General features: G+C 45.6%; 1 protein-coding gene and 1 long non-coding RNA gene across 7 annotated transcripts; one reads left to right on the top strand and one right to left on the bottom strand.

Moving 5' to 3' along the window:
* Positions 1-49,391: 49,391 nt before the first annotated feature.
* On the bottom strand, positions 49,392-56,383 carry LOC125513022 (uncharacterized). 6 transcript variants are annotated; one of them, XR_007285645.2, is made up of 9 exons: positions 56,026-56,382; positions 55,386-55,455; positions 54,755-54,947; positions 54,437-54,608; positions 53,015-53,192; positions 52,715-52,793; positions 52,502-52,617; positions 52,182-52,299; positions 49,392-50,151 (listed from the first exon to the last, which is right to left on the bottom strand). It is a non-coding gene; the product is annotated as an uncharacterized LOC125513022 (long non-coding RNA). The 6 variants fall into 6 exon arrangements; XR_015608090.1 differs by having other exon boundaries at positions 49,392-50,171; positions 52,182-52,617; positions 56,026-56,383; XR_007285642.2 differs by having other exon boundaries at positions 52,182-52,617; positions 56,026-56,383.
* Positions 56,384-58,568: 2,185 nt separating this feature from the next.
* On the top strand, positions 58,569-60,760 carry LOC147964975 (uncharacterized). The gene is made up of 3 exons (XM_087526610.1): positions 58,569-60,122; positions 60,210-60,371; positions 60,440-60,760. Exons 1-3 carry the CDS (start codon positions 58,615-58,617, stop codon positions 60,702-60,704), a joined length of 1,935 nt encoding a protein of 644 aa, XP_087382736.1. The 5' UTR covers positions 58,569-58,614; the 3' UTR covers positions 60,705-60,760.
* Positions 60,761-72,089: the final 11,329 nt, after the last annotated feature.

Raw genomic sequence — 72,089 nt, 5'->3', positions numbered from 1 at the left:
ATAACCCTCGGAAGTTGGTTTAACGATTGCTAAGGCGCAACGTCTCGCACGTTCGTAGTCGGATCTTCAAGGTCGACTCCCATAGAAAATGATATCCACCATCTCATCGAAACATCGGGACACCTTCGCCTCTATCAAGTGGTATCAGATTTCCAGGTTGCTCGGTGAGATTTTACAGTTTTTCATAGTTTAGGTCGAGTTTGTTCTTCATACCTATAGTCCACGAAAAAGCCAAAAAAATTAGGGTTAGCTCATCATATCCAAACCAATATGAGCCTTTGCATAGTCTTTTTAGAGTTTTGCTTTGTTGAATTTGTGGTTGCATCGTCGTGTCGAGTTGCTGGTCTTAGCGTGTAGTCCCTTAGAGTTTCGAGTTCTGTTCACAGGTTGTCACGTCGCCGCCGCACCATCGTCGTCATCATTACCATATACCACCACCCCACCATATACATCGCCGCTGCCATATACAACTACCAATCCGAGTCCACATATACCATCGCCATATACCACCACCAATCCGAGTCCAGATATACCACCAGTCCGAGTTCCACCAGATTCATCTTCGCCACCAGTCCTAGTCCGAGTCCAGTATTTGTTGCTTTGTTTTCGAGTTCCAGATCACGCCATACTCCGAGTCGTGACAGAGTAGGACTCCTGAGATTCCGTGCTACCCGTAGTAGAAAAATAGTTCCAAACTCAAAAAAAGAGGAAAAACTAAGTCTGGAAAATTCTAGCTAGACAGTTTTTAGACCATTTGTGGACTTTTTCAAAAAAAAAATTTGCGGAGCAAAAAAACAGAGGAAAAAGTTTAAAAAGGAAAAAAATTCAGAGAGTGCTCCTCCCTTGTTTACATGTCGCGCCATGATTTTGTTCGTGTTCTAGACTCGCGTCTCTAGTACAGTCTAGCCTAGGACCAGCACAATGCCGTCATTGAGCGTTTATTCAACTTTGCATCACTGAATTGATTATTGCTGACATTTTTGCTACCATATCATAAGCCTTCCGAGCTCCACATACATCTACATCGTGCGTTTGACACCACCTGGCAATCGCTCTATCCAATCTTTGAGAGTTTTGACTACCACGGTTGCCGATCACCACTTGCGGTTGGGTAAGAACCATGGCAGGATCATATTCTTATGTGTTCCTATTGCTGCTAACCATGGCAGGATCACAAGCGGATGAGACAGATTGGGAGAATATGACGAACAAAGAGCTACATGATAAATTTCAGCAAATGATTAGTGGACAGGAGCAAGATGTGCTAAACAGATTTGAAGAGGCCATGGAGAAGATAGATGGCATTAAGAAGATGTTCGAAACAAAGCTCGATAACAAGTTTAATGAATTGCTCGCGCGTCTTCCACCACCACCAGCAGCTGCACCTAACGCACCTCTACAACAACAACAACAACAACAAAACAACAACATTGCCTTCCAAATCAAGTGGGACGGGCACTGCGCATTCCCCTTGAGCCTGGTCAAAATTCTGGTGCCGCTGTTGATGCTTCTGTAGCTCCTGCTGCTAGTGCAGAGGTGGAGGACCATTATGACGATGAGGTTGATCAAAATCAGAACTACATGCAACCACCAGCACCACCGCCACCAGGTCATCCTCATGCATATCATCGCAATGGTAGGGCTGCACAACCACCTCAGGTACGTGATCATGACCATCTCCCTAAACTGAACTTGAACATTCCACCATTTGAGGGTAGATATGTTCCTGATATATATCTTACTTGGGAGTTAGAAACTGAACAACGATTTACATGCTTACAATATCCTGAGGAGAGACGTGTTCCTGCTGCTGTTTGTGCTTTCACTAGTTTCTCATGTGTTTGGTGGTCTGAACATTGTAGATTATATCCTATTCCAGCTACTTGGGCTGCTTTGAAAACTGCTATGCTTACTCGTTGGGTTCCACCATATTATCAACGTGAATTACTTCAAAAATTGCAGCATTTAAGACAAGCAAAAATTATGTAGAAAAATATTATCAGGAATTACAAACTAGCATGATTAGATGTGGTATTGTTGAGGAGAATGAAGCTATGCTTGCACATTTTATGGGTGGATTAAATAGAGAGATTCATACCATTCTAGAGTATAAGGAGTATACTAATATCACTCGTTTATTCCATCTTGCTTGTAAAGCTGAACATGAAGTGCAGGATCGACAGGCATTGGAGCGAACTAACTTTTCAGCAGGTCGATCTTCATCGTGGACACCACGTGCATCCTATATTTCCACTGCACCAGCACCTCCATCAGGTGCCACATCTAGCCGTGATACAAGAAAGCAGGCACAACCACCACTATCTGCCAAGAGCACACCTGCTGGGCCTGCACAGAGTTCTTCTTCTTCCATGGCATCAACAGGGCACACAAGTGATATTATTTGTCGTCATTGTAAGGGAAGATGACATTTTGCGAGAGAATGCAAATCTCAGCGTGTGATGATTGTTACTGAGGATGGTGGGTATGAGTCCGCTAGTGACTATGATGAGGAGACTTTGGCTCTTATTACACATGAAGAACACAGTCGAGAGGATTCTAATCATGAGACGCAATACATGGCTGCTGAAGATGCTGACAGGTATGAATGTTAAGTTGCTCAACATGTTTTGAGTTTGCAGGTTACACAAGCTGAGAAAAATCAGAGGCATAATTTGTTCCATACAAAGGGAGTTGTGAAGGAACATTCTGTTCGCGTCATCATAGATGGAGGGAGCTGCAATAACTTGGCTAGCATGGAGATGGTGGAGAAGCTATCTCTCACCACAAGACCACATCCACATCCTTACTACATCCAATGGTTCAACAATAGCGACAAGGTTAAGGTAACACGTACTGTTCGTGTGCATTTTAGTGCCTCTACATATGATGATTATGTTGATTGTGATGTGGTACCTATGCAAGCATGTTCCTTATTACTTGGTAGACCATGGCAATTTGATAAAAAATCTGTACACCATGGTAGAAACAATCAGTATACTCTTGTTCATAAGGATAAAAATATTACTTTGCTTCCTATGAATCCTGATTCCATTTTGAAAGATGATATTAATAGAGCTAATAAAGCAAAACAGGAGAAAAATAAGAGTGAAAATTGGATTGTGGCAAAAGAATTTGAGCAACAAGTGAAGCCTAATAATAAACCATCTACTGTTGTTTCTGAAATTAAATTGAAAAGTGCATGTTTACTTGCCACCAAATCTGATATTGATGATCTAGATTTTAGCAAATCTGTTTGCTATGCTTTTGTGTGCAAAGATGCATTATTTTCATTCGAGGACGTGCCTTCCTCTTTGCGTCCTGCTCTCACTAACATTTTGCAGGAGTTCGCTGACGTCTTTCCACAAGACGTGCCACCGGGATTACCACCTATTAGAGGGATTGAAAATCAAATTGACTTAATTCCCGGTGCATCATTACCCAACCATGCACCATACCGTACCAATCCAGAGGAGACGAAGGAGATTATGTGTCAAGTACAAGAACTGCTCGACAAAGGTTATATACGCGAATCCCTTAGTCCTTGTGTTGTTCCTATCATTTTATTGCCGAAATGAGATGGTATGTCGCGTATGTGCGTTGATTGTAGAGGCATTAATAATATTACTATTCGTTATCGCCGACCTATTCCTAGGCTAGATGTTATGCTTGATGAATTGAGTGGATCTACAATATTCTCCAAAGTTGATTTGCGTAGTGGATACCATCAAATTCGTATGAAATTGGGAGATGAATGGAAAACAACATTTAAAACTATGTTTGGATTATATGAGTGGTTAGTCATGACTTTTGGGTTAAAAAATGCACCTAGTACTTTCATGAGATTAATGAACGAAGTTTTACATGCTTTCATTGGACGATTTGTGGTAGTTTACTTGATGACATATTGATTTATAGCAAATCTTTGGAGGAACATTTGGAACATTTACGTGATGTTTTTATTGCTCTATGTGATGCACGTTTGTTTGGTAACCTTGGAAACTGCACCTTTTGCACTAACCGAGTATCTTTTCTTGGCTATGTTGTTACTCCACAGGGAATTGAAGTTGATAAAGCCAAGATTGAAGCTATCGAGAGTTGGCCGCAGCCCAAAACGGTCACACAAGTGAGGAGTTTCCTTGGCCTCGCTGGATTCTATAGGTGTTTTGTGAGAGATTTCAGCACCATTGCTGCACCTCTCATCGAGCTTACAAAGAAGGATGTGCCTTTTGTTTGTGGTACCGCACAGGAAGAAGCCTTCACGGTATTGAAAGATAAGTTGACACATGCTCCTTTACTCCAACTTCCTGATTTTAATAAGACTTTTGAGCTTGAATGTGATGCTAGTGGAATTGGATTAGGAGGTGCGTTATTACAAGATGGCAAACCTGTTACATACTTTTCAGAAAAATTGAGTGGGCCTAGTCTGAACTATTCTACTTATGATAAAGAATTATATGCTCTTGTTCGGACCTTAGAAACATGGCAACATTATTTATGGCCCGAAGAATTTGTTATACATTCTGATCATGAATCATTGAAACACATTAAAAGTCAAGCAAAACTAAACCGTAGACATGCTAAATGGGTTGAATTCATTGAGACTTTCCCTTATGTCATTAAACACAAGAAGGGTAAAGAAAATGTTATTGCTGATGCTTTGTGTCACAGCCCTAGAATATCTGAGTGTAATAGTTGCGTCAGTGAGCATGCATCATGTTTAATTCAAGAAATTGAAATGAGGAATATTCAAAGCCTCATAAATTATTTTAAAAGAAGGGCAAGAACCCTTTAAATGGCATTCTGTAAATCCAAAATGCCCTAAAAATAGTTTTGTGAATTTTGGCAAGAGTTATATATCAAACCAAAATTCTGGAACATTTTTAAGGAATTATTTGGTCTCTGAATTTAAATCAATAATCTATTTGAATTTGGGGATATATTCATAATATATAATGAATATATTTTCAAATGCTTTGAAATGTTTTATGTACTTTTGGAATAGTCCAGAGAGGTAACATAAAATATCTCAGAGTGTTTTGGCACTGTTTTGAATTCATTTTGAATTTTGAAACAGTGGCAAAACATTAAATAAAAAAACAGCAAAAACAAAAAGGAAACAGGAGCTCACCTGAGCAGCCTACCCACTTGGCCCAGGAGAGAAGCCGGCCCAGCCCACTTACCTCCTCGCTCGTCGTCTTCCTCCTGCCAGTAGGCAGGAGCGAACACGCGCGCGCACCCGCGGAGCCCTCCACCTCCTGCTTCGCGCTGGAGGCCGCTCCTTCGTCCTAGTCCGCGCCTGGAGACGCCCAGCACCCCCTCGCCCACTCCCTCGCCTCTATGACCTCTCCCCACCGCTCTGGCTCTCTCTCCGCAGCCGCCCGAGCACACCCGCAGCGCGCAGCTCACCGCCGCCGTGCCTAGTGGCCTCCCCTCGCCTCCCCACTTGTGTGGAAGCTCCGCACTCGTCGCGTACGTCGTCTCCGTCAATGCACATGACGCCGGGAGCCCTACAGTAACGCCATCGTCGTCGTCTTCACCGACGGGCACCGAAGATCGCCGGCTCCGATTCACCGTCTCCAAGCCGTCCCCAAGCCGTCTGAGATGCTCAACGACTTCGCTGTGAGGACTCCTTCGTTTTCCCCCTCCTCTCATGCTCGTTCCCACGCCGTAGCCGTCGTCCCCGCAAGCACCGAGCTTCGGCCATCACCATGGCTGACAAACCTCGCACCCCGGAGCTCTTCCGCTCACTCCAGTAGCTCCCGCGTGCTCGCCGGGTCCCCAGGATCCCGATGCGCCCCTCTGCGCTCTGGCTAACGTGCCGCAGCCTCGCGCGCGACCGAACCCGAGCTCCGGCCTCCGCCAAAGCTCGCCGTCGCCGTCGCTAAAGCCAGCCTCCACACCTGCCGCATCCACCACTCGACGCGTCGCATCGCCCTGAGTACATAGAGCCCAGCTACGCTTGCTCTCGTCGCCGGAGATGGCCGGACGGGGAGCGCTGCTGCGTCTCGCTTAGCACCGGCGACTAATCGCCGTTTAGATGACATGGCGTCATTAGTTTAGAGTTAAGCATGTGCTTAATTAGCCCCCCCCCAACACAGTCACTGACACGCCGGCCCCGCGGATATTTAGCCCCGGTTTAATATCCACTTAACACTGAGTCTATGACATGCGGGCCCCCAAGGTCAGGTTTAACCAGGACCGGGTTTGTTGACCGCTGATGTCATCCTGACCTCATGCTGACGCTGTTACTATTTTCTAGAAATTAGAATAAATCAGAAAAGGATTTATGAATTTTAGAAAATACTTCTAACTTCTAAAAATCATAGAAAATCAACCGTAACTACAAATGAAATAAATTATATATGAAAAATTATCAGAAAAATTCAACGAATCCATCTGTACCATTTTCATGCATGTTTGAACAATGTTTGTCCGCTGTTTTGGACAAAAAAATAAAGGGAATTTAAATAATCATATATGGGGTTGGAATTTGAATCATGTATTCAAACCAACTTCATTTAAATCATAGCTAGATGCATTAGCTCAAATCACAGCATATTGCCATGTCATGATCATGCATCATATTGTGGCATCACATTGATTGTGTTCTTTCTCAGTTGCCGGTGTTTGTTCCCTCTCGATAGACGTGGTTCCGACGACGTGATCGATGACACCGATGAAGAGCTATAATATCTTCAGAAGTGCCAGGCAAGCAAAACCCCCTTGTTCATTCCAATACAATCCCACTCTCTCGCACCTGCTCTCTTTTATTGCATTAGGACAACACCGATTCAACTGTTACATGTTGCGGTAGTTGAACCCCTTTCCTCTGCATGACCTGTCATTGCCACAGTAAATAGATGAAACCCACTAGCATGAGTAGGAGTTGTTTGAGCCCTGATGTGCCTACTCATTCATGCTTGTTGTCATGCCTGCTACTGCTTAGAGTTGAGTCAGGCCTGATTCATCGGGAATGAATTGGAACGTTGTGAACATGTCCTACCGTTGAGAGCTAAGTGTGTGAACACGATTTGGTAAAGGTAGCGGTGAGAGGCCATGTAGAAGTACATGGTGGGTTGTCTCATTGCAGCCGTTCTCAGGAACTGGGTTCTGTGTTTGTGATCCATGAATAGTTACTACCACACATTGGGTTCCAGTAACTCGGCCCCTCTCAGCTTATTAATCAACTCGATCTCTGTCCAGGAGTTGCAACTAGTTTCTGGTGTTTGTAGGTAGTGTTAGTAGTCTACCAAGTGGCACCCGGTACAGGTGGGCTTGGGACAGACTAGGCACAGTGGCACGGTGTACCAAGTGGCACCCGGATGGTGGGCTTGGGAACCCTGCACACATCGTTTGGGGCCGTGAGCGACACCCCGGCCGGATCTCCTTGCGGATGGAACCCGAATAGGCGATAAACCTGGACTAGAGACTTGTTGGTTAGTCAGGTCGTGGACGACTCCCTTGCCCGGCTTCCGCTTGAAGGTTGCCGAGGTACATGACGTGTACAGGGCGATAAGTGGCGAGAGCGTGTGTGAAGAAGTACACCCCTGCAGGGTTCTCATTATCTATTCGAATAGCCGGATTCCTCGGATATGGAAACTTGGACCCCTTGCATAGTTCATGGACAAGTGAAAGTGGATACTCTAAAACTCGCAAGATAAGCGTGAGTGCTATGGATGGCGTTCTCGCAGGGAGATGGGAGCGGATCCATAGTGGTGTATTGGTATGGTGAATTTGTGGACTCGTGTGCGCCACCTCAAAAGAGTTACTTGCAGTCGTAGTTCAGGTTAGCCACTGAGTCAAAGCTGGCTTGCTGCAATTAAACTCCACCACCCTCTTTGTTGATACTGATGCATATGTAGTTAGTTCTGATGTAAGTCTTGCTGGGTACATTTGTACTCACGTTTGCTTATTTTATGTTTTGTAGAGAGACTTCAATCTCGCTAGTAGTTCCACGTGGGCTTCGACGTTTAGCTTGTTACCTCAGCTACGATCTTGTACCCTTGGGAGGGTCTGGTAGATAGTCAGGCTCCTCAGCCTTCTTCATTTTTAGTTGTCTGTACTCAGACAAGTTAAGCTTCCGCATGTGCTTTGACTTGTATGCTCTGAATGTTGGGCCGTGAGACCCATGTTTGTAATATCTCGCTCTTCGGAGCCTAATGAATAAATACTTGAGTCGTAGAGTTATGTTGTGATGCCATGTTGTATTTACACATATCGAGCATATTGTGCGTATGATTGAAATGCTTGGTATGTGTGGATCCGACAACCTAGTTGTTTATCCTTGGTAGCCTCTCTTATGGGGAAATGTAGTCTTGTGCTTCCATGAGCCATAGTAGTCCGCTATAGCCCGGTTCACCGGAGTCCTGCTAGCCCAGCACTACTGCTCAGGACACTTGACTGGCCGGCATGTGTTTCACTTTGTTCCTGTGTCTGTCCCTTCGGGGAAATGTCACGCGATGACATCCGGAGTCCTGCCTAGCCTGCTATAGCCCGGGTTTTCGGAGTCCTGTTAGCCCAGTGCTACAACCCGGATTCACACACTGCTGACCGACATGCTCGATGTGATACATGTATGCCTGTCCCCATAGGTTGGTGCCGCTTTGGGTTCACGACTAGCCATGTCGGCCCGGGTTCTCTGTCATATGGATTCTAGCGACACTATCATATATGTGAGCCAAAAGATGCAAACGGTCCCGGGCCATAGTAAGGCGACACCCGTGGGAATACCGTGAGTGAGGCCGCAAAGCGATATGAGGTGTTACATGCTAGATCGATGTGACTTGGAATCGGGGTCCTGACGGCTTTGGTATCAGAGCCTGACTGCCTGTAGGATTACCAAGCCAAGCTGGTCGAAGTCGTGTCTAGAAATGCTTTAGTTATATAAGGGAATTGATTGTGGATGGGAACGTAAGGCTCTTTTTACTCCTTATCCTCATGACCTTCTGATCTGAGTCATCTTATCTTTTCTACGGGGTTAAGGACTAGGCTTCTCTTCTATCTCTCAGGATGACGTGTTACTAAACCATAGTTGCCTAGGATTGTTGAGTTCAAGCCTCAATTCAGTTCCTACTACTTCCATATGTTCATTGTTGGCCTCAGAACCTTGATATGGTGATGTTGAGTGGTTATGCCATCATTTTTGCAAGATGTCTCAAATCATTTTGAGCATTTACAGCCGTTATGCTGTCCGAGTCATCCCCAGGTTTCTAAAATAGTCTGATGCATTTGCAAATCCCTTCATTCTGTTCCCGATGTTTCTTTGGGCCAGTTTAACCACACTAATTGTTGAGTTGAGGTATTCTATTGCCTCAACATATATGTTGGAATTATTATTATGACCCTAGGTGTCCTAGGGGATCATCTAGTAACCTAGCCATGTTTTGTATTTCTAGTGTGATGATTCTGGCCATTATTCTCGAAAGCATCTTGTGATGCCATCTAGTAGTAGGTATTCCACTCCTGTGTTCCTGACCCAAGATCCACTCTACTTACCTCATGTTGATAGTGTTGCTCGTACCTTTAGGATATTAGTAACCTTTGCGATAGTCCTCGAGGTCTGTGGTATTTCCTTCTTCCAAATACCATGAACCATTATGGCAGAAGATCTTTGAACCAATGATCACAACAAGAGTGCTCTTGATGAGGTCTCCATTCTATGCTGTGACTCTGCCAGTTCTACCTTTCTACATGGGTTATCCGGAAGGAATGTTGAGCTTTGCTCGACATACTAATCTATGCATCTACAACTCAGAAAGATATATGTTCCTTGAGTTGTCCCTCTTTAGTTGTATCATGATCTCCGTCTATCATTTGATAGTTAAGAGCATGTCTTGCATTCATGCTCATCGATACCTCTTATTCTTATGGTCTGTCAAGCCATTCTATTCTGGAATGACTAGGAGAAACAAACTCCAGTACCTCATCCATTTCTAGGATGGGTCAAAGCAGTTGTATTTCGCAGATCAAATGCAATCAAGCTATTGGTCTGTTCTACCCTGAAGTATTATCCACTTTATGTCAGGAATATCATGAGATTTGCACCATCTCTTATGAATTCTTGTTGCAGTGATACTTCTTGCCATCATTGTTCATTCCTCGGTTTCCGTGTTAGCTGTAACCGGAATGCTGACAAGTGAACTATGATGTGTGAAATCAATACTCCTAGCAACTCTGTTGCTTGATAGTTAATGGACAATAATTTTATTCTTAGTGTGTTGGTTATTGAATCATCATCCTAAGATTTATCGTGCGACCTAGTCCATTTTCCCTGGTGCACTCCTCGATCAACGAGATAGGATTGTGTTAATCCATCATTCTCTGGATCACATCGTCTTGCCCTAAAAAGCAAGATTGTTCTCGAGCTTAGTAACATATCGGTGGTTAGTGATTTTCCGAATATCTTCTCGGAAGTGTTACTAGGTTGTCACCTGACCGCTATGTTGAGTTTGTGATCAAGTTGGTTTCTTGTAGCCACCCCTTTCTCCAAGAATCTGTGTTGGATACCCCTGAGCTAGTTGGTTAAGCTAAACAACAACTTGGAGAGTTGGAAGATAAAAGCTTGCCTAACTTAGTTCGTTCCAAAGGGATATCCTTGTGTTTGTGTGTTAGTTGAAGAAAGATGATATCTTCATTGATTGATCATCGTGATAAATTGTTGGATCTATTGTCTTGTCCAAACTTTGATTTGAGTGTGGGCTATCCTCAAGTCAAATCAGAACCAATGATGCTCGTAATGTTGTCTTACTCGTGCTTGATCCCTCGAGCATACACCATTATATCTTTGGGTCTGACCAATGCTATCACCGTGTTCACATGATGGTGGAAGTCCAGTGATATGGAAATTCTGATGAGTTGCTGTTGAGCCCATCAGCAGCATTTTGTTTCCCCCGTGATTCATGTTGAACATTATACTAGTGTTGGAAACTTTATAAGCATTGCCCTCATGTCCCGTTCATGAAGCATATGTCCGGTTGAAAGATGTGACTTCCTCTAATTCATGTGTATATGATGCAATTTGCCGCCGTGGATTTGAGAAAGCTTGTTTTGCTTCCTTTGGAATCATCCCAAGTTAGTCATGCATGTGCAAAGTATTATATGGTTTGATAGGCTCGCTACCTCCAGTCCATATGTGTCCCTAGCACACCAAGCCACTGACTGATTTGTTCTAGGAGAAGAAGTTCCTTCTTAAGAGCATGCCTTATGCAAGGACTTTGTTATCCTCGATGATGGTTCCCCACCAGAACTCGGTAGTGTTTTATTATAAGACTACTATGTGGTCATACTTGTCTGGGACAACGTGTTCACATGTTGTAGCAGAACCAGCTCATGTTTTGGAGCTTGCTATCGCAGTTCATTCCCCGAGAATCTCGCAACGTCGTCTCGTCGATTTGTGTTGCAAACTTCCATTTTCCTTTCTAGACTCGATGAGTCTGGAATATCCTGACACCAACCAGATCTGATTCTCAGGCAAATATGATGGTTGGAGCATTTTCCAAGAACTATAATATTGGTCCCTCGGTAACCGGTAAAGTGGATGTCGTGGCCAACACATCCAGCCGGAAGACCTATTATTGTAGTATCTCGATTGAAGAAAGTTGGCCACCTCCCCATGAGGATTTCGTAGGGTTTACCTCCGTAGTTAATATTTACGGATTCTTGTGCTCCCGAAGTCCGACCTTTTACCTGATGTTCTATATATCAAACCATATCAATGAATGGGATACACTAGCACATCAAGGAGAACATTAGAAGCGGAGTGCTATATGTCTCTTGGTCGATCATCCAGATTTTGTTCCCTTGGCCTCGCTAAGGTGAAATCTAAGAAAGTGTTATCTTCATTTGCATCTGCATCATCCATCACCATTCATCATGGTGGTATGTTGTGTTGCCAGGATCCTTGACATGGATATTGGTAAAACCTTGATGAATATGGAGATGCTCAAGTTCTTGAGAGCACGCGCAAGCACTAGGTTTTACCGTTGGCGTTAACTGGGATTTGCTTCCAGTTTACTCGGTTATGTTATAACCTTTTCAAACAGTGGACTCACTCTCGGCTGTTGAGTTCTTCCCCAGTTACCAGAATCATTCCCAACATTTGCATTTTGTTCCCAGCTTGCACCTCTGTAGTTGTTGTTCAGGATCATCTTCAAAAGTGGACTTACCATGGGTCCCATCCATTTCCAATGATAAGCAAAATCATCCATTGCGTTGTCTTCAACAAGGGAGTCCACATCATCCTTTCTAGTCCAAGTATGTCATTCTTGTGAAATCCTTCAAATGATCGATTGTGATTGCCTTAGGCTGGTATAAAGAGTTTCAATGATCTCCGAATCAAAAGTAATTCTTTTTGCCACTTAAGGGAATAATTCTACGAGTCGTCGCCCTTGAGGTGCCCCGTTATGGAATCATGGTAATCAACTCCTCGCTACCTTGAAACCTATGCACCATCCTACTCAAGTGTGGGAGTGTTTCCTACCAAATTGAACTTCCATCATTTGTTCTCTCCATCCCTCTTGATGTGTGTTTGTCTCTTAGATCAAGAGATGAATCAACGTCTCATTCCATGAGTTTATCGTGTATCGCTTGATTTTTTAGAAAATCAATTCCTATAGAGTTTCTTTTTGTCATCATCGTGTTGGATGGAGTTCTCAGAGCAAGACGTCGAGGCAAAGGAGATGATCGAATCAACGTTCTTATGAAGTGCAACCTGGATCATGAAGATTGTGCTAGCTTTGTGTTCCCTCTGTCTTCTTACCTCACGTCTTGAATCTCAGGACGAGATTCTTGTTTAGTGGGGGCGAGTTGTCACAGCCCTAGAATATCTGAGTGTAATAGTTGCATCAGTGAGCATGCATCATGTTTAATTCAAGAAATTGAAATGAGGAATATTCAAAGCCTCATAAATTATTTTAAAAGAAGGGCAAGAACCCTTTAAATAGCATTCCGTGAATCCAAAATGCCCTAAAAATAGTTTTGTGAATTTTGGCAAGAGTTATATATCAAACCAAAATTCTAGGACATTTTTAAGGAATTATTTAGTCTCTGAATTTAAATCAATAATCTATTTGAATTTGGGGATATATTCATAATATATAATGAATATATTTTCAAATGCTTTGAAATGTTTTATGTACTTTTGGAATAGTCCAGAGAGGTAACATAAAATATTTCAGAGTGTTTTGGCACTGTTTTGAATTCATTTTGAATTTTGAAATAGTGGCAAAAGATGAAATAAAAAAACAGCAGAAACAAAAAGGAAACAGGAGCTCAACTGAGCAGCCTACCCACCTGGCCCAGGAGAGAAGCCGGCCCAGCCCACTTACCTCCTCGCTCGTCGTCTTCCTCCTGCCAGTAGGCAGGAGCGAACATGCGCGCGCACCCGCGGAGCCCTCCACCTCCTGCTTCACGCTGGAGGCCGCTCCTTCGTCCTAGTACGCGTCTGGAGACGCCCAGCACCCCCTCGCCCACTCCCCCGCCTCTCTGGCCTCTCCCCACCGCTCTGGCTCTCTCTCCGCAGCCGCCCGAGCACACCCACAGCGCGCAGCTCACCGCCGCCGTGCCTAGTGGCCTCCCCTCGCCTCCCCACTTGTCTGGAAGCTCCGCACTCGTCGCGTACGTCGTCTCCGTCAACGCACATGACGCCGGGAGCCCTACAGTAACACCGGCTCCGACTCCGACTCACCGACGGGCACCGAATATCGCCGGCTCCGACTCACCGTCGCCAAGCCGTCCCCAAGCCGTCTGAGATGCTCAACGACTTCGCTGTGAGGACTCCTTCGTTTTCCCCTCCTCTCCTGCTCATTCCCGCGCCGTAGCCGTCGTCCCCGCAAGCACCGAGCTCCGGCCATCGCCATGGACGACAAACCTCGCGCCCCGGAGCTCTTCCGCTCGCTCCAGTAGCTCCCGCCTGCTCGCCGGGTCCCCAGGATCCCGATGCGCCCCTCTGCGCTCTGGCTAACACGCCGCAGCCTCGCGCGCGACCGAACCCGAGCTCTGGCCTCCGCCAAAGCTCGCCGTCGCCGCCGCTAAAGCCAGCCTCTGCACCTGCCGCATCCACCACTCGATGCGTCGCGTCGCCCTGAGTACGTAGAGCCCAGCTACGCTTGCTCTCGTCGCCGGAGATGGCCGGACGGGGAGCGCCGCTGCGTCTCGCTTAGCACCGGTGACTAATCGCCATTTAGATGACATGGCGTCATTAGTTTAGAGTTAAGCATGTGCTTAATTAGCCCCCCCCCAACACAGTCACTAACACGCCGGCCCCGCAGATATTTAGCCCCGGTTTAATATCCACTTAACACTGAGTCTATGACATGCGGGCCCCCAAGATCAGGTTTGACCAGGACCGGGTCTGTTGACCGCTGATGTCATCCTGACATCATGCTGACGCTGTTACTATTTTGTGGAAATTAGAATAAATCAGAAAAGGATTTATGAATTTCAGAAAATACTTCTAACTTCTAAAAATCATAGAAAATCAACCGTAACTCCAAATGAAATAAATTATATATGAAAAATTATCAGAAAAATTCAAGGAATCCATCTGTACCATTTTCATGCATATTTGAACAATGTTTGTCCTCTGTTTTGGACAAAACAAATAAAGGGCATTTAAATAATCATATATGGGTTTGTAATTTGAATCATGTATTCAAACCAACTTCATTTAAATCATAGCTAGATGCATTAGCTCAAATCACAGCATATTGCCATGTCATGATCATGCATCATATTGTGGCATCACATTGATTGTGTTCTTTCTCAGTTGCCGGTGTTTGTTCCCTCTCGATAGACGTGGTTCCGACGACGTGATCGATGACACCGATGAAGAGCTATAATATCTTCAGAAGTGCCAGGCAAGCAAAACCCGCTTGTTCATTCTGATACAATCCCACTCTCTCGCTCCTGCTCTCTTTTACTGCATTAGGACAACACCGATTCAACGGTTACATGCTGTGGTAGTTGAACCCCTTTCCTCTGCATGACTGTCATTGCCACAGTAAATAGATGAAACCCACTAGCATGAGTAGGAGTTGTTTGAGCCCTAATGTGCCTACTCATTCATGCTTGTTGTCATGCCTGCTACTGCTTAGAGTTGAGTCAGGCTTGATTCATCGGGAATGAATTGGAACGTGGTGAACATGTCCTACCGTTGAGAGCTAAGTGTGTGAACACGATTTGGTAAAGGTAGCGGTGAGAGGCCATGTAGGAGTACATGGTGGGTTGTCTCATTGTAGCCGTTCTCAGGAACTGAGTTCTGTGTTTGTGATCCATGAACAGTTACTACCACACATTGGGTTCCGGTAACTCGGCCCCTCTCAGCTTATTAATCAACTCGATCTCTGTCCAGGAGTTGGAACTAGTTTCTGGTGTTTGTAGGTAGTGTTAGTAGTCTACCAAGTGGCACCCGGTACAGGTGGGCTTGGGACAGGCTAGGCACAGTGGCACAGTGTACCAAGTGGCACCCGGATGGTGGGCTTGGGAACCCTGCACACATCGTTTGGGGCCGTGAGCGACACCCCGGCCGGATCTCCTTGCGGATGGAACCCGAATAGGCGATAAACCTGGACTAGAGACTTGTTGGTTAGTCAGGTCGTGGCCGACTCCCTCGCCCGGCTTCCGCTTGAAGGTTGCCGAGGTACATGACGTGTACAGGGCGATAAGTGGCGAGAGCGTGTGTGAAGAAGTACACCCCTGCAGGGTTCTCATTATCTATTCGAATAGCCGGATTCCTCGGATATGGAAACTTGGACCCCTTGCATAGTTCATAGACAAGTGAAAGTGGATACTCTAAAACTCGCAAGATAAGCGTGAGTGCTATGGATGGCGTTCTCGCAGGGAGACGGGAGTGGATCCATAGTGGTGTATCGGTATGGTGAATTTGTGGACTCGTGTGCGCCACCTCAAAAGAGTTACTTGCAATCGTAGTTCAGGTTAGCCATTGAGTCAAAGCTGGCTTGCTACAATTAAACTCCACCACCCTCTTTGTTGATACCGATGCATATGTAGTTAGTTCTGATGTAAGTCTTGCTGGGTACATTTGTACTCACGTTGCTTATTTTATGTTTTGCAGAGAGACTACAATCTCGCTAGTAGGTCCACGTGGGCTTGGACGTTTAGCTTGTTACCTCAGCTACGATCTTGTACCCTTGGGAGGGTCTGGTAGATAGTCAGGCTCCTCAGCCTTCTTCATTTTTAGTTGTCTGTACTCAGACAAGTTAAGCTTCCGCATGTGCTTTGATTTGTATGCTCTGAATGTTGGGTCATGAGACCCATGTTTGTAATATCTCGCTCTTCAGAGCCTAATGAATAAATACTTGAGTCGTAGAGTTATGTTGTGATGCCATGTTGTATTTACACATATCGAGCATATTGTGTGTATGATTGAAATGCTTGGTATGTGTGGGATCCGACAACCTAGTTGTTTATCCTTGGTAGCCTCTCTTATGGGGAAATGTAGTCTTGTGCTTCCATGAGCCATAGTAGTCCGCTACAGCCCGGTTCACCGGAGTCCTGCTAGCCCAGCACTACTGCTCAGGACACTTGACTGGCCGGCATGTGTTTTACTTCGTTCCTGTGTCTGTCCCTTCGGGGAAATGTCACGCGGTGACATCCGGAGTCCTGCCTAGCCTGCTACAGCCCGGGTTTCCGGAGTCCTGTTAGCCCAGTGCTACAGCCCGGATTCACACGCTGCTGACCGACATGCTCGATGTGATACATGTATGCATGTCCCCATAGGTTGGTGCCGCTTTGGGTTCATGACTAGCCATGTCAGCCTGGGTTCTCTGTCGTATGGATGCTAGCGACACTATCATATACGTGAGCCAAAAGACGCAAACGGTCCCGGGCCATAGTAAGGCGACACCCGTGGGAATACCGTGCGTGAGGCCGCAAAGCGATATGAGGTGTTACATGCTAGATCGATGTGACTTGGAATCGGGGTCCTGACACTTTGTCTCGTCGTTATGCTATGCTTTCACAACTTGACTTTAAAATATTTGGTTTGGAGACCATCAAAGATCAATATGTGCATGATGCTGAATTTAAAGATGTATTGCAGAATTGTAAGGAAGGGAGAACTTGGAACAAGTTCGTTCTTAACGATGGATTTGTGTTTCCTGCTAACAAGCTACGCATTCCAGCTAGCTCCGTTCATCTTTTGTTGTTGCCGGAGGCGCATGGAAGAGGATTAGTGGGACACTTTGGCTTCAAGAAGACGGAGGATATACTTGCTACACATTTCTTTTGGCCAAAGATGAGACGTGATGTTGAGCGTTTTGTTGCTCGCTTCACTACATGTCAAAAAGCTAAGTCACGACTCAATCCTCATGGTTTATATATGCCTTTGCCTATACCTAGTGTTCCTTGGGAGGATATATCTATGGACTTTGTTTTAGGTTTACCTCGAACAAAGAAGGGGAGGGATAGCATATTTTTTGTCGTGGATAGGTTCTCGAAAATGGCACACTTTATACCATGTCATAAAAGCAATGATGCTATTAATGTTGCTGATTTGTTCTTTCGTGAAATTATTCACTTGCATGGTGTGCCAAATACTATTGTTTCAGATCGTGATACTAAATTTCTTAGCCACTTTTAGAAATGTTTATGGACTAAGTTGGGGACTAAACTGCTTTTTAGTACTACTTGTCACCCTCAAACTGATGGACAAACTGAAGTAGTCAATAGAACATTGTCTACTATGCTTAGGGCTGTTTTGAAGAATAACAAGAAAATGTGGGAAGAATGCTTGCCTCATATTGAATTTGCTTATAATCTTTCATTGCATTCTACTACTAAGATGTGCCCTTTTGAAATTGTGTATGGTTTCCTACCTCGTGCACCTATTGATTTGTTGCCTCTTCCATCTTCGGAGAAGGTTAATTTTGATGCTAAAGAACGTGCTGAATTGATTTTAAAAATGCATGGGTTAACTAAGGGAAACATTGAGCGTATGAATGCTAAATATAAACTTGCTGGAGATAAGGGTAGAAAACATGCTGTGTTTGCACCTGGAGATCTTGTTTGGTTACATTTGCGTAAGGATAGATTTCCTAATTTGCGCAAATTAAAGCTAATGCCACGTGCTGATGGTCCTTTTAAGGTGTTAGAGAAAATAAATGATAATGCATATAAACTTGACCTGCCTGCAGATTTTGGGGTTAGTCCCACTTTTAACATTGCGGATTCAAAGCCTTATTTGTGTGAGGAAGATGAGCTTTCGTCGAGGACGACTTCATTTCAAGAAGGGGAGGATGATGAGTACATCAATACCATTGTTACACCCACAGCCCCTGCTGCTATACATACTGGACCAATTACTAGAGCTCGCGCACGCCAATTAAATTATCAGGTACTTCCGTTTCTTGGTAATGATTCTGATGTTCATGAGAATATGATGCTACCTAAATTGGATACATTTGTTTTGCTTACAAATGAAGGGCCTGGCATGGATAAGAGGGATGAACACTGGAGCAAGACCAAGCATGGAGATGATCGCATGCGCAAGGGGATCCAGAACGGAGTTACAAGTAATGATTTCAGGACTTTGAAGCCACCATAAGGAGGGCATGAAGCCTTGGACAAAATATACAAGATGCCACTTCATAAATTTCATCGAGAGGGTATTCTAGGTGCTGCATCACCTTATTATTGGGTCAGGCCCATGTATTTTCGAAATACTTAAGTATAGGCTGTTTTTAGAGTCCGTATGTGTGGGGAAACAAGAGTTAGGTGTAACGCCCTCGATGCGGCTATATCTCCTACATGTCGAAGCACGACTTAGAGGCATAACCGCATTGAAAGCAATGTCGCAAGTAAGGTAATCTTCACAACAACCCATGTAAATAGATAATAGGGGGGAAAGGTACATAGTTGGCTTACACTCGCCACGTCACATAAATACATCAATAACATTACAACCATCCAATACACTCATGGTCCGACTACGGTACCAAAATAAAAGATCAACCCCAACATGCGACACGGTCCCGATCGCCCCAAATGGGCACCACTACTGATCATCAGGGAAAGACACATAGTAACGGCGAGAGTCTTCGTCGAACTCCCACTTAAGCTCAAGCGCATCATCTGGAACGGTATCATCAGTCCCTGCATCTGGTTTGGAAGTAATCTGTGAGTCACGGGGACTCAGCAATCTCGCACCCTCGCGATCAAGACTATTTAAGCTTATAGGTAAGGCAAGGTAATATGTGGAGCTGCAGCAAGCGACTGGCATATATGGTGGCTAACCTGTTCGCAAAAGAGAGGGAGAAGAGAAGGCAAAGCACGAACGAAGAACTATGATCAAGAAGTGATCCTATAACAACCTACGTCAAACATTACTCCAACACCGTGTTCAATTCCCGGACTCCGCCGAGAAGAGACCATCACGGTAACACACGCGGTTGATTCATTTTAATTAAGTTAAATTTTAGGTTACCTACAACCGGACATTAACAAATTCCCATCTGCCCATAACCGCGGGCACGGCTTTCGAAAGTTCAAATCCCTGCAGGGGAGTCCCAACTTAGCCCATCACAAGCTCTCACGGTCAACGAAGGATATTCCTTCTCCCGAGACATTCCGATCAGACTCGGCATCCCGGTTCTACAAGACATCCTTGACAATGGTAAAACAAGTCCAACAACACCGCCCGAATGTGCCGACAAATCCCGATAGGAGCTGCACATATCTCGTTCTCAGGGCACACTCGGATAAGCAATCCGTACAACTAAAACCAGCCCTCGAGTTTCCCCGAGGTGGCGCTGCAAGGGGCTCTAGTATGGACCAACACTCAGAGGAGCACTGGCCCGGGGAGGTTTAAATAAAGATGACCCTTGGGCTCCGGAAACCCAAGGGAAAAAGAGGCTAGATGGCAAATGGTAAAACCAAGGTTGGGCATTGCTGGAGGAGTTTTATTCAAGGCGAACTGTCAAGGGGTTCCCATTATAACCCAATCGCGTAAGGAACACAAAAATCCGGGAACATAACACCGATATGACGGAAACTAGGGCGGCAAGAGTGCAACAAAACACTAGGCAAAAGGTCGAGCCTTCCACCCTTTACCAAGTATATAGATGCATTAAGATAACAAGATAATATAGTGATATCCCAACAATAAACAATGTTCCAACAAGGAACGGTCTCCAATCTTCACCTGCAACTAGCAACGCTATAAGAGGGGCTGAGCAAAGCGATAATATAGCCAATCAACGGTTTGCTAGGACATGGTGGGTTAGAGGTTTGACATGGCAATTTGGGAGGCATGAAAGCAAGTGGTAGGTATCGTAGCATAGGCATAGCAAAAGAGCGAGCATCTAGCAAGCAAAGATAGAAGTGTTTTCGAGGATATGATCATCTTGCCTGCAAAGTTGTCAGAGTTGACTTGATCCTCGTAAGCAAACTCAACGGGCTCCTCGTTAGCGCACTCCTCTCCTGGCTCTACCCAAACAATACAAACAAGCAAAAGGAACACAATCAACCACGTGTAATGCTCGAACAAACATGATGCTAACATGGTATGCTATGTGGGATGTGATATGTGATGCATATGCAAGATTTGACAAGGAATGATTGAACCTGGCCTCAACTTGGAAATCCAAGAGTGCCACTGGAAAGGTGAGGTGATTTCGGTTGAAATTGATATAAAGATCACCGGAATCGGATGCACGGTTTCGAAAAGGCAAGCAAAACAAATATGGCACCGATCTGCGATAAACAGCAAGTAGCCATCTAAATGCATCAAGATAAATATGCTAAAACACTCAAACATGACAAAAAAATACATGGCAGGGATCCACTCATGATGCTTGACAAAAGATGAACACTGAGCTATGGCCAATCCATCCATTAACAGGTTCAAATAAGCATGGCAAAAATGCAAATGATAACAGGTTTCAGACTTAGTGAAATTACCACAAGTCTGGAATTTAATATCAGGTAGCACACTTTGGAGCATGAAAACAATATGCTACAGGAACTTAACATGGCAAATCAAGGCATGACATGAAGCTACTCAAAGCACTTAACAAAAGTCCCTTAGTGACCTTGAGCCAAAATGGATCAGAAAATACAATTGCAAGCATGTGAACATGGCAAAAACATAATCAGATTACAGACTTCGTGAAAAACTGGAGCATGCAAATCTGTTAACGAGTAGGCATGTTCACGAGCTCGATGCACTCATTACAGAGCATGGCATGACCAACTAAGCATACACCCATCAAGAATACATATCATAGAAACTAGACATGGCAAGAACAACAACATAGCATGCACGGATCAATAACAACATCCTTGACAAAATTGCTAACAAGTCAACAATCTGCCAGGATTCACGAAATGGCAAAAGTAGAGCTCGATTGACTCAAGCTAGGGTGCTCCATAAATGTAAACAAAGACATGGACGGATAGAGCACCACAAGGTTAACAAAACAACCTTACAGAGCATCCTCAAAAGAGGCATGGATCACTAGGAAACAACATGAACATATGGCATAATGACAAAATCAGGACAAGGACTTAGAAAATTCCAAGTCCCTGGAATCAGCATTAACGAATGCACTACTTTACAAGCTTGTGCTAGTCACCACACATATCACAAAAAACATGGTAAGAACCTCTGTAAAGATGGCATGGCATATAACAAAACTCATGTAGAGCTCAGGAGCATATCATGCACATATTAATCATGGCAAAAATGACAAATAGCTATTTGATGAAACAGATCTCACAATTATATCATATAGCCATCTTCCAACATCATTTCGGGCATCAAGATGAGCTCAAATGAAAATGGTGCAATGAGATGAAATGATGTACTCTCTGAGGCGAACATTTTGATATGCTACACGCGCAAATCGGAGCTACGGATGCGGAGTTACGGCATGATGAAAAACGCAAAAAAACTAGGGTTTCTAAGGGAAAAGTCAACCGAGAGATCTAGATCCAGATCGGATTGAGGTACTGTAGCTGCGCGGAACCCGATGATCGCCGACCGGAGTTGGAGCTCGAGTCGCCGGAGCTTGGGCCGGCCGGGGCTGCGAGGAAGAGGACGGAGGGGCCAAGGGCGTCGGCTGGAGTTGCGGGGTCGTCGGGGCGGCGAGCGGCGGCGCGGCGCTGGGCGGAGATGCGGCGGGCTCCGGGCGGTCGCCGGAGCGGGACGGCGCCGGCGATGGTGCGCCACGGCCGGCGAGGGAGAGGCGGCGCACGGGCGTGAGGAGGAAGAAGCGGGCGCGGGTGGCGCGCTGCTTCGGCCCGGACGGCGGCGGGGAGGGCCGGCGCTGGGCCTGGCGGGCCCGCGCGGCGGCGGCGAAGTGGGGCTCGCCCGCGGGATAGGTGGCAGCCGCTGATTCGTCCGGCGGAGCGGGCGGACGTGTCCGGCCGTCCAGATTTTGTCCGGCGGCGCGTGGAGAGGGAGGGGTCTAGGGTTTCGTCCGAATCTCGGGGAAGGGATCTATATATAGAGGTAGAGGGAGCTAGGAAGCTCCAAATGAGGTGCGGTTTTCGGCCACGCGATCGTGATCGAACGCTCTAGATGATGGAAAGGGTTTTGGTGGGTCTTGGGCCAAATTGGAAGGGTGTTGGGCTGCAACACAAACAAGGCCTTCTCGGTCCCTCGGTTAACCGTTGGAGTATCAAACGAAGTCCAAATGGTACGAAACTTGACAGGCGGTCTACCGGTAGTAAACCAAGGTCGCATGGCAAGTCTCGGTCCAATCCGGAAATGTTTAACACCCACACACGAAAAGAGGTAGAAAGGACCACTGGAGGAGATAGGAGCGCCGGAATGCAAAACGGACAACAGGAAAAATGCTCGGATGCATGAGACAAACACGTATGCGAATGCAATGCACATGATGACATGATATGAGATGCATGAAAACGGCAACAACACACGGAGACAAAAACCCGAACCCGAGGAAAATAAAATAACTTAGCGCCGGAAACGGCAAGAGTTAGGATACATATAAGGTAAATTACATCCGGGGTGTTACAACACTCCACCACTACGAAAGGATCTCATCCCAAGATCTAGGACACGAAAAACGCCGGGTACTCAGAACGGAGGTGATCCTCGCGTTCCCAGGTGGCTTCACGGTCGGAATGGTGTGACCACTTGACTTTGAGGAATTTGATTGACTTATTGCGAGTCTTGCGTTCAGTTTCTTCAAGAATAGCAACTGGGTGCTCACGATAAGAGAGGTCTTTTTGGAGATCAATGTCTTCGAAGTTGACGGTGCGGTCAGGGGTCTTGAAGCACTTGCGGAGCTGAGAGACATGGAACACGTCGTGCACATTTGCAAAGTTTGGAGGAAGCTCGAGTTGATAGGCGAGATCGCCTCTCTTGCTGACGATCTTGAAAGGACCCACGTATCTAGGGGCAAGCTTCCCTTTGATACCGAAGCGACGAGTACCTTTCATTGGAGAGACGCGGAGGTAAACATGGTCTCCGATCTCGAAAGACAAATCACGATGCTTACTATCATAGTAGCTCTTCTGGCGCGATTGCGCTGCTTTGAGGTTATCACGAATGACTTCGCACATTTCCTCCGCCTCTATGATCAAGTCATTTCCGAGAAGTTGACGTTCACTGGTCTCCGACCAGTTAAGAGGAGTACGACACTTCCTTCCATAGAGAATTTTGAATGGGGCCTTGCCCGAACTTGCTTGAAAACTGTTGTTGTAGGAGAACTCGGCATATGGAAGACAATCTTCCCACTTCATACCGAAAGTGATAACGCAAGCCCTGAGCATATCTTCGAGAATCTGATTGACACGCTCGACTTGACCGCTAGTTTGAGGATGAAAAGTTGTGCTGAAGCGGATGTTGGTGCCCATGAACTTCTGAAAAGAATCCCAAAACTTGGAGGTAAAGATGCTGCCACGGTCTAAAGAGATCAACTATGGAATGCCGTGCAGAGAGACAATCCGAGAGGTATAAAGCTCCACCAATTGAGCTGCAGTGATAGACTCTTTGATCGGCAGAAAGTGAGCCACTTTAGTGAGTTTGTCGATGACAACGAATATAGCATCATCGCCACGCTTGGACTTTGGAAACCCAGTCACGAAGTCCATCTCAATGTGGTCAAACTTCCATTCTGGAATGGCAAGAGGTTGGAGGAGACCAGATCATTGTTGGTGTTCTTCCTTCACTCTTCTGCAGACATCACATTCATTCATGAACTGAGCAATCTCGCGCTTCATTCGAGTCCACCAATAAGCCTGCTTGAGGTCCTGATACATCTTCGTACTCCCAGGGTGGATAGAGAGGAGTGAATTGTGAGCCTCGTTCATAATGACTTTACGAAGGTCACATTTAGGCACAACAATGCGATCCTTGAAGAAGAGAGTATCCTTGTCATCAAGGCGATAGCACTTGTACTTGGGTTGACTCTTGGCAATCCCAATCTTCACCTTCTTCACCATAGCATCAAGAAGTTGAGCCTCACGAATCTGATCTTCCAAACTAGGAGATACTTGAATGTTGGCGAGGAAACCTTGAGGAACAACTTGCAAATTAAGTTTGCGGAAAGCTTCACAAAGCTCGGGTTGGTAAGGCTTGAGAATCAGACTGTTGCAGTAAGCCTTCCTGCTCAAAGCGTCAGCAATCACATTGGCCATGCCTGGAGTATGTTCAATACTCGGATTATACTCTTGAATCATTTCGACCCAACGAGTTTGCCTGAGGTTGAGGTTAGGCTGAGTGAAGATGTACTTGAGACTCTTGTGGTCAGTGAAGATGTCCACTTTTCTTCCCAATAAGAGATGTCTCCAAGACAAAAGAGCATGCACAACTGCCGCCAACTCGAGGTCATGAGTGGGGTAGTTCTTCTTGTTGGGCTTCAACTGGCGAGAGGTATAAGCCACAACTTTCTTCTCTTGCATCAACACTGCACCAAGACCTTGAAGGGAGGCATCGCAGAAGACCTCGAACAGTTTGGATTCATCAGGAGGAGTCAGAACTGGAGCAGTGACTAATTTCTCTTTCAAAGTGTTGAAAGCGATGTCACATTCTGGAGACCAAACGTACTTGACGTGCTTCTGGAGAAGGTTTGAAAGAGGCTTCACGATCTTTGAAAAGTTCTCAACGAACCTTCGACAGTAGCTTGCGAGACCAAGGAAGCTGCGGAGTTGCTTCACGTTCTGAGGTGGTTCCCAATTAACAATTGCAGACACCTTCTCAGGATTCACCGCAATGCCCTTGGCAGAGATGATATGCCCAAGATAGAGAACCTCATCGAGCCAAAACTCGCACTTTGAGAACTTGGCGTAGAACTGATGTTCTCTGAGCTTATCGAGCACCAAACGCAAGTGCTTGGCATGATCTTCCTTGTTCTTCGAAAAGACCAGAATGTCATCGAGGTAGACCAAGACAAAGTCAGTTGTGTCGGCGTTGAAGATGAAGTTCATCATGCGAGAGAAAGTCGGCGGAGCATTGACAAGACCAAAAGACATGACAGTGTATTCATATGAACCATAGCTTGTTCTGAAAGCTGTCTTGGGAATATCTTGCTCGCGGATTCGAATCTGGTGATAGCCCATACGGAGATCAAGCTTGGAGAATACTTGAGCACCTTTGAGTTGTTCGAACAGCTCATTGATGTTGGGAAGTGGGTACTTGTTCTTTATAGTCTTCTTGTTCAATGGACGGTAGTCAATACAAAGTCGGTATGTTCCATCCTTCTTCTTCACAAAAAGAACTCCACAACCCCACAGAGAAGAACTAGGTCGGATGAGACCCATTCGCTCTTGAATATCGAGTTGCTTCTTCAGCTCCTTCAATTCTTCAGGTCCAAGCTTGTAAGGACGTTTGCAAACCGGTTCCGTGCCAGGTTCAAGATCGATGACGAATTCAACTGGACGTTTGCATTGGTAGCGGCCATCACAGCTTGCCATGCCTCCGGAGGTGGAGGTGGTGGTGGCGGATCAGGATTCGGAGTCGTGCGCGTTGGAGGAGCCATCCTGAAGAGGTTGACATCCATTAGCACATTGATAGACAAATATTGAAGTTGAATCAAACGGGTTGAAATTGCAACATATAGTCTTCACATCCGAACAAAATGAACGAATGCATTCCAATTGAAATGGTCACATATCCATAAATTGAGAAGCCCCTTAGAATTTAGGTAGAAGAAAAACAACAACAAGGTACGGAACGAGAACGAATACTCGATAAGGATCACCCAATCTCAAACCAAATATCCATGGAAGAAGAACTAGAGCTACAAGAATTCCCACCTATGAAACTCCCGAACCTTTCCGGTTATGCAATCAGGTGTTGGGGATACAGGGGAAGCATAATATCTCACCCAAATCTAGCAAATCCTACATCCAGCTGTATCCATCCTTCAACACATAACCAAGAAAAACTTCGGAAATCATCTACCTCAACCTTCGAAAAGCATCCGTTATACAAGTTATGGCAATACTCCCGAACTCCCGCCCCAGTACTGGGTGGCGTCGAGGTTATCTCACCAACAACTGCATAAAAGAGATTTTCAATGTCGGCGAACCTAAACTCGGGTATTCCAGAACTGCAACGATAAAATTGTGACGACAACACCTCGGAGCTCAACTCCCCGGGACACTGCCACAACCCCTAAATGACAGGAGGCACCAAGAACAATGTTCTCGTCACAAATTGATCGGAACGATTCCAAGATACCCGCGTGATCCTAAAAAAATTTCTGTGAAATTTGAGAAGAGAAGAGTCAAAACTCTACGTCGGGATGCCTCACCAGAGCGATGAAGGGACTGGGGAGTAAAAATAATTCCTAAACTCTCCGATATACATAATCCTAAATGACTCAAAACATTTTTCTAGACTCAACAATGCCAGCTATTCGATCAAGCAGGGGGGCTCCTAAGGTCGGGGAAGGCTCTGATTACCAACTTGTAACGCCCTCGATGCGGCTATATCTCCTACGTGTCGAAGCACAACTTAGAGGCATAACCGCATTGAAAGCAATGTCGCAAGTAAGGTAATCTTCACAACAACCCATGTAAATAGATAATAGGGGGAAAAGGTACATAGTTGGCTTACACTCGCCACGTCACACAAATACATGAATAACATTACAATCATCCAATACACTCACGGTCCGACTATGGTACAAAAATAAAAGATCAACCCCAACATGCGACACGGTCCCGATCGCCCCAACTGGGCACCACTACTGATCATCAGGGAAAGACACATGGTAACGGCGAGAGTCTTCGTCGAACTCCCACTAGAGCTCAAGCGCATCATCTGGAACGGTATCATCGGTCCCTGCATCTGGTTTGGAAGTAATCTGTGAGTCACGGGGACTCAGCAATCTCGCACCCTCGCGATCAAGACTATTTAAGCTTATAGGTAAGGCAAGGTAATATGTGGAGCTGCAGCAAGCGACTAGCATATATGGTGGCTAACCTGTTCGCAAAAGAGAGCGAGAAGAGAAGGCAAAGCACGAACGAAGAACTATGATCAAGAAGTGATCCTATAACAACCTACGTCAAACATTACTCCAACACCGTGTTCACTTTCTGGACTCCGCCAAGAAGAGACCATCACGGTAACACACGTGGTTGATTCATTTTAATTAAGTTAAATTTCAGGTTATCTACAACCGGACATTAACAAATTCCTATCTACCCATAACTGCGGCACGTCTTTCGAAAGTTCAAATCCCTGCAGGGGAGTCCCAACTTAGCCCATCACAAGCTCTCACGGTCAACGAAGTATATTCCTTCTCCCGAGACATTCTGATCAGACTCGGCATCCCGGTTCTACAAGACATCCTCGACAATGGTAAAACAAGTCCAGCAACACCGCCCGAATGTGCCGACAAATCCCGATAGGAGCTGCACATATCTCGTTCTCAGGGCACACTCGGATAAGCAATCCGTACAACTAAAAACAGCCCTTGAGTTTCCCCGAGGTGGCGCTGCAAGGGGCTCTAGTATGGACCAACACTCAGAGGAGCACTGACCCGGGGGGTTTAAATAAAGAAGACCCTTGGGCTCCGGAAACCCAAGGGAAAAAGAGGCTAGGTGGCAAATGGTAAAACCAAGGTTGGGCATTGCTGGAGGAGTTTTATTCAAGGCAAACTGTCAAGGGGTTCCCATTATAACCCAACCGCGTAAGGAACACAAAAATCCGGGAACATAACACCGATATGACGGAAACTAGGGCGGCAAGAGTGGAACAAAACACTAGACAAAAGGCTGAGCCTTCCACCCTTTACCAAGTATATAGATGCATTAAGATAACAAGATAATATAGTGATATTCCAACAATAAACAATGTTCCAACAAGGAACGGTCTCCAATCTTCACCTGTAACTAGCAACACTATAAGAGGGGCTGAGCAAAGCGGTAACATAGCCAATCAATGGTTTGCTAGGACATGGTGGGTTAGAGGTTTGACATGGCAATTTGGGAGGCATGAAAGCAAGTGGTAGGTATCGTAGCATAGGCATAGCAAAAGAGCGAGCATCTAGCAAGCAAAGATAGAAGTGATTTCGAGGGTATGATCATCTTGCCTGCAAAGTTGTCAGAGTTGACTTGATCCTCGTAAGCAAACTCAATGGCTCCTCGTTAGCGCACTCGTCTCCCGGCTCTACCCAAACAAGACAAACAAGCAAAAGGAACACAATCAACCACGTGCAATGCTCGAACAAACATGATGCTAACATGGTATGCTATGCGGGATGCGATATGTGTTGCATATGCAAGATTTTACAAGGAATGATTGAACCTGGCCTAAAATTGGAAATCCAAGAGTTCCACTGTAAAGGTGAGGTGATTTCGGTTGAAATCGATATAAAGATCACCGGAATCGGATGCACGGTTTGGAAAAGGCAAGCAAAACAAATATGGCACCGATCTGCAATAAACAGCAAGTAGCCATCTAAATGCATCAAGATAAATATGCTACAACACTCAAACATGACAACAAAATACATGGAAAGGATTCACTCATGATGCTTGACAAAACATGAACACTGAGCTACGGCCAATCCATCCATTAACAGGTTCAAACAAGCATGGCAAAAGCAAATGATAACAGGTTTCAGACTTAGTGAAATTAACACAAGTCTGGAATTTAACATGAGGTAGCACACTTTGGAGCATGAAAACTATATGCTACAGGAACTTAACATGGCAAAGCAAGGAATGACATGAAGCTACTCAAAGCACTTAACAAAAGTCCCTTAGTGACCTTGAGCCAAAATGGATCAGAAAATACAATTGCAAGCATGTGAACATGGCAAAAACATAATCAGATTACAAACTTCGTGAAAAACTGGAGCATGCAAATCTGTTAACGAGTAGGCATGTTCACGAGCTCGATGCACTCACTACAGAGCATGGCATGACCAACTAAGCATACACCCATCAAGAATACATATCATAGAAACTAGACATGGCAAGAACAACAACATAGCATGCACGGATCAATAACAACATCCTCGGCAAAATTGCTAACAAGTCAACAATCTGCCAGGATTCATGAAATGGCAAAAGTAGAGCTCGATTGACTCAAGCTAGGGTGCTCCATAAATGCAAACAAATACATGGATGGATAGAGCACCACAAGATTAACAAAACATCCTTAATGATCATCCTCAAAAGAGGCATGGATCACTAGGAAACAACATGAACATATGGCATAATGACAAAGTCACGACAAGGACTTAGAGAAATTCTAAGTCCCTGGAATCAGCATTAACGAATGCACTAATTTACAAGCTTGTGCTAGTCACCACACATATCAAAAAAACATGGTAAGCACCTCTGTAAAGATGGCATGGCATATAACAAAACTCATGTAGAGCTCAGGACCATATCATGCACACATTAATCATGGCAAAAATGACAAATAGCTATTTGATGAAACAGATCTGACAATTATATCATATAGCTCTCTTCCAACAGCATTTCGGGCATCAAGATGAGCTCAAATGAAAATGATGCAATGAGATGAAATGATGTACTCTCTGAGACGAACATTTTGATATGCTACATGCACAAATCGGAGCTACGGATGCGGAGTTACGACATGATGAAAAACGCAAAAAAAAACTACGGTTTCTGAGGGAAAAGTCAACCGAGAGATCTAGATCCAGATTGGATCGAGGTACTGTAGCTGCACGGAACCCGATGATCGCCGACCGGAGTTGGAGATTGAGTCGCCGGAGCTTGGGCCGGCCGGGGCTGCGAGGAAGAGGACGGAGGGGCCGAGGGCGTCAGCCGGAGTTGCGGGGTCGCCGACGCGGCGTGCGGCGGCGCGGCGCTGGGCGGAGATGCGGCGGGCTCCGGGCGGTCGCCGGAGCGGGACGGCGCCGGCGATGGCGCACGGCGGCCGACGAGGGAGAGGCGGCGCACGGGCGCGAGGAGGAAGAAGCGGGCGCGGGCGGCGCGCGGCTTCGGCCCGGACGGCGGCGGGGAGGGCCGACGCTGGGCCTGGCGGGCCCGCGCAGCGGCGGGAAGTGAGGCTCGCCCGCGAGACAGGTGGCAGCTACTGATTCGTCCGGTGGAGCAGGCGGACGTGTCCGGCCGTCCGGATTTGGTCCGGCGGCATGTGGAGAGGGAGGGGTCTAGGGTTTCGTCCGGATCTCGGGGAAGGGATCTATATATAGAGGTAGAGGGAGCTAGGAAACTCCAAATGAGGTGCGGTTTTCGGCCACGCGATCGTGATCGAACGCTCTAGATGATGGAGAGGGTTTTGGTGGGTTTTGGGCCAAATTGGAAGGGTGTTGGGCTGCAACACAAACGAGGCCTTCTCGGTCCCTTGGTTAACCGTTGGAGTATCAAACGAAGTCCAAATGGTACGAAACTTGAAAGGCGGTCTACCGGTAGTAAACCAAGGCCGCATGGCAAGTCTCGGTCCAATCCGGAAATTTTTAACCCCCACACACGAAAAGAGGTAGAAAGGACCACCGGAGAAGATAGGAGCGCCGGAATGCAAAACAGACAACGGGAAAAATGCTCGGATGCATGAGACGAACACGTATGCGAATGCAATGCACATGATGACATGATATGAGATGCATGACAACGGCAACAACACACGGAGACAAAAACCCAAACCCGAGGAAAATAAAATAACTTAGCGCCGGAAACGGCAAGAGTTGGGATACATATAAGGTAAATTACATCCGGGGTGTTACATTAGGTTTGGTTTCGGACCCCTCCTCCAAGGGCCACGAAATCCCTCCCTCTTCCTCCATATATATAGCCCTTATGGTGTTGCTTAGACTTTGGGTTTTGTTTAGATTAAAGTTCACCATAGCTGCAACTTCGCGTACTTCGTTTGTGTTTAATGACCAGACAAAGGCATCACAGAACCCCACCTTGATCAATAAAGCTTTCATCTTATATTCGCAATATCCATATTGCAATCTCAGTTTCTTGCTTGTTATTCATTTGCTCGCAGGAAACATACCCTCGTGGTCAGATTGATCGTGCTCTGGCATGGTCAATAACCCTCGGAAGTTGGTTTAGCGATTGCTAAGGCGCGACGTCTCGCACGTTCCTAGTCGGATCGTCAAGGTCGACTCCCACAGAAAACAATAGCCACCATCTCATCGAAACATCGGGACACCTTCGCCTCTATCAGCCGGACATCCGGCGCCTGTGCAGCCACCCAGGATCTACACCAACAGAAGGCCAAGAGCTTCAGCGGCCGGACATCCGGCACCTCAGCAACGCCCGGACATCCGGCGACCAACCCCGGAAATCCGGCGACGCCTATCCAGAGAAGTCTTGAGGTGCTTGTTGGCGAAGATGCCGTATATCCGAAGGCGAAGATGCCTTGAAGTAGCTTGGCGAAGATGCCAAGGGAGATGGTGAAGTCGTTGAGCGGTTGTTGGTGTTGAGCTCTTGACCTTCATGTTCATGGTGTTGATGGTGTCGATGCTGATGTGACCTTGCCGGAAATGGTAGCTCGGATGCATGTGCTCTTGAGCGTCTTCTCAAAGATGAGGAAGACCGCTTGTAGGACTTGATGAGGGCTTTGATCTCCTCCATTTGAGCTTGCATCTTGGCGTTGTTGGAGTTGTTCGTGGCATCGAACTCATCGTTATTGTTGTAGACCGAAGATGAAATGCCTTGCCCATCCATCACTCCAAGAGAAAAATGTGAGTGGTAGAAAGAGAAGAACGAATACCAAATGTACCTTGACCGAAGTTGAAAGTGGATCAATGATCACTCCAACGTGGACAAGGAAATAGCACAATTGGTACCAATTCTTGTCGGTTTCTCACACCTACACAAATAAGGCTTATGGTGGAGCTCGGTGAGGATAGAGGCACAAAAATTTAATGCAAAATGTTAGCAAGAGTCAATAATGTTGAAAGAGATTCACAAATTTGCAAGTGTAACAAGTAGACCAATAACAATAGGTGGCACACGGAAACGCACACACGGATAGATAAATGGGGTCGTGCAACCAAGGAATGAGCAAAATGTGGAATCCACCGAAAATGCACTTGTTGCACAACTCTAGAGAGACGCTAGAACGATTGCTCAATAGGCGGATACGACACTTGTGCACAACCTATAGGAGACAAAAGGTAGCAACTTCTATCCCAAGTATGCTATGTGTATGGTTCCCGGTGGTTCTCACAAGGTGATCCAAGATGATCTTATATGCAATGTGGTATGATGCTATGGCTATTGCTTACAAGCTTCTTTTCTCTTTTTCTTTGCTTAAAAGCTTTATTCTTTTTTGTAAGGCCACAATGCGAAATGCATAAACCAAGATAGCAATTGTATATATGCGGGAACAAACTTGTGGCACAAGGGATGATATGATACCGATATGATATGGTATGTATGCAATGTATGGTGTAGATCACCAATGTGCACAAGTAACGTTGCCGGCAATACTCAAATGGCTAGTCTCGATAGGCAAGTTACGCAAAATGGGCTAGGGGTTAACAATGTAATTGCAAGGGAATATACAATGGAGGGATACCACGATACCAAAATGATATGGAGGTTACCGTCCGTGTCGGTGATGAGTGGCGGTGATCTTGATGGAGATACCAAGATGATGGAGACTCGTCCCTAAGTAGCCGAAACACCTTAGGAAACGGAAAAACTGTGAACTCAAAATCTCAAATGTCAAATGTCAAATGGTGGTAGCGGGAATGCGGTGGTGGTTTTGTTGAACCTCAATGGAATTGCGGAATGGAAATGATGGGATTTGAGACGCAATGCGGAAGTGGAGGGTAAGGTGGTGGACTATACACGGTGTCGGAGTTGAAAGCACGGTCCCTGAGTAGCCGAAACACCTTAGGAGACACAACTCACAACACAAACAAAATTGGGTTGTGTATGGTGGGCAAGCCTATGTGGGAGTTATGGTGGTGGTGGTGCTTGATGAAGAAGCAATTGTCCCTACGTAGCCTAAACACCTTAGGAGACTCGAATCACTAATCAAGAAACCACCAATGCGATGGGGAACAAAATTGGTTAGGTTGCGGAAGTCGGTGGTGGTTATGCGGAGGTTGTGGTGGAAGCCCTAGGCAAAGATGCCAAAGTTCCAAAAATTTGATGGAGTTAAATGGTGATTGAGGGAGTCCTAGATTAGGGGGTCTCCGGACAGCCGGACTATCTCCATTGGTCGGACTGTTAAACTATGAAGATACAAGATTGAAGACTTCGTCTCGTGTCCGGATGGGACGCTACTTGGCATGGAAGGCAAGCTAGGCAATACGGATATGGATATCTCCTCCTTTGTAACCGACCTTGTGTAACCCTAACCCTCTCCGGTGTCTATATAAACCGAAGGGTTTTAGTCCGTAGGACAACAACCATAACATACAATCATACCATAGGCTAGCTTCTAGGGTTTAGCCTCTCTGATCTCGTGCTAGATCTACTCTTGTACTACCCATATCATCAATATTAATCAAGCAGGACGTAGGGTTTTACCTCCATCAAGAAGGCCCGAACCTGGGTAAAACATCGTGTCCCCTGCCTCATGTTACCATCCGACCTAGACGCACAGTTCGGGACCCCCTACCCGAGATCCGCCGGTTTTGACACCGACATTGGTGATTTCAGTGAGAGTTCCTCTGTGTCGTCGCCGTTAGGCTTGATGGCTCATATTATCATCGATAGCGATGCGGTCCAGGGTGAGACTTTTCTCCCCGGACAGATCTTCGTATTCGGCGGCTTTGCACTGCGGGCTAATTCGCTTGGCCATCTGGAGCAGATTGAAAGCTACACCCCTGGCCATCAGGTCAGATTTGGAAGTTTGAACTACACGGCCGACATCCATGGAGACTTGATCTTCGACGGATTTGAGCCGCAGCCGGGCGCGCCGCACTGTCGCGATGGGTATGACCTAGCTCTGCCGCCGAACAGTACCCCAGAGGCTGCGCCCGCATCAGCTCCGACTCTCAGCTCGGAGCCAACTGCGCCAGTTGAGGACAGGTGGTTAGACACCGCCTCAGGGGCTGCAGTCTCAACGGCGATCGAGCCGAACACCAGCCTAAACCTCTGCGTAGCCCGTGACTCCAAGGTGCCGGACTCTTTTCCGGACTCCGAACCATCCGCGCACCTGCCAATCGAATCTGATTGGGCGCCGATCATGGAATTCACCACCGCGGATATCTTTCAGCACTCGCCCCTCGGCGACATTCTGAATTCACTAAGGTCTCTCTCTTTGTCAGGAGAGCCCTGGCCGGATTATGGCCAATAGGATTGGGATGCGGACGACAAAGAAATTCGACGCCCACCCACCACCCACTTCGTAGCCACTGTCGATGATTTAACCGACATGCTCGACTTCGACTCCGAAGACATTGACGGTATAGACGGCGATGTAGGAGATGAACATGAACCAGCACCTATAGGGCACTGGAAAGCCACCTTGTCATATGACATATACATGGTGGATATACCCAAAGTAGGCAATGGCGACGGGATAGCGGAGGATGACCCCTCCAAGAAGCAACCCAAACACCGATGTCAGCGGCGCCGTTCTAAGTCCCGCCAAAGCAAAAGTGGTGATACCGGCACAGGAGATAATAACACTCCGGATAGCGCCGAAGAAAACAACAAACCCCTCCAGCAAGATTTAGAGCAGGAGGATGAAGGAGCCAGCTCTTCTGAGAGAGCGGCAGACGGAGAAGAGGAGGATGAAAATTACATCCCCCCCCTCCGAAGACGAGGCAAGCCTCGGCGACGATGAATTCGCCGTCCCAGAGGATCCCGTCGAACAAGAGCGGTTCAAGCGCCGGCTTATGGCCACGGCAAATAGCCTAAAGAAAAAGCAGCAGCAGCTTCAAGCTGATCAAGATCTGCTAGCTGAGAAATGGATTGAAGTCCTCGCGGCCGAGGAATATAAACTCGAGCGCCCCTCCAAGAGTTACCCAAGGCGCAGGTTAATACCCCGACTGGAGGAAGAAGCGTATGATACGGCTGATCAGCCACCTCGTGGCCGCGATAGAGAGGCATTCCAACCAAAAGCTCAGACTCCACCCCAACGCCATTCAAATAAAAAGGCATGGGGAGATACGCCAGACCTGCGAGACATATTGGATGACAAGGCAAAGCATTCAAAATCGATCTACGGATCACGAGGGTGCACCACTCTGCGAGACGACAAACGTCACATCGGATACAGTAAAAGCAAATCCGGCCGGGCCGAACACAGCGGGCAAGACCCATTCGAGCTGCATCGAGATATAGCCCAATACAGAGGCGCCGCACACCCCTTATGCTTCACAGACGAAGTAATGGAACATCAATTCCCAGAAGGTTTCAAACCTGTAAATATTGAATCATACGACGGCACAACAGATCCCGCGGTATGGATTGAGGACTTCCTCCTCCACATCCACATGGCCCGCGGCGATGACTTACATGCCATTAAATACCTCCCACTAAAGCTCAATGGACCAGCGCGGCATTGGCTTAACAGCTTGCCAGCGGACTCCATTAGCTGTTGGGAAGATCTGGAAGCCGCATTCCTCGACAACTTTCAGGGCACTTATGTGCGACCACCAGACGCCGATGACTTGAGCCACATAATTCAGCAGCCAGAAGAATCAGTCAGGCAATTCTGGACTCGGTTCCTTACTAAGAAAAATCAAATCGTCGACTGTCTGGATGCGGAGGCCTTGGCGGATTTCAAGCATAATATCCGAGACGAGTGGCTAGCCCGGCACCTTGGTCAGGAAAAGCCGAAATCTATGGCAGCTCTCATGACACTCATGACCCACTTTTTGTGCGGGAGAAGACAGCTGGCTGGCTCGCAGTAATAACATGTCAAAGAACCATGGTACCTCAGATACCAAGGACGGCAATAGCAGGTCACGTCGCAACAAGCATAAGCGCCGCATTAACAGCGAAAATACTAAGGATACGGCAGTCAATGCCGGATTCAAAGGCTCTAAACCCGGTCAGCGGAAAAAGCCATTCAAACAAAGTACGCCGGGTCCGTCCAGCTTGGACCATATACTCGATCGCTTGTGTCAAATACACGGCACCCCAAACAAGCCCGCCAATCACACCAAGAGGGATTGTTGGGTGTTCAAGAAGGCTGGCAAGTTAATTGCCGAAAACAAGGACAAGGGGCCGCATAGCGATGACGAGGAGGAGCCCCGGCAGCCGCACACTAGAGGACAGAAGAGGTTTCCCCCGCAAGTGCGGACGGTGAACATGATATACGCAACCCACATCCCCAAGAGGGAGCGGAAGCGTGCGCTCAGGGACGTATATGCGTTGGAGCCAGTCGCCCCAAAGTTCAACCCTTGGTCCTCCTGTCGGATCACCTTCGATCACAGGGACCACCCCACTAGTATCCATCATGGCGGATTCGCCGCACTGGTCCTAGACCCAATCATTGACGGATTTCACCTCACTGGAGTCCTCATGGACGGCGGCAGCAGCCTGAACCTGCTTTATCAGGACACAGTGCGCAAAATGTGTATAGACCCCTCAAGGATCAAACCCACAAAAATGACCTTTAAGGGTGTCATTCCAGGTGTAGAGGCCCATTGCACAGGCTCAATTACACTGGAAGTGGTCTTCGGATCCCCGGATAACTTCCGAAGTGAAGAGTTAATCTTCGATATAGTCCCGTTCCGCAGTGGTTATCACGCGCTGCTCGGGCGAACCGCATTTGCTAGATTCAATGCGGTACCGCATTATGCATACCTCAAGATCAAGATGTCAGGACCTCGCGGAGTTATTACGGTCATTGGAATCACAAAGCGCTCTCTCCGAACAGAGGAGCACACCGCGGCCCTCGCAGCAGAAGCGCAAAGCAGCCTCTCAAGGCAATCAACCAGTTCGGCGCTTCAAAACCCGGACACCTTCAAGCGCGCTCGGGGCAATCGGCAAATAGACCGCCTGGCGCGATCTGAGCTCGCGTAGCAATACGGCGGCCACCCCAATCCCGGCCCAACGGCGATATTCGTGTCGCGCGTACATAATTACGCATTAAAAGTACCATGGGCACAGGTGGGGAGGGGGGCACAACTGCGGCAAGCCCCAAAACGCGGCTTAAACCGCACTAGGGGCTTCCCGTTTGGTTATTTTTCTTTCTTCTTTCAGGACCTTAATCTCTGGAAACACTGTCCGGCAGCACTATTGCCGAACACATGATGCAGCAACCAAAGAGGCAGACATCTACGTTATATCACGGAATTCCCAGGTTGATTACAGTAAACGAGTGAAATATTCAATTTAATATCCTTCCTCAGCTTGCCCTTGGAAGGGACAAAGTCCTACTCTTTTCTTATCGCACTATCTGTATCACTCTGCTTTAACGCAACTTTTTAATAAATAATGCATGACATTACGACTATTATTGCATTCTTGTTATATATATATATATATGTGTGTGTGTGTGTGTGTGTGTGTGTTCATTAATGACGCCTTGCAACCGTACACTATGGTACGGCTAATACACCAGGGGCTTACATACCCCACAATGCGGTGTGAAAAGTCCAAACACTTTCACAAGTGCGGCACCCCGAACTTATAGCATTATATGCATTAGCTCTGAATCATGTCTTTGGTCAAATGTTGGGTTTGCCCGGCTCCTATGTTTTGGTACCTTACGTTCCGCTCCATCGGCTAAGGTAGCGCTAGGAGAACTACTGCGATTGTGCCCCGGTTCTGCCGGGCTGAGCACCTCAGTAGAGAAAGCTAAAACTGACTGTCATGATAAGGCGAGAGACTGGTCGCTGTTCGGTGAGGTTTTTCAAGTCCCTAAAGACTTATGCCACTTAGGGCGAAGGGCCGGCCCTGTCCGGCTTGCAGGCGTGTATCGCGCCCCGTATTCGGCCTTCCGAATACCAGGGGCTTCACCGAAATTTAAATTTATAGAATTTTATGTCTAAGTGAGAGTGATAAAGCATTATTAGTCTGGTTGCCTTGTTCGTTGCGCTGAGCACCTCCCTCGAAGGACCCAAATATGGGAACAAGAGTGCTCAGGTTTATCCCGAACATGCCAGCACTCGTGGCATGGGGGCAGAAGCCGAGGACTAGCCATCTCTCAGATTGGATAAACAGCCGAAAGTAATATTTTAAATTCAAACAAGCGTTGCATAGCACATATGAAACAAGTTTTCATAATACAGGATAAAACGAGCAAGTTTACTCAAATATTACATCTTTTGAGCACTCATCCGCGATGAGATGGGCACCCGACAGAACACCCTCGTAGTACATCTCGGGGTGGCGGTGCTCCTTGCCCTCTGGCGGCCCATCCTTGATCAGCTTCACGGCGTCTAGCTTGACCCACTGCAATTTCACACGGGCGAAAGCCCGGCGTGCACCTTCAATGCAGACGGATCGCTTGACGACCTCCAGCCGCGGGCAGGCATCCACAAGCCGCCTCACCAAGCTGAAGAAGCTGTTCGGAAGGGCGTCTCCAGGCCACAGCCGGACTATGAAGCTCTTCATGGCCTGATCGACCACCTTATGTAGCTCGACCATCTGCTTCAGCTGGTCGCTCATTGGCACCGGATGTTCGGCCTCCGCATACTGAGACCAGAACAGCTTCTCCGTCGAGCTTCCGTCCTCGGCTTGGTAAAATTGTGTGGCATCGGACACACTGCGGGGAAAAGCTGTGAATGCTCCTGAAGAGCTCCGGATCCGGGTAAGTAATCGGTAATTTACTTTTACATGCTTGCTTTGCATATAGAAAGCCTTACCCGCCGCTATCTTCTTCATCGTGTTGATCTCTTGGATGGCCTTTTGGGCCTCGGCCTTGGCACTCTTTGCGCTCTCAAGGGCCGCGGCAAGCTTAGACTCTCGCGTCTTCGAGTCAAGCTCCAACACCTCGTGCTTCGTCACGAGAGCCTGGAGCTCTTGCTCCACCTCGCGCACCCGAGCCTCGTGCTTCTCTCACTCGGTGCGCTCCTGGGCCGCTTTCTCTTCGGCCTGGGCTAGCGCTTGCTTCAGGGTCGCCACCTCGGTCGTGGCCCCTGGCACACATACAATGATCCTGTCATTTTTGCAATCGCGTCCTTTATATATATATATATATACATCTATAGACAGGGTATTACTTACCCTTGTTCTCCTCGAGCTGCCTCTTGGCAAGGCTGAGCTCCGTCCGGGACCCCTCGAGGGACTGCTTCAGTACAGCGACCTTCGCAGTCAGTGCGGCGGAAGCCTGCATATGCATATTGACTCACTTATATTAGACTCCTGCGATATTATTTGATCCTCTATTCGGCTTTTCTTTATGAACACCGAACAAAGCATCAGGGGCTACTGTCTATGCAGTAATATTTCTACTACATTTTAAAACACTTACCTCGAAGCCTGTTAGAAGGCTGTCACAAGCTTCAGTCAATCCGCTCTTGGCGGCTGAACCTTCTGGATCACCGCACTCATGATAGTGCGGTGCTCCTCGTCGATGGAAGCGCTGCGAAGCGCTTCCAGCAGATTGTCCGGCGCCTCTGGATGGACAGAGGTCACCGGCACAGGCGTCTTGCCCCTCTTAGAAGGAGGCCGTCTGTCCGAGCCCGGAACCGCTGGAGGGTCCAGCGCGGTGTTCGGCTGAGCGCCGAACTCGAAGCTCTCGGGGGCCCCGTCCCCGCGGCTCCCGGAGTCCGGAAGATCGCCTTGAGGCGCCTCCAGGACTGTCTCCCCTCGACCCGATGCCTCTTGAGACACCACCTCGGCGTCGTCAGCAGGATGAGGGGAGGTGGCGGTCGGGACTGGATCGCTATCCATGTCCGACGAGCCCAGTGAGCCGTCCGATGATACATCAATGCTGGTTCACGGCGGCCTGCATAATCATATTCGGCGTTAGGGAAAGCAGTGCGACAAAAGAATGCTATGAGTTACTCTGGTATCCGAATACTTACGATCTCCCCGGGGGCTTGGCCCGGGGCAACCACTCGTCCTCTCCCTCATCGGCGGCGGTGGAACTGTCCGGAAGGAGAGTCCTCCCCTTCTTGGACCCTTCGGCCTCCCCAGTTGGGGCGGCCTTCCTTTTCTTGTCTCCCCCGCCTGGAGGGGGAGCATCTTATTCTTCCTCGTCGTCTTCAGGGGAAGAGTGTGCCGCAGAGTTATCGGACGATGAGTCCGATAACACCTGGCGTCGGGAACTCTTTCAGGCTCCCTTGGCCTTCTTGGTCTTCTCCTGCACCTTGTAAGGAGCCAGAGCCAGCATCTCCGTCAGGAGAGCACTCACAGTGTCTTCGGGCAAAGGAGCCGGACAGTTAATCTGCCCCGCCATCTCCACCCAGTCCTATCAAAGGCATGGAGATTAGACCCCGCACATAATTAAGCTGGGGAAAATAAATGTCTTACGGGACGTATTAAACTCACCGAACGCGCTAGGTGCTTTGCGCTTAGTCCGCGGTCCTCGGCAAGAGAAGGAGGGACCTCGGCGCCCTTGAACAACACCTTCCAGACGTCCTTGTGCGTCATATCAAAGAGCTCGCTCAGAGTCGGGTGCTGGGCCGGGTCGAACTCCCATAAGGTAAAATCCCGTTGTTGACACGGGAGGATCCGGCGGATGAGCATAACTTGGACTATGTTGACAAGCTTGAGCTTCTTGCTTGCCATACTCTGGATACATTTCTGGAGTCCGTCCAGCTCCACCGATGAACCCCACGACAAGCCCTTCTCTTTCCAGGAAGTGAGCCGTGTAGGGAATCCGGATCGAAACTCGGGGGCTGCCGCCCATTTGGCGTCGCGCGGCTCGGTGATGTAGAACCACGCCGACTGCCATCCCTTTATTGTCTCCACGAAGGAGCCTTCGAGCCATATGACATTGGGCATCTTACCCACCATGGCTCCGTCGCATTCTGCTTGTTGGCCTCGTACCACCTTCGGCTTAATATTGAAGGTCTTTAACCACAGGCCGAAGTGGGGCCGGATGCGGAGGAAAGCCTCACACATGACGATGAATGCCGAAATGTTGAGGATGAAGTTCGGGGCCAGATCATGACAGTCTAGCCCGTAGTAGAACATGAGACCACGGACGAATGGATGGAGGGGAAACCCTAGTCTGCGGAGGAAGTGGTGGAGGAATACTACCCTCTCATGGGGCCTGGGAGTGGGGATGAGCTGCCCCTCATCTAGGAGCCGGTGCGCGATGTCGTCGGGCAGGTATCCGGCTCTCCTCAGTTTCTTGATGTCTCCCTCCGTGACGGAGGAGACCATCCACTTGCCTCCCGCTCCGGACATGATTGGAGAAGGTCGAGGTGGGAAGTGCGGACTTGGGCGCTAGAGCTCGAGTGTGCAAGAACGGATGAGCAAAGGAGGAAGAAGGCGTGGATAGAAAGGTGAATCCTTATCCCTTTATATGGGCGAACGAAACTAAGCGTCCCCACTTGCCTGGTAAAACTCGCTTATCCCCCAAGCGCCGCAATTGATGGCACGGTTGGGTTACCCATGCCCGTATTGATGAGAATCCCGTAATAAGGGGACACGATCTCTGCTTTGACAAAGACGTGTCGAAAAACTGCCTCGCGTTATGTGCGGGGCTGGTTAAGAGAAACGGTTCGAATAATCACCGGGCCATGACGTAACGTCATGCTGCCAAAACAAGCCAGCAAATTAGATCTGCGGAAATATTATTCTCTCTACGGTGGAATGTGGAACTTATTTTGCAGGGTCGGACACTATCCTCGTATTTGAATTCTTCTGTGATGTATTCGGAGAAGGAACCCGCCTTGCAATGCCGAAGATAATACTGCGCGCCGGACTCATCGTCATTGAAGCCTGGTTCAGGGGCTACTGAGGGAGTCCTGGATTAGGGGGTCCCCGGACAACCGGACTATCTCCATTGGCCGGACTGTTAGACTATGAAGATACAAGATTGAAGACTTCATCTCGTGTCCGGGTGGGACTCTACTTGGCGTGGAAGGCAAGCTAGGCAATACGGATATGGATATCTCCTCCTTTGTAACCGACCTTGTGTAACCCTAACCCTCTCATGTGTCTATATAAACCGACGGGTTTTAGTCCGTAGGACAACAACCATAACATACAATCATACCATAGGCTAGCTTCTAGGGTTTAGCCTCTCTGATCTCGTGGTAGATCTACTCTTGTACTACCCATATCATCAATATTAATCAAGCAGGACGTAGGGTTTTACCTCCATCAAGAGGGCCCGAACCTGGGTAAAACATCGTGTTCCCTGCCTCCTATTACCATCCGGCCTAGACGCACAGTTCGGGACCCCCTACCCGAGATCCGCCGGTTTTGACACCGACAGTGATGGAAGTATTTTTGTGGGAAGGGGGGTATCAAGAGCTTTTCAATGAGCTAAAGAACGCAAAAATCAGACTTCAGATGAATTAGTTATGGACAAATCGGTGAAACGGGGATGGCTGAGATGTCAGGGGTCGGACATCCGGGCTCGGGGCCGGAAATCCGGGACCTAATGTCCAGAACTGTGCAGATTTGGCGCTCCAGGAGCCGGATGTCCGTCTTGGGGTCCGAATGTCCGGCCCGACGGCCCGGATGTCCGGCCTGAGGCCCGGATGTCCGGCCCGACGATTCTAGCTTTCGTTTGGGCGGAAAATTTTGAATTGGGGGCGGAAAAACTCGATTTCCAAGGTCAAAATCGATGAGATTTCGTGGATGAAAGATGGGTAAACTTGGAGAGATGCTAGATCCACTTGAAACCAACCAAATCTATGGATCAAGTCCAACGAAACTTCATCAAACCAACAAATCACAAAAAAAAATTGGGGCTATTTTTGGTGGGGATTTTCGAAATTGGGGAAGAACACAGCAAAATTAGGCTAGAAAACAACGAGTGGAGGCTCCGAAATCATGAACAACGTGGCTCATGATATCAAGATGATGTAGGGTAGAACCCTAATCGCCCGATCTTTCACGAAAGGAGCGTATCCCATGATGAACACGAAGAACACGAGTGGAAACACGAGCGGAAATCACAAAGGGAAACACAAGAGAACCGTCAAAACAACAAGTATGATCACACATGTGCTAGATCCCCGAAACACGAGAGGAGATACAAGATCCACAATCAACAAGGGACGATACAAAGGGTAACCGTTCTTCTCCGTGAGGAGGTCTTGATGTCTTCTCCATGAGAGGTCTTGAATCCAAGGTGGATCTTCTCCGTAGAGGGGTCGCGGTCTCTCTCGTGGAGTAGATCCGATATGGATGAGCGTAGCTCTATCTCTCAAATGAGCTATCACAATGCTAACCCTAACTAGGAGGAGGGGGTAGTATATATAGTCTAAGCCACGAAGGGGTAAGTGGGAAAGGGGATCGGGCCCTGTCCATGCGCGTAGGCAGGCGCCGGATGTCCGGGCTGGGGCCCGGATGTCCGGCCATTTGCGGGGTACCGGATGTCCGGGCACTCGTAGGATGTCCGTCCTGGCGGTGGCCGAGATTGTTTCTCTCTAGATAGCTGGTGTCCGGATTTTCGGGGTTGGGCGCCGGATGTCGGGGCGTTGTTGAGGCGCCGGATGTCCGGGGCTGGCGCCAGATGTCTGGTCGCTGATGTTGTTGGCCATCTGTTGGGGCAGCTCCTGCGCGGCTGCCCAGGCGCCGGATGTCCGGCCTCTGTCCCGGATGTCCGGCCGCTGTAGCGTCAGCAGCTCTGCGTTCTTCCGTTGTCGCTTCCAGGCTTCCGTCGCGGATGGTGTAGTTGTTCCTTGGCGCTTGCACTCCTCCTCGTCATCCGTAGTGTTCCGACAGTACCTATGTATGCACACGAGTGGAGTGTCAAGTAGTATACCATCCTCGAAGGGGTCAAGTGAGCACGTGTAAAGGAGATGATTCACCTTTGTGTATGTGAAGTAGATGTCGCACGTGTCACTCGTCGAACGGACTCTTGACATGGTGATGTCCATAGGATTCTCCTCATATACTTCCGCATACCTCCACCACTTCCGCATAGCCCCACCATATACCACATACACAACCACCGCTTACCAACTCCAACTCCGACAATTTTGGTCCAATTTTGCTTTGAGAATTTGAGTTGCGGTACCGTGTCCTACTTGTGTTTCGGCTATTTAGGTACGGTTTGACATCAACATCACCGTCGCTCATCTTCGCCACAAACGCGTCATCAACAACGACCACCTCGACTCCATTTTGGTATTCGGTCCACCATTTTGACACCATACCGTCCGCAAGAAACGGTAACCTCGTCTTGGTATTGGACATGTCACTCTTGACATTACATTGATAGCCATCATAGCCTTACTCCTTTGCGTTGCTTACCCATCGAGACTAGCCATTGAGTATTGCCGGCAATGAGACTTGTGCACATTAGCGATCATACTTCTCATAGCATATATACATCATTGTCGCATATATTGGTATCATCTCTTGTGTCACAAAGTTGTCACTGCATACACAATTGCTATCTTGGTTCTTCAAGCATTGCATGAGAAAAGAGCTTAAACATCAAAGAGCCAAACAAGCTTTTAAGCAAAAGGAAAGATAGGAAAAGAGCTTTTAAGCAAGAACCATAGCATCATACAACATTAATATTATCATACTAGATCATCTTGGATCATATCATTGAAAAAACTTGCATAGAGCATACTTGGGATAGAAGTCGTTGCATTTTTGCTAAGCAAGTTGTGCACAAGTTCTTTGTATCCGCCTATTGTGCAATCGTGCTAGTGTCTCTCTAGTGTTGTGCAACAAGAGCATTTTTGTGGATTCCGCAATTTGCTATTTCCTTGTCCTACATTGGAGTGATCATCGATCCACTTTCAACTTCGGTCAAGGTACATTTGGTATTCGTTATTCTCTTTCTACCACTCGCATTGTTTATCTTGGAATGATGGATAGGCCAAGTACTTCTACCAACCCACTCTTCATTGAGAACGACGACGACATGAACTCCTACGTCACCAAGAGCCACCTCTTTAGTGCACAATGTGCTTTGCATCAAGAGCAACAAGCTATGAGTGAACGCATCGACAACCTTGCCGTCGACTTGTGACTTTCCGAGCAACGTACAAGGGACTACTTCGACCACAAGCTCGACGATCACAAGCAAGAGAATGACGCAAGGATGGATGAAATTCGCGCTTTGTTCCTCAACCGCTCTTCTTCCACTTCGTCTTCATCAAGAAGGACTCGCTCAAGTCGACGTTGCGGCTCAAGTACACCGACATCGAACACTCTACGCCATGCCACGTGCAACGATCGTCAAGCAAGCCTCAATCCTCTACGCGACACCGACTCTCAAGAGCACCGACGATGTCAAACTCAAGAAGCTTTTTTGCTAGCATGAGAACTGCAACGCCAACGCCAACATGAAGAGTAAGAGCGAGCGCGTCTACACCAAGTTGCACAAGATCCGGAGGCACAACACTAAGAAGAAGAACTCTGTGAAGCTCAAGCACTTGCGGCACAGCAAGCCCTCCAAGATTCAAGTCGAGCTGTAGCCAACCGAGGCCGACAAGCACGTGAACAAGAGGAAGCACTTCGCGAAGAACTTCATGAACGATGACATCAATCTCGTGTGCACCAGCACATCCTTCAAGTTCCTCCTCGAGCTCGACAACACCCCCCACAAGCTCACCATCAAGTTCATCAAGAGCATGAAGACAATGGAAATCCTCCACGACAAGAGCAACATGAGGTTGACAACCCTCCTCATCAAGAGCGACATGAGCTTGACAATCATCTACAACACAGGCGTCATCATCCCCGACCCCAACACAATGAAGAGCAACGCTATGGCAAACTAAAGTTCACCATGCCCAAGTTCAACGGAAGCAACGATCCTGAAGAGTACCTTTCATGGGCATTGAAGGTTGACAAGATTTTCCGTTTGCACAACTATGAAGAAGAGAAGAAGATAGCGATGGCATCCCTTGAGTTCCAAGACTATGTGCTCATTCGGTGCGAACAAGTCATAGAGCGCCGAGAGGCAAGAGGTGAACCACCCATCACTACTTAGGCGCAGATGAAGGATGTCATGAGAGCACGCTTTGTGCCTACCTACTACAACTGCGACCTCTTCAAGAAACTCCAACTACTCAAGCAAGGAACCAAAAGCATTGAAGAGTACTGCAAGGAGATGGAGATTGCAATGATAAGAGCCAATGAAACGGAAGACGATGAGCAAACAATGGCATGTTTCTTGAATGGACTCAACCATCCTATCAAGAAGATCACCGACTTCCAACCATACTTGAACCTCATCAAGCTAGTGCATCAAGCTACCAAAGCGGAACACCAGGTGCAAGATGATTTCAAGTATGCCAAGTTCTCTTCCAAGACATATGGTTTCTCCAACAACCAACCTTCAACGACTACAACACCGACTACCAAGCCTTCTACTAGCCACATCGACAAAGTCGAGTTCCAAGAAAGCTTCGTCAACTCAAAGTCATCCTCCTAAGAGCAACTTCAAGCCGAGAGCTTCATCATCATCAACCCCAACCGATGAGACCATCAAGACGAGTTCCTTCAAGTGTTTCACTTGCGGAGACCGAGGCCACAAGTCCTATGAATGCACCAACAAGCGAACAATGATCCTCAACGATGATGGCACTTATGACTCAATGAGTGAAGGAGAAATGGAAGCCCTTGAGCAAGTCTCCATGCACCGCCAAGTGAACGACGAAGAAGAACAAGTCTTTTGCGATGAAGATTCAAGTCCCGCCCTTGTTGTCTCCAAGGTCCTGAGTCTACAACATCACCAAGAAGAAGACCAAAGATGCCACATATTCCACACCAAGGCCGGCATCAATGGAAGATCCGTCAAGGTCATCACCGATGGAGGGAGTTGTCATAATGTCGCAAGTGAAGAACTTTGCTCCAAGCTCCAATTGCCCAAGACGAAGCATCCACATCCATACAAAGTGCAATGTCTTAGCGACTCCGGCACCATCCAAGTCGACCACCGAGTACAAGTCTCCTTCAGAATTGGCGCCTACGAAGACACCTTGGAGTGCGACGTCGTTCCAATGACCGTTTTTCCATCTTCTCCTTGGACGCCCATGGCAATTTGATAGAGGAGTCATCCACAAACGGCCGAACGAACCACTACATCTTCAAGATGAAGGGCATGGAGTACGTCCTCCGTCCAATGTCGCCAAGTCAAGTGATCGCCGACAAGCAAGCTACCCATCGTGGAGATCATAGTGAGAGAGCGAGCCACCAAAAAGAGAGTAAGCGCCACAAGCCCAAATCGAACACCTCCACGATGAGTGAAAATAAGAACTTAGCCCTATTTGCCACCAAAAGGGGAGATAAGAGGAGTGTGTGAGAACCCATCTAGTGTCCTACACTACGTCCTTCTGTGCAAGGACAATGCACCACAAACTAACACTTCTCACACTCTTCCTATAGTGTTGTCTTCTCTTTTGCAGGAATTTCACGACGTTTTCCCCGACGAGCTACCTCTGGGACTACCTCCTCTACGAGGCATTGAGCACCGCATCGACCTCATCCCCGGAGCACCGCTTCTGAACAAAGCTCCCTATCGCGTCAACCCCGAAGAAACCAAAGAAATACAAAGGCAAGTAAAGCATCTCATAGACCATGGACATGTGCGTGAAAGTTTGAGTCCTTTAGCCGTCCCGGTCATTCTTGTGCCAAAACGTGTCGGTAGCTTTCGCGTGTGCTCCGATTTGTAGACCTATCAATGCTATCACCGTTCGCTATAGGTATCCCATTCCACGCCTAGATGATATGCTTGATGAGCTTAGTGGTGCCACTACCTTTTCTAAAATTGATCTCAAGAGTGGTTACTATCAAATCCGCATACAAGAGGGTGATGAATGGAAAACCGCTTTCAAAACCATGTTTGGCTTGTATGAATTGTTAGTCATTCCTATGGGTCTCTTGGAAGCACCAGGTACTTTTTTGCATCTTATGAATCATGTCTTTTGCCCTTACATTGGTATATTTGTTGTGGTCTACTTCGTTGACATCCTTGTTTTTAGAGAGTCTCTCAAGGAGCATGTCACCCATGTTAGAACCGTTTTGCAAACTCTTCGAGAAGAGCATCTCTATGCTAATATGGAGAAATACCTTTTTGGCATTGACAAGCTCGTTTTCTTAGGTTTTGTTATTTCCTCTAAGGGTGTTCATGTTGATGAGTCCAAGATCAATGCTATTAAGACTTGGCCACAACTAACCAATTTGCAACAAGTGCGTAGTTTTCTTGGCCTTGCGGGTTTCTATCGTCGGTTTGTGAAGGATTTTAGCACCATTGCTTCGCCTTTACATGCCTTGAGCAAGAAGAATGCGCCTTTTGTTTGGGGACCATCCCAAGATACCGCTTTCAATGAGCTTAAGAACTTGCTTACTCATGCTCCCGTGCTTGCTTTACCCAACTTTAACAAACCCTTTGAGATTCATTGCCATGCTAGTGGTAATGGCATAGGAGGCGTGCTGACGCAAGAGAAGTGCCCCATAGCTTACTTTAGTGAGAAACTCTCCGGCGCGCAACTCAATTATCCCATCTACGACAAAGAGCTATATGCTTTAGTCCGTGTTTTGCATGAATGGGAACACTATCTTCGCCCGCATGAGTTTATCATTCATACCGATCATGAAACGCTCAAGTATCTTAAGGGCCAAACCAAGTTGAACAAGTGTCATGCTAAGTGGAGTGAATTTATTGAGTCTTTTCCTTATGTCATCAAGTACATTAAGGGTAAGGAAAACATTGTAGCGGATGCCCTTTCTCGCAAATGCATGCTTGTCACTCAACTTGAATTGGATGTGATATAGGGGAGGGGCCCGATCTTTTAATGAAATGGTGGCTATCATTTTGGTGAAAGTCGACTTTGACGATCCGACTACGAACGTGCAAGGACGTCGCGCCTTAGCAATCGCTAAACCAACTCCGAGAGGTTATTGACCACGCCGGAGTACGATCAACCTGACCATGAGGGTCTATTTCCTGCAAGCAACGAAGAACAAGCAAGAAATTGAAATTACAATCTGGATATTGCAAATATAAGAGGAAAGCTTTATTGATGAAGATGGGGTTCTGTGATGTCTTGATCTGGTCGTTGGACACATACGAAGTACGCGAAGTTGCAGCTATGGCGAACTTTTAATCTAAACAAAACCCAAAGTCTAAACGATGCCCTAAGGGCTGTATATATGAAGGAGAGGGGAAATTTCGTGGCCCTTGGAGAAGGGGTCCGAAACCAACCCTAACTCTTGTTTCCCCACACATACGGACTCTAAAAACAGCCTATACTTAAGTATTTCGAAAATACATTGGCCTGGCCCAATAATAAGGTGACACGGCACCTAGAATAACCTCCGGACGAAATTTATGAAGTGGCATCTTGTATATTTCGTTCAAGGCTTCATGCACTCATTATGGTGGCTTCAAAGTCCTAGAATCATCACTTGTAACTCCGTTCTGAATCCCCTTGCGCATGCCATCATCTCCATGCTTGGTCTTGCTCCAAGGTTCATCTTTCTTGTCCAAGCTAGGCACTTCATTTGTAAGCAAAACAAATATATCCAATTTAGGCAGCATCATATTCTCATGAACATTAGAATCATTATCAAGAAACGAAAATACCTGATAATTCAATTGGTGTGCGCGAGCTCTAGTAATTGGTTCAGTATGTATAACAGCAGGGGCTGTGGGTGTAACAATGGTATTGATGTCCTCATCATCCTCCCCTTCTTGAAATGAAGTCATCCTTGATGAAAGCTCGTCTTCCTCACCCAAATAAGGCTTCAAATCTGCAATGTTAAAAGTGGGACTAACCCCAAAATCTTCAGGCAGCTCAAGTTTATATGCATTACCATTTATTTTTTCTAACACCTTAAAAGGACCATCAGCACATGGCATTAGATTTTATTTGCGCAAATTAGGAAATCTATCCTTACGCAAATGTAACCAAACAGAATCTCCAGGTGCAAACACAACATGTTTTCTACCCTTATCTCCAGCAAATTTATATTTAGCATTCATACGCTTAATGTTTTCCTTAATTAACTCATGCATTTTTAAAATCAATTCAGCACGTTCTTTAGCATCAAAATTAACCTTCTCCGAAGATGGAAGAGGCAATAAATTAATAGGTGCACGAGGTAGGAAACCATACACAATTTCAAAAAGGCACATCTTAGTAGTAGAATGCAATGAATGATTATAAGCAAATTCAATATGAGGCAAGCATTCTTCCCACATTTTCTTATTACTAGTTGACCCGTTGCGCCAAATGGCGCAGAGACCCACTAAAGCCAAGTTATCGAGAAAAATAGTTTCATTTTGAAAGGACATATTCGATATTGGTAGTAGAAAGTCCATGTGTTAAATCATGCTATATTGAAAATATGTTTATCACGCTGAAAATGTGAGTTTAAAAATCATATTTGTATAACATGTACAAACCAATTAAGGAAGCATTTTTTTAGTTGAAAGTATGGTTATCACGCTAAGAAATATGAGCTTGAAAAAAACATGTGTATAAGATGTACAGGCCAATTAAGAATGTATTTCAATTTTTCAGCAACTCTATGCTTTAGAAACTACACTCGGCAAGAATTTAGATCTTGGTCACATTGGAAACCATATGCCCTTAGTTATATTGTTTACAGAGACAAACGGTGCAGCTAGCAAGGAGTTTTAATAGAATCATCATCGGTGCAGCTAGCAAGGAGTTTTAATAGAATCATCATCATCAGCTCTCACAACCTAGGTAAGTGTTAGTTCTGCACCTACTCTAAATAGAAGAATAATAATGAATTGAGGCTAACCTATGTGGCTAAGGTAAACAAAAAAGGAGCAAAACACACCATAATTCTTAAAAGTACCAATCCTAGGATGCATTTGACCGCTATACCATCCTAAAAGCCTTTCCTGATGCTTCTTAGCTTCTTTCCTTAGCTGATTGCCCTGTGTTTGAATTTTGGCTAATTTTGACATGGTCCCTCTTACCCTCCCTTTTCACATGATAGGTAAGAAGGTAAGAGACCATATTAAAACTGCTCTTGAGTTTTTGTGACACCTTCTCAACACTGACAAGAGATCCATTGATAAGTTGATCTATGGGTTCGATACCCATCAATGTCAAGAGAAAAAGATCATGTGATGAATCTCAATTGATTGATTGTTTCATCACCGCTACTGTAAATCAAGTCTTGAGAAGGTTGTGGAGCTCTAAACTTCTCTGGAATAGCCGCAACAGAAAAGAATAAACCATACCATACTCAAGCTGACCAGTGCAAAGCTCGTTATAAAACAGAAACTTCAAAGGCCATATCAGGTAATATGCTGATAGGATTTAGAAAACAATGGCTGGAAAAAAATATTTCGTATTATAGAACAAACTAAGAAAAGCATTTCAACACTAAAGTAAAACTGCAGCAAGCACAATGGTTACACTACACTGTGTAGATACCTAATTGCTATTTTAGGTTATATGGCTGATGGAACCAAACAATATATAAAGAATCTCTTTTCAAGTACTCCTTCTCTCCCTCTGTAAACTAATATAAGACTGTAGCTTGGAAAGCGAGAACACTGCACGACACATGAACCTTGTAGAACGTAAGCTGAGTGTACAAAGGTCATAGGGTAGAGGATATATTTAAAACTGTTCTGACTTCAAGCCACAAGAATTATTCAAAACACAAGATTGTAAGAATATAATAATATAAGAGCGCATAATTAAATGTTATGACATGCTAAAAGTTGTTACAAAAACAGATAAATTATAAGGACCGGAATCATGGGAAACACAAAAGAAAAAATTAGGAGGTCTGACCTCTTTCTAGAAGTGCTGAGAAGATAGGATATAGAAGGAAAAAACTCAATAGAGACGTTCTGAAAATTTATGATTGATCCGTTCTTGCTCATAAAGACATTCTGAAGAATATAACACACTGGAGTAGACACAAGCGGTAAATCCAGGTTTGACTTTTAAGTTTTAAACAAAAAAATTCGTATTGATGATAAGTGAGAAAATGAAAACTATGAGTGAATGTTTAGTTTGGTCGGTCAGGTCCTATGAGGACATTACACATCAGTCAGAGTTCCATGGAGATGGTCTCATTTCCTATACCTAACCTATATATTTATATATACCTCCATGGAGATGGACGAAGACGACACGGCCCACATCACGACAGCGTGGTTCTAGTTTCCTTGGTCCGTCCCTGTGCTTCTCTTCAGGTCTCTACCTTGGTGTTGTCATGCCACTCCTGCATTCCAATCTAACATTTAGCTAATGTAAACTCAGTGCTCTCTGTACAACAGAGCGGTAATAGGGGAAAGAAGATTAACTGGAACTTCACTTACCCACTGAAGTGTGTAAAGCTCAGCTCTGAATTTTCGGTTGCACCGCTCATCATCATCCATCTCAGAGAATAGGCAAAATCTGCAATGATATGAATGGCCTTAGAATTAACTGTTGCGAGAATAAGACGCTCAGACATACCTGTGCAATAACACACAGTATGAAAATAGTGGCTTCACAGTTTGTATTCTCAGCAAAAAAAATTAATACTGTAGCAATAACATACATGCAACAAGCCAACAACTACTCGGCATGCATTTCCCAGAGCTGGCAACACTAACAAATAAGACGCTCAGACATACCTGTGCGAAGCTTCAGGCTGGGGATTCCTTTCTTCGCTCAAGGAAGTATGCCGCTGCCATCGCCAAAAAAACAACGACCCCTACACCTTTTTCCTCCTTAGTGAACGTCACCCAACATCATCCCATTTGTCGACCTCCTTGATCTGCACCTCTACCAGGGACACAACTCGCCTTATACCTGATGATGAGAGGAGGTTAGAAGACGATGGGTGCACAGAGGAGACAAAGACAAATCTTGGCATCATATATCAAGCATAACCGAACAAGCAAGCTCACATTACTTCCAACTTATGTTGTGTAACTGTGTTTTGAGATTTAATTATTCAGATTCAGGCCAAACACCGGTAGAGTGGTACTGGAATGATCTGCCTGCGGGTGACCTTTAACAGTAATAGAATACAGAATTTCAGCAAGTAGTTTAACATGATACCCTTACAATTGCTAAGGTAAATAAACACTGCTCTCAAAGTTTCAAAGAGTTTCAAGTGAACAGTTCACTGATTCTTTCACTATAATACAGATATCTCTGAAGTTTACACAAAGAAGAATGGATAAACATGATAATAACAGTACGCTAACATGATACATGGTTCAAAATGATAAAGCCGCATCTGCATATTAGTGTAAATATGACCTTCCAAGTATCAGTAGCAATTTCTATAGGTGTCGTATCACACCGTTATGTACATAAATGACCAAGGGGGAAATATTTATGGAGCTGAGCTTCAAACTCATGGGTTTATCCAATGCATTGTACGCAAGTTCGTAAATAATGAAATGACCTTATGGACCAACAATCTTCTCCTTTAGCACACATGAGATCTAACCAGGTACTAAAGAACCAGTCCACAAGCTAATTGTCACTGAGCACTTGACTGGCTTTAGCAAGCTTGTTGTTTAATCCAAATATCATCCCAGCCTCCTTATTGGTTTAGATTTATATTTTCCCTCAAAATTATTTTCCTTTTATTTTTCAAGATTAAGTAGCTGTGAACCAAGCTGTGCGTTCCACATTTAAAAAATAAGAACATGGCAAATAACTTTGTAGCACAAGGAAATTGGATCAACTATCCTCTCATCTTTGCATGCATGATACATCCTATTTTCCATTGGAACTGAAGATTCCTAAAGCACTGAAAGAACATGAACCCAAAGAATCCATGAGGAAGAGTACATTACCAGACACAAACATATGTAAACTAAGTGAAAAACAAATGCCGCAGAATGAAAAGGGGGAGATGAACCTCTGCACACAGACACTTAATCAACAGAAAAGGGCAACCATTTACAAATTCATCCTAGCTAAAAAAGCACAATTCAAACTAATCAAGATGCCCTTGAGCGATACAACAATGAATTAAACAAAAGAGAAAACACCAAGATAGCAGAAAACAACGGAAGGGAGGTGAAGCACAATTATACCTGATGGACCTGAAGGCACACGCAACAAAAAAAATAGAGGACCGTCGAAATAACGCACTCCATCCATAACCCTGAAGAGCCATGTAGGAGCAGTAAGCATAGCAGGGACAAAACCGAGCGATGAACCCAAAGGAACTGTTTATTCTCCCAAAAATTGCAAGCGGACTTGTATCTGATAAAATGAGTCCCAGAAAGCAATTGAGAACAGCATGTTAGTTGTCACAGTCAGCAGTAAGGGTAATAAGGATATAACAGAGAACAGTAAGAAAACTAATCATGTCTTTCATAAATCATCAGAATATGGTGGCATGAAATGACCTGCTACTTTGTTGGTTTCCTGAAGTTGAGTACCAAATAGGTAATTTATAGTGCTCTTCAGCTTCCTGCTATAACTGCCATTACAAATGCAAACTATAGGAATCTTGCAATAAGATCAGCAGCTCCACCGCTATCACCAGCAGATATACTATCAACCTCAACCATGATGACTTTAGGCTTAGACTTCTTTATCCTGTGAAATTGATCCACACTTTATACAATGAAAACAAATCAAAGTGCAAAGATCGTGACATTGTAGTGCTGACTGGTTGTCATTGTAATTCAAGGGAGACTGCTAATAAGCTATCGGACATAATCTGATGTGTTCTCCGCAACATATTTCTTATCACCTGCATTAACCTTCTATGCATATATCAATCATTTGAATTTATGCCGCAAAGATAAATAAAGACTGAGAAGGAAGAGAAAAGTGGAAAACAAAACCAATTAGTAAAAAGAAAGAAATTCTAATCCTCGTCCCAGTTAGCAATATAAACACTTCTACCATAAATATTCAATGCATTGCAGACTGAGATGCCAATCCCAAATTCACATTAAAATTTCTCTACAGCCATATTTCCCCCAATATTTTTTGGCAGCCTGTCATTAATCCAGGTCAAAGTGAAATTACCTAAAGGGCGATGTCATATTCCACAGATGGTGTAATCAATTCCCCGGCAATCTTCGATACATTTTGGAACCTGTAGAAATAGTATCTTGCTTTAAAAAATCAACAAAACATGCAAAAAGGGACCAAAATTTGTATACCGTGCAAGAACATGGATGTACAAATAAAGGACAACGTCTCACATTTGTTAAGAAATTCCTTTACATGGTTTATAAAATGACAGGGTCTTAATAAAATATAATCAGATAGATCAGCTCAGATGCATCAATAACTTCCCTGCATTTATGAATCGAATTCCCAGAACCCTTGGTATATTGCTATCTCTGGCCGGTATAAATTTATGCTCGCAACATTATTTTGTGAAGTAAAAAAAGATTTCATGCATCCTGGCTGCATAACATGATATATGAAAACAATTTTATTCAAAGCATATGAACCAAGTTCAACCACTAACCAACAGTTGCCGCCATTTTCTGAACTTAATCAAGAAAGTGGCTGCATAGAGCTAAAATTCCAAAATAATCACATAGACAAAGAAAACTATGAGGCTGCAGAAGATGGATGGCATATCTCATCGACGAATCTGGGGTCGAGGGGAGGAGGCCGCATGGAGAGAGGTAGAGAGAGATTGGGTGAAGCTCACCTCGTTGTTGGTGGCGGATGAGGTCATCGTCGCTCGACGTGCCCTTGGCCTTGACCGCCGCGCCCGCTGCCTGCCAAGCCTGCTGCACCATGCGTGGCGCTCACCTGCGCTAGCCATCACAGTGCATCAGTCAAGGCACCGCCAGGATGCTCGATTTCACATGGGGTTGAAGGAGAGGGTGCGCCGAGGCTGCGGCGGCAGCGAGGACGCATGGAGGAGATGGAGGTCCTGGGGCTACGTGGGGAGGGGCACGACGGCTGCGGTGAGGAGTGAGGGAGGAGGGAGGAGGGAGGAGGGGTCAGCGGTGTGGCGGCTGAGGGCTAGGGTTTCTGCCACTTTGAGCTTTGGCGGGGGCAATTTGATTATTTGCCACCCCTTACTTGGTACATTGACTATTTGCCATTTTTTACTTTGTATTTGATCTGATAACACTTTTTACCTGGGTGTTTGTTATTTTGCCCTCTGTCATATGGGTCACCCTAAAAAAGACATACTTGCCCTTACATCTCGATTGACCAGAACAGAGGAGCTCGTTCTCATCCCCCTCTCACTCACGAACGCGGGCAACAGACGACGGCGGCTACTGGACGACGGCGACGGCCCTGGAATACTCGACGGCGGCGGCCCTGGTGAGTCCCTCTCTCCCGCTCCCTTCCTCTTTCCCGATCCCTCCCTCTCTCGCGCTCATCTCCCCAGCGGAGCCCCTAGGGTTAGGGCAGGCGGCGCGGCGGCGCGGCGACGAGGCGGCCGGCCCTAGGGTTAGGGCAGGCGGCGCGGCGACGAGGCGGCCGGCCCTAGGGTTAGGGCAGGTGGCGCGGCGGCGAGGCAGCTTCTGGCTTGGTTGTGGCCGTGATGTGCCACCGCTACTTGTGTGCTTCTGCTGCCGCCGTTATGTGCTGTACACGAGCAAGTTGACCCTGTTAATGTTCTAAGTTGTTCTGTACACGAGCTGCTTACTTTGTTGTATATCTCATGTTTTCTTGATTTCTTGTTGTTGCAAACCACATAACTCAGATGAGCTAGGTGTTGGAGATGGCTGAACCGGAGACGGGTGAGCACGTTGTTGGAGACGGCTTCGACTTTCCTTCTTTGTTTGTTCCCGAGCCGAGGTGAGAAAGCAAAGTAGCTTCTTTTTGGTGCTCATCTGAATGCACGTTATTGAACAGATGCTAACTCCATCGTATGTTGTTCGTTATTGGTCATTGTCGAGTAGGCCGCATCGGCCGCTGCTGGTGCTCACATTAACTATTAGAGTAGCTCCTTATGTCTACAAGCTTGATGATGGAAGCGAGCAAGTTGTTGACAAGCATGACGTAGTGTTTGATTTTAACATTTCCGGTATGTCATGGGTTAGTTTCAATGAAGTTGTGGCACAACATATCAAAATGGGGATTGGCCAAGAGGTGCGGTTGTTTGCATTAGACACCGTTGAGAGCACTGTTGATCTTGTACTTAATGGTCAACAACTGAATTCACACTTTATTGGCAATCATTGGGACTTTGAGGCCAAGAAATCATTTCTGTTAGCTGAGGTTGTTACATTGGAGGCACCCAATGCAAAGAAAGTAGGAAAGAAGAAGGCTCCCAAAAAGCCAACTGCTCCAAAAAATCCCATAAAACCACCAGCTCCTAAAAAACCAGCTGCCCCCAAAAGGCCAAGTGCTCCTAGAAAACCCCCAAACCCACCAGCTCCCAAAAAGCCAAGTGCTGCTAGTAAGAAGGCAGCAACAAACACTTCTGTAGAATGCAGTGCTAGCTCATCTATGGTTGTTGATAATTCAAACTTGTCAGCTTTTGAGTTGGCACAGACAATGGGGAGTCAGTATAGAGTTTTTCCAGATGATATGGAGTTTTTCACCGGATGATGTTGACCACCCAGCTACAATGCAATTTCAAAGTGTTTGTGATGTGGTTGATAGTAGTGAGAGATGTGAGTCCTCTGTGCTTACTCAGGAAGAACCACCCATAGATTGGAGCTTGATTGAGATAGCTCCACCCATATGTGATGACAATATGTGCGATCCTCTAGGTATCAACGATGTCGACATTCCCATAACCGAAGAGAATATGTGTGATATTCTTGGTATCAATGATGAGGCGTTCCCCGAGCCACCACCTTCTCCACCTAGTGAGGAAGTTTACATGACCGATGAGGAGGATCGTCAACTTTTCATTGACGCTGCCATTCCTGTTGATGATAGTGTGCCACCGGAGGAGGAGATTGCATATGACAAAGAGAACCCGCAGATGTATCTTGGTGCTTTGTTTCCTTCAATGAAAGATTTTAGGATGGCTATCAGACAATATGCAATTAAAAAGGAAATTGACATTTGGGGATATAAGACTGATAAGAAAAGGTATCTTGGCAAATGTAGAGCCAAGGGTTGTCCATGGAGGATTACAGCTAGAATAAGGACTGATGGACAAAGCATAAGGGTACTAACGTTTTATTTAAGCATTGTTATTGTTGCTGTTTTTCTATGTTTTTCATAAGTTTTTCCTATGTTGTGATGTGTTTCATCTTGTATTGCAGGTTACCAAGATTTCTGTGAAGCACAAGTGCTCCTCTACTGGTAGAATAAAAAGAGCATGACATCTCAAGGATGGGTAGCACAAAGGACTGTACCCATTATACAGAGTGACCCTATTATTGGATGCAAAGAGCTGTTGGGGCATTTGGAAGATACATATGGCACAACCATTGAGTATCATACAGTGTGGAAAGGCAAAGATATAGCACAAAAAGAGATATATGGTAGCATGAGGCAGAGTTTTCAATATTTTTTTAACTTCAAAGCAGAAGTTGAGAAGAGATCACTAGGCAGCATTGTAGAGGTGGATATGAAGATGGTTCACGGTATTGTTCGCTTTAACCGATTCTTTATGGCTCTTAAACCTTGCATTGATGGCTTTAAAGCTGGTTGTAGACCATATCTCAGTATAGATTCAACTACACTCACCGGTAAATGGAGAGGTCACTTAGCAGCTTGTACAGCATTAGATGGGCATAATTGGATGTATCCTCTAGCATTTGCATTCATTGATGGTGAAACCGATGAAAATTGGACATGGTTCATGTCACAACTAAATAGGGCATTAGGTCCTGTTTCCCCTCTAGCTATATGCACAGATGCATGTAAAGGTTTAGAGAATGCAGTCAAAAAAATATTCCCTCATGCAGATCAAAGAGAGTGTTTTAGGCATCTCATGGCTAACTTCTCTAAAAAGTTCCAAGGAGATGTGTTTGGCAGAATGTGGCCAGGTGCTAGGGCATATAGGCCACAAGTTTTTAACTACCACATGAATAAAATCCTAGCAGAAGCACCTGATGTGCATGAGTATCTCTCAAGGTACCATAGCTTAAAATGGATGAGATGCATGTTTGACCCCTCAATTAAATGTGATTACATCAATAATAACCTTGCTGAGTCTTTTAATGGTTGGATTAAAGATTACAAAGAGTTGCCACCTGATGAGCTAGCTGACACTCTTAGAGAGCTAGTCATGAAACTTCGTGAGAAAAGGAGAAAGATTGGAATGAAACTGAAAGGAAAAATTATTCCAGCCATCATCCAACAGATTCATAATAGGACAAGGGGACTTAAACATTTGAAAGTTGGGAAATCTGGAGTTGCAAGTTGTGAGGTGAGGGATACAAGTAAATACAACTTGCGACATGTTGTGAAAACTGCCCAAAGCGAGTGCACGTGTTTGGAGTGGCAGCACACAGGGAAGCCTTGTGAGCATGCACTTGCTTTCTTGCTGGATAGAAGGAACCCCAAATGGGAGGATTACGTGCATGACTATTTCTCTCTAGAGAAGTTTAGGGCAGCATATGCTGGAGAGGTTGAGCCATTGACAGATAGGTCTCAATGGCCACATGTACAATTTCCATTTGACATGGAGGCTCCATTAGACAAGAAAAGAGGTGTTGGACGGCCTAGAAAAAACAGGTACAAGAGCTTCCTTGAAGGTGGAGATGGTGGTCCTAAAAAGAAGAAAGAACCAAAACAGCTAGGCAGCAAGAATAGATGCAAAAGATGCCACATTTTAGGCCACAGGCAGTCTACATGTCCACTGAATGGACCAAGGCCAAGGTACGTGTGATGATTTATGTTTATTTCATCACTTGTAATGATCAATGTTTATTTCATCACTTATTTTACTGTGTACTACCTGTGCAGGAAAAGAAAGAAGAGAGCACCAAGATATCCAGTTGATGATGATGCCTCAGCACCGGAACCTGAAGTGGCAGCCCAACAACCTGAAGTTGTTGTCACTCCCAATAGGCACATGATCACCATGCCACAAAGTCTTCAAGGCAGTCCCAATCCAGTGACAAGAAGGTAACACATCCACATACTACAACAATGTCTATTTTAACTTGCACTCATACATTTCTTGATACATGCAGCATGTTGGCTTCGGCGTTGGCTGATGAGGCAACACATGCAGCACCACAACTTGATGTGGCTGTCACTCCAACCAGGCACATGCTCACTATGCCACAAAGTCTGCAAGGAAGTCCCAATCCAGTCACAAGAAGGATGTTGGCCATGGCATTGGCTGATGAGGCGTCGCAGCAACCTACCCCAACCGTGGAGGACACCATGATAGCATATGACATGGCCTCAAGCTCGAAAGCTAGAAAGTTGACCCCGAAGAGAAGGAAGTACTAGTGTTGTGCTTATCTTCTCTATGCTTTTGGTTGTAATATGGCAAACTTAGCATCCTTTACTTTTGATGTAACATGGCAGCAACTATTGTGTTATGCTTTTGGTTGTAACATGGCAGTTACAATGGCCTTCTGCTTTTGGTTGTAAAACATGGCAGAAATTATGGCCTTATGGTAGATGGTGTATGATCATGTTAACTGCTTTATTTCACTATATTGTCTTGATATTGTGTCATGGTGTATGAATATGTTCATTTGGAAATATATGTTTGAATTTTCTATTCTGTGCATACATATCTTGAAAAGTGAAATAACAAGCAAAATGCTGTCCAAATTGAGCCAATATGCTGCCCAAAATTTGAACTTTTTTTTGAACAACCCAGAAAAAATTGAAAAAATTACAGTAAATCATTCATATATGTTTGACTAATCTGAGAAAGTTTCATGCAATTTGGATCATTGGTTCAACGGGAAAATGCATCTCAACTTTCAGATTAACTAGTTTGACCACATTTTGACCGAAATTAAAAAGTTGTCAGAAAAAATTGAAAAAAATACAATAAATCATTCATATATGTGTGACTAATATGAGAAAGTTTCATGCAATTTGGATCATTGGTTCAACGAATCTATGCATTTCAACTAGTTTGAGCAAATTTGGACCAAAACTTGATGAGGAGCAGCAGGGGAAGAAGACTCCAGTGGTAGGGGCAGCAGCGGCAGGGTAGAAGGTGTATGAGGGGAGCAAGAGGGGCCGGCAGCAGCAAGGCAGGAAGGGCCGGCGAGGAGCAGCAAGGACCGGCGAGGAGCAGCAGGAAGGTGCAGGAGAGGAGTGGAGTGCGAGTTCATCCATCCCCCTGTGTTATGTTTGGATCAGATAGGTATAAGGGTATAATAGTCCTCTATTTTCTTCACTTATGTTGTCTATTATTTACAAAGTTTGTTTTTGTGTTGAAAAGTGGCAAAAGATCAAAATCCAAACAAAGGAGTGTCACCAGATCAATTACAAAATAAGGAGTGGCAAATTATCAAAGTCCAAAGTAAAGAGTGGCAAAAAATCAAATCGCCCCTTTGGCGGAGCAAGGCGTGGATTGGCGAATCCCTTCTCACGTGCCCGACAACTTACCCAGCCAATACCCGTGAGCGACGAGCCCACCGGTCATTGGTCAAGAAAAAGTACCACGAGGTGAATCTAGATTTACTCCGTGGTGAAGATCATACGGAGGAGATAAAGCGTTGACCAAGATCCAACGACCATGAATGCATTTCACAAGGGATCACTGGGAGCAGTGGCGGAGCTGAGGGTCTTCCTGGGAATTCCCTGAAATACCCAAGATTTTGGCCTCAAATTTTTTTAATACATATGTTTATACGTAAACACTTGGCCCACTAAGTCCAGCCCAAACAGGCACCTATGGCAGGGGCCGAGCGACGCACAAACCTAGCGTAGCGGCGGCGGAGATTCCATGTCCTTCCGCCCTCTACGGCTCTGTCCCTCCCCTTCCCTCTGGCCGGCCATCTCCCTGACTCCCTCCCCTCCCCTCCCTTCCCCTCGGCCTCCGGCCCTCGCCGCCCTCGGCCCTCCCCTCTGCGAGTCTGCAACTCTGCGTCCGGTCCGGCATCCTGCAGCCTCCCTGGCTCCCCCGCTCTGCTTGCCCTATAGTGCTTCAGGCGCCCTCCCCCTCCACGGCCCGGCACAACCTTTGGCAGTCCAGCCTCCGTGGCTCCGTTAAAGGTATTTTTCCCCTCTATTTCTAAACAGATCTGAAGAATTTTTGTAAATGGCATTGCCTTCGTAGAAGACAATCACTGATTGCTCGTACACCAGTGAAATTGAACTGCTTATTATGTGATTCATTTGCAACCTATGTGATTCACTGATTGCTAGATCGACATAATGAACCCGGTGAGGCGGTGATCACTATCTCTCGATCATTTTCACTAATTGGTTGTACACTGGAATTGTTTATCTAATGACCAATGTCCATCAGTCCATACCACATTGCCAATGCCACTGGTTTCTACTTTGTTTATTTGATTGTGATGTCGATGAGGATGTCATCAATCTCTTCCAAAAAGGGTATCGTAACGTTTTATTGTAATTTTCTTTGTCGCTTCTAATCTTTCTTAATTGTTAGAGATATTGCCACAATGATATTTTGCTACTATTATCGATGTTTGGTCATTCAGTCATTGATCTTGCCATTTTACAGTACATTTGTTGCTCTATTATATTGCTTTGGCAAAAAAAAAGTTTACAGGAATACCCAGTAGCAAATTCCTGGCTCCGCCACGGACTGGGAGCCAAGTTGGCTAGCAACCTTATAGGTTTAAATTCTTCAAAACAGCCCTAAGTATAGTAGACAATGTTCTATTGACTACTTCAGTTTGTCCATCGGTTTGGGGGTGACAAGTAGTACTAAAAAGCAGTTTAGTCCCCAACTTAGCCCATAAACATCTCCAAAAGTGGCTAAGAAATTTAGTATCACGATCTGAAATAATAGTATTTGGCACAGCACGCAAGCGAATAATTTCACGAAAGAACAAATCAGCAACATTAACAACATCATCGCTTTTATGACATGGTATAAAGTGTGCCATTTTCGAGAATCTATCCACTACAACAAATATGCTATCCCTCCCCTTCTTTGTTCGAGGTAAACCTAAAACAAAGTCCATAGATATATCCTCCCAAGGAACTCTAGGTACAGGTAAAGGCATATATAAACCATGAGAATTGAGTCGTGACTTAGCTTTTTGACATGTAGTGAAGCGAGCAAAAAAGCGCTCAACATCCTGTCTCATCTTTGGCCAAAAGAAATGTGGAGTAAGTATATCCTCCGTATTCTTGATGCCAAAGCGTCCCATTAATCCTCCTCCATGCGCCTCCTGCAACAACAAAAGACGAACGGAGCTAGCTGGAATGCATAGCTTGTTAGCACGAAACACAAATCCATCATTAAGAACGAACTTGTTCCAAGTTCTCCCTTCCTTACAATTCTGCAATACATCTTTAAATTCAGCATCATGCATATATTGATCTTTGATCGTCTCCAAACCAAATATTTTAAAGTCAAGTTGTGAAAGCATAGTATAACGACGAGACAAAGCATCAGCAATAACATTTTCTTTACCCTTCTTGTCTTTAATGACGTAAGGGAAGGTCTCAATGAATTCAACCCATTTAGCATGTCTACGGTTCAGTTTTGCTTGACTTTTAATGTGTTTCAAAGATTCATGATCAGAATGTATAACAAATTCCTTGGGCCATAAATAATGTTGCCATGTTTCTAAGGTCCGAACAGGAGCATATAATTCTTTATCATAAGTAGAATAGTTCAGACTAGGCCCACTCAATTTTTCAGAAAAGTATGCAACAGGTTTGCCATCTTGTAATAACACACCTCCTAATCCAATTCCACTAGCATCACATTCAAGCTCAAAAGTCTTATTAAATTCAGGAAGTTGGAGTAAAGGAGCATGTGTCAACTTATCTTTTAATACCGTGAAGGCTTCATCCTGTGCGGTACCCCAAACAAAAGGAACATCCTTCTTTGTAAGCTCGTTGAGAGGTGCAGCAATGGTGCTGAAATCTCTCACAAAATTCCTATAGAAACCAGCGAGGCCAAGGAAACTCCTCACTTGTGTGACCATTTTGGGATGCAACCAACTCCCAATAGCTTCAATCTTGGCTTTATCAACTTCAATTCCCTGTGGAGTAACAACATAGCCAAGAAAAGATATTCGGTCGGTGCAAAAGGTGCACTTTCCAAGGTTACCAAACAAACGTGCATCACGTAGAGCAATAAATATAGCATGTAAATGTTCCAAATGTTCCTCCAAAGATTTAGTATAAATCATTATATCATCAAAACAGACTACCACAAATCGTCCAATAAAAGCACGTAAAACTTCGTTCATTAACCTCATGAAAGTACTAGGTGCATTAATTAACCCAAAAGGCATGACTAACCACTCATATAATCCAAACTTAGTTTTAAATGTTGTTTTCCATTCATCTCCCAATTTCATACAAATTTGATGGTATCCACTATGCAAATCAACTTCGGAGAATATTGTAGAGCCACTCAATTCATCAAGCATGTCCTCTATCCTAGGAATAGGATGACGATAACGAATAATAATATTATTAATGCCTCTACAATCAACACACATACGCGACGTACCATCCTTTTTCGGCACTAAAATGATAGGAACAACACAAGGACTAAGGGATTCACGTATATAACCTTTGTCGAGCAGCTCCTGTACTTGACGCATAATCTCCTTCGTATCCTCTGGATTGGTACGGTATGGCGCACGGTTGGGTAATGATGCACCGAGAATTAAGTCAATTTGATGCTCAATCCCTCGAATAGGTGGTAATCCCGGTGGCACGTCTTGTGGAAAGACGTCAGCGAACTCCTGCAAAATGTTAGTGACGGCAGGAGGCAAAGAGGAAGGCACGTCCTCGAATGAAAATAATGCCTGTTTGCACACAAAAGCATGGCAAACAGATTTGCTAAAATCTAGATCATCAATATCAGATTTGGTGGCAAGTAAACATGCACTTTTCAATTTAATTTCAGAAGCAACACTAGATGGTTTATTATTAGGCTTCATTTGTTGCTCAAATTCTTTTGCCACAATCTGATTTTCACTCTTATTTTGCTCCTATTTTGCTTTATTAGCTCTATTAATATCATCTTTCAAAATGGAATCAGGAGTCATAGGAAGCAAAGTAATATTTTTGTCCTTATGAACAAGACTATACTGATTGTTTCTACCATGGTGTACAGAATTTTTATCAAATTTCCATGGTCTACCAAGTAATAAGGAACAAGCTTGCATAGGTACCACATCACAATCAACATAATCAGCATATGTAGAGATACTAAAATGCACACGAACAGTAAGTGTTACCTTAACCTTGCCGCTGTTGTTGAACCATTGGATGTAGTAAGGATGTGGATGTGGTCTTGTGGTGAGAGATAGCTTCTCCACCATCTCCATGCTAGCCTAGTTATTGCAGCTCCCTCCATCTATGATGACGTGAACAGAACGTTCCTTCACAACTCCGTTTGTATGGAACAAATTATGCCTCTGATTTTGCTCAGCTTGTGTAACCTGCACACTCAAAACACGTTGATCAACTAAACATTCATACCTGTCAACATCTTCAGCAACCATGTATTGTGTCTCATGATCAGAATCATCCCCACCGTGTTTTTCATGTGTAATAAGAGCCAAAGTCTCCTCATCATAGTCACTAGCGGACTCATACCCACCATCCTCAGTAGCAATCATCACACGCTAAGATTTGCATTCTCTCGCAAAATGTCCTCTTCCCTTACAACGACGAAAAATAATATCACTTGTGTCCCATGTTGATGCCATGGAAGAAGAAGAGCTCTGCGCAGGCCCGGCAGGTGTGCTCTTGGCAGATAGTGGTGGTTGTGCCTCCTTTCTTGTATCACGGCTGGAGGTGGCACCTGATGGAGCTGCTGGTGCAGTGGAGGTAGAGGATGCACGTGGTGTCCATGATGAAGATCGACCTGCAGAAAACTCAGTTCACGCCAATGCATGTCGATCCTGCACTTCACGTTCAGCTTTACAAGTAAGATGGAATAAACGAGTGATATTAGTACAATCCTTATGCTCTAGAATGGTCTGAATCTGTCTATTTAATCCACCCATAAAACATGCAAGCATAGCTTCATTCTCCTTAAAAATACCACATCTAATCATGCCAATTTGTAATTCCTGGTAATATTCTTCTACAGAATTTTTTCCTTGTCTTAAACGCTGCAATTTTTGAAGTAATTCATGTTGATAATAACATGGAACCCAACGAGTGCGCACAACAGCTTTCAAAGCAGCCCAAGTAGCTGGAATGGGATATAATCTACAATGTTCAGACCACCAAACACATGCAAAACTAATGAAAGCACAAACAACAACAGGAACACGTCTCTCCTCAGGATATTGTAAACATGTAAACCGTAGTTCAGTTTCTAACTCCCAAGTAAGATAATTATCAGGAACATATCTACCCTCAAATGCTGGAATATTCAATTTTAGTTTAGGAAGATGGTCATGATCTCGTACCTCACGTGGTGGTGCAGCCCTCCCGTTGCGATGATATGCATGAGGACGACCTGGTGGTGGTGCTGGTGGTTGCACATAGTTCTGATTTTGATCAACCTCATCCTTGTAATGGTCCTCCACCTCTGCAGTAGCAGGAGGAGCTATAGAAGCACCAATAGTAGGTACAACAACACCATAAGTTTGACCAGGCTCAATGGGAACGCGTTGTGCTCGTCCCACTTGATTTGGAAGACGATGTTGTTGTTGTTGAAGAGGTACGGCAGGTGCTGCGGGCGGTGGAAGATGCGCGAGCAATTCATTAAACTTGTCATCGAGCTTGCTTTCGAACGCCTTATCAATGCCATCTATCTTCTCCATGGCCTCCTCAAATCTATTTAGCACATCTTCCACCTGTCCACTCATCATTTGCTGAAACTTATTATGTAACTCTTTGTTTGTCATGTTCTCCCAGTCAGTCTCGTCGGCTTGTGATCCTGCCATGGTTAGCAGCAATAGAAACACACAAGAATATGATCCTACGGACTACTAGGAAGTGGTGGTGATGGTGTGGTGGACAGTCACAAATCCGTCAAGCGAATCTCAAATTCTTACCAGTTCTTACCAAGCAGCAGGTGGTGATCAGCAACCGTTGTAGTCAAAACTCTCAAAGCTTGGATAGAGCGATTACCAGGGAGAGTCAAATGCATGACGTAGATGTATGTGGAGCTGGGAAGGCTTATAATATGGTAGCAAAAAGGGTCAGCAATAATCAATTCAGAGATGCAAAGTTGAATAAACGCTCAACGACGGTACTGTGCTGGTCCTAGGCTAGACCGGGCTAGAGACGCGAGCCTAGAACACTAACAAAATCACGGCGCTGCACGTAAACAAGGGAAAAGCACACTCTGGAATTTTTTTTTGCTCTTTTTTTTGCGAAAAATCACTATAATGGCGAGTGTCTCAAAACTCTTCCCTCGTCAAACTGATAGGATGGGCATAAAAAAAATTCGACTTTTTTTCGGAAATCAGGGCAGCGACGATGAAAAAGTGCAACAAAATATCACTATGATGGCACATGGCTCAAAAGACTCAGAAAAGCCTAAAAATAGGATAGGGAAAAAATGCCTGCGAAAATTTTGGCCTAAAAACTGCCCGGGGGTCTCCAGACTCTTTTTTTCCGAGACCTACTCAGGCAAGGAAACACCAAAACGAAAACTAGATGGATCTCGAAAAAAAACCTAATATGGAAAGAACTCAGATTGGTGGTGGATAGGCAGATGTATATGTGGACTCGGATTGGTGGTGGACAGGCGGATGTATATGTGGACTCAGATTAGTGGTGGACAAACATATGTTTATGTGGACTCAGATTGGTGGTGGACAGGTGGATGTATATGGCAGCGGTAAGGAATATGTTGTTGTTGGTGGTATATGGTAGGAACGATGACGATGGTGCGGCGGCGGCGTGACAACTTATGAACAGAACTCGAAACTCTAAAAGACTAGACTCTAAGACTAGCAACTAGATACGACGATGCAACCGCAAATTCAACAAAGCAAAATACTGAAAAGACTATGCAAAGGCTCAGACTGGTCCGGATATGATGAACTAACCCTAATTTTTTTGGCTTTTTCGTGGACTGTAGGTATGAAGAACAGACTCGATCTAAACTATGAAAAACTGTAAAATCTCACCGACCAAGCTGGAAATCTGATACCACTTGATAGAGGCGAGGGGCCCAATCTTTCGATGCGATGGTGGCTATCGTTTTGGTGGAAGTCAACTTTGACGATCCGACTACGAACGTGCGAGGACGTCGCGCCTTAGCAATCGCTAAACCAACTCTGCGAGGTTATTGACCATGCCGGAGCACGATCAACCTGACCACGAGGGTCTATTTCCTGCAAGCAACGAAGAACAAGCAATAAATTCAAATTGCAATCTGGATATTGCGAATATAAGAGGAAAGCTTTATTGATGAAGGTGGGGTTCTGTGACGTCTTGGTCTGGTCGTTGGACACAAACGAAGTACGCAAAGTTGCAGCTATGGCGAACTTTTAATCTAAACAAAACCCAAAGTATAAACGACGCCCTAAGGGCTGTATATATGGAGGAAGAAGGGGGAATTTCGTGGCCCTTGGAGGAGAGGTCCGAAACCAACCCTAACTCTTGTTTCCCCACACAAATAGACTCTAAAAACAGCCTATACTTAAGTATTTCAAAAATACGTGGGCCTGGCCCAATAATAAGGTGACGCGGCACCTAGAATAGCCTCTGGATGAAATTTATAAAGTGGCATCTTGTATATTTCATTCAAGGCTTCATCCACTCATTATGGTGGCTTCAAAGTCCTAGAATCATCACTTGTAACTCCGTTCTTGTTCCCCTTGCGCATGCCATCATCTCCATGCTTGAACTTGCTCCAAGGTTCATCTTTCTTGTACAAGCTAGGCTGTTCATTTGTAAGCAGAACAAATGTATCCAATTATCAAGAAACGAAAGTACTTGATAATTCAATTGGCGTGCGCGAGCTCTAGTAATTTGTCCAGTATGTATAGCAGCAGGGGTTGTGGGTGTAACAATGGTATTGATGTTGATGCTGTAACATCCCCAAATTCTAAATCTTGGAATGTTATAGATAGATTGATTGTTTGTTTGATTGTTGTGTGATTGATTGACTGAAAGTGAGTGAATTCGAAAACTTTTTGAAAGTTAAATGAGAGGGAATAAAAGGACTTTCCCAAACTTTCATTTTGCTTTTATGATCTCCATGAATTCAAATTCTTTTCAAACACAAAACCCTGGAGAGAAGATGACATGACTTCTTCCATTTATTTAAATGACAAGGGGTGTTGAAAATATTTGAATTCATTTGTAAATATTTCCGATTCTGGAACTTTATGCAACTCAATGATTTTCATGAGAGCAGATACAATGACTTCTTCAAATTATATGCAATATGAGTTGGGAGTTTCAAAGAATTAAATTCAAAGTTCTCTTGAATTTATTTTCAATTTGGAGTTATTTGAGTTTGATTCAAATTATTTTTCTCCAAAAATAAAATATATGGAAATTAGGGTAACATGATTCCCTACAATAGAAAATTGGAGAAAAATTAATTTGAAATCATTTTGGTATTTTAAAAATGTTTTTTGTTGGATTTTGATAGACCAGTAGCACTCTTTGATTTATCTGGTTTTGTGAGGATTTTATTTGGCATTATAAAAATGTCCATGTTGTAGGAAATCTTTTTCTGCAAATTTTGGTATATTATATGCCTATATAATATTTTAGTTATTTTTGTTTTATTATTTTAGTTCTCTGAAAAAATGTTTATAAAAAAAACCCTCTTCGCCGACTGGGCCGGCCCAGCTCCCAGGCCAGGCCGCGGCCCAGCCCACCTCCTCGTCGTCCCCGAGCTCGGGACGAAGTCCCGAGCCAGCACGCCAGCGCCGCCGCCGTGCTCCGCCCGGCCTCCCGCCGCCGCCTCCCTTTCCCCTCCTCCAAGCCCGACCCGACCCCTCCTTCTTTAAATACCCGAGGCCCCGGCCCCGTTCCTCTCCTCCCGAGCCGTCGCCGCCACCCGCGCAAAACCTCGCCAGAGTTGCGAGCTTCGACGAGATCCGCCGCCACCGCGCACCGTTCCGGCTCCGCAGCCGAGCGCCGACACCGCCACCGTCTTCCCCTCGTCGCACCGCACCTCCCCAACTATTCCGCCGTCGTCGCCGATGCCTGGAGCCGTCGCCCCGTTCCTCACCGAGCCGCCGCCACCGTCCTTTTCCTCGCCACCGACGACCCGCCGTCGCGGTAACCGCCGTCGCCCCTCCTCATCGTCAGATCTGGATCCAATGATCCAGATCGTTCTATTTTTTTACCCGAAGCGTTTTGTTTTTATTTAGAGAACGTACGCTGGTTAGGTATAGAAAACGAACGTTCGCCTTTTAGTTTTTTTTCTTTTTCTGTTATTTCGGCCAGGGACCCGTTTGTGAATAACTTATTTGCAGAATAGCCCTTGATCTTCGAAACACCGTAACTTTTTGCTCGTTAGTCCAAATACAACGAAACCAACGCTCACGTCTTCGTTACGATCTCCTCTATCCGGATAAACAACTTAAACATGTTTTTGAAAGTTTAAAATTTGAATTTGACCAGTTTTGTATCCAAACTTCGTTTGATCATAACTTGAGTTTCGTAGCTCCGTTTGAGTTGATTCTTTTTGCAAATCGAAGCTCTTGGCCTAAACATTCTAATAAGGCCAAATTCACATAATTTTGGTACTGTTAGAAATTGTTTTATATTGCAAGAGCTATTTGCTTGGTTTTGATGTTTTCCGAATTGTCTTCTTCGATCTTTCTGATCTTTTGAGTGATTGCTTATGTGTGGTTAATATTGCTTGCTTACGATAGATTGACCGGAGTGTGACGAGTAGAGCTATCAAGAGTTATGAGTGCGAATCATCTTCATCTACATTGCAGGCAAGTTCACACTTTGATCATATTCCTTTAACACCCAGTTTTTATGCATTAGTTCCAATCCCCAAACATTGTATGGTTAGGATCTGGATAAATTGTGGGTTGGGAAGTAGTTGATGAGGTAGGAACCTATTACCTGCTTATTAACAAACCCTTGGGAGTTACTTTTACGTTATGCTTACATTGCTATGCTATGCTCGTAGACGTGGATTGGGTTTTGAGAGTATTCATGACAGATGTGAGATTGTTAACTAATGGTTTACTTAAGGTGGCAACTTAAACACACATCTGGGTGGATTGAGGCACCTGGTTATTCTAGGATTGCCTGTCTAGGCACCTGGGTAGACCAGGATTGCCTGTTTTTTTATGGACCACCATCCAGGCTCAAAGGGATCATGAGATTATTCATACTAGAAACTTCCATGTGCAGCCACAAGCTATTATGGGCTCTAGCATAGTTGATTAAGTCGTGTAAACACTTACAGTGGTAGACTAGCAGATGTAGGGGTTGTAGGTGGTACGGTCTACCCATCGTAAGGTGCAAACGCTTCTGAAAGACTATGTCTCGGTCATCCGTTTCTCAAACACCATGTAGTGCGAGAAATCCAACGGAGGAGATCGAGTCTTGTGGGCAAAAGTGCGCAAACCTCTGTAGAGTGTATAAACTAATCATGATTAGCCGTGTCCCCGGTTAGGGACGTTTTGAGTATCTAGTACTTGGATTATCATGTGAATCTCATCATGTTACTTTAATTAATATTGTTGGGTTTTAATGATGATGCTTAATTGGGATTGAGAATGCTGTCAACCATTCTCAATGTTCAACAAC

The sequence above is a fragment of the Triticum urartu genome, chromosome 6A (genome assembly GCF_056163025.1).
Source record: "Triticum urartu cultivar PI428250 chromosome 6A, HENAU_Tu73, whole genome shotgun sequence".
Taxonomy (NCBI): domain Eukaryota; kingdom Viridiplantae; phylum Streptophyta; class Magnoliopsida; order Poales; family Poaceae; genus Triticum; species Triticum urartu.
The sequence above is the reverse complement of the archived record's forward strand: the minus strand, read 5'-3'. Positions and strand labels throughout refer to the sequence as shown.

Coding starts and splice junctions, on each gene's coding strand:
- LOC147964975 (XM_087526610.1), top strand. CDS start 58,615: ATGACATCTCAAGGATGGGTAGCACAAAGGACTGTACCCATTATACAG. Junction 60,123..60,209: donor CTGAATGGACCAAGGCCAAG/GTACGTGTGATG, acceptor CTACCTGTGCAG/GAAAAGAAAGAAGAGAGCAC. Junction 60,372..60,439: donor CCCAATCCAGTGACAAGAAG/GTAACACATCCA, acceptor TGATACATGCAG/CATGTTGGCTTCGGCGTTGG.